Source organism: Manihot esculenta, chromosome 2 (assembly GCF_001659605.2).
Source record: "Manihot esculenta cultivar AM560-2 chromosome 2, M.esculenta_v8, whole genome shotgun sequence".
NCBI lineage: Eukaryota > Viridiplantae > Streptophyta > Magnoliopsida > Malpighiales > Euphorbiaceae > Manihot > Manihot esculenta.
In genome coordinates this window covers 7985849-8053126 of record NC_035162.2, presented here as the reverse complement: position 1 = coordinate 8053126, position 67278 = coordinate 7985849, and the positions used below count along the sequence as shown (strand labels likewise).

The window sequence follows — 67278 nt, the reverse complement described above, 5'->3', positions numbered from 1 at the left end:
AAACTGGACCGCTACCGGCGCTAGGATCCAGATCGGCATAAGGCCGCCGGGACCCATAGCAAGCCTAACATACATTCTGTATACCTGTTAAATCCCATACATGATCAATCATATACATAAAACTTTAAACTTTTTCTTTCATTTACCAAGCTTAACCTGTGCATGCATATACTCATAAACATAAAACCCCACATTGGAGCCCTCATCAAATGCTCCAACGGGGTAACATATCATACATTAAGCTTGGTTTACATAAGTCATCAATAAAACATTTCATAGATCATGTGCAAAAAGGGATTTACTTTACATACTAGGGTCAAGCACAACTCTAAACCTCAATATATATCATTACATTACATTACATTACCATACTTTACATTACCATACTTTACATTATATTGTCTTTCTCATGTCCACAACTAGCTATTACATAAAACATGACTTTACTCTTGCTGATATCATGGTCTATCCCGTACCTGCAAACCTGGGGGGATTAAGGGAATGGGGTGAGCTACTAGAGCCCAGTGAGCAGAATAGTAAAACATTATATTAAAAATTCATGCTTTCATGAAATGCATCACATCACAAACAATTCACTTTAAAGATGAACTTGTCACCAATAGCCCTCTACATTTCCAATAGTGCCAGAACGTAGAATGGGTCATGGTCTTTCCCTTACATAACATGTCATAACATTCCAATGTGCCAGGGACATAGAATGGGTCTTCCTGGACTTCCGTACCGTATCATCATCATATCATATCATACCATACGAGGGCTAATGATCATTCAACGTTCATCCACATCAACAACATAATATGCAATGCAACATATTCGTGAATTCTAATGCAAACAACCTAATATATCTCATGGCGTTCATGATGCGTGAATCATGCTAAAACTTTCATTATTTGCTTTGAAACATAAAGAGTCATTCTACTCACCTCAGGCTAGCTCTGAAAAGACACTGAAGCAGCTGTCTCACTGCTAGGGTCCCTGGTTCCTCAGGTCCGAACCTACACAGGTGGACTCAAATGAGGAACCAAACATACATGAACATGACTCTAAAATACTCTCTAAAAAACCCCCTAAAACACCTTAAAACAATAATAGAAATCATGCAAAGGAAGGCTGAACAGGGCACTTTCGGCGACAGGTTCGGGGGCCGAAAGTCCCTCCAGGGCCGAAAGTCCCTCCAGAGCCGAAAGTCATGCACCTTCGGCGGCACTTTCGGCGGCCGAAGGTTCCTTCCAGATCCGAAACTCGTGCATGTTCGGCGGCACCTTCGGCGGCCGAAACTCCCTTCCAGAGCCGAAAGTCCACTTTCGGGAGCAGAGTTCGGCAGCCAAAAGTTTGCCTCCACAGGCAGGTTCGGCGGCCGAAAGTCCTTCGGCTGCCGAACCTGAGTTCTTCCAAAGGGCAGAACTCAGCCTCCTCATGCACATTTTTTACTCCCAAACCATTCAAACATGCATTTAGCTATTCTACAACATGCATACACATACCACCAAGCATATAGGGGTCTTAAACTATCCTAAACCCCAACACAAATACAAATATCAACTCAAACAACACACATTGTCCATAAACTCAATATTAACCTAAACATGCATTTCTATCCCTTAACCCCTCAAAACATGCTTAAAACATACAAGAAGGGTAGGATCTAAGCTTACCTCTTGAAGATCGAGAGGAGAGACGATCCTAACTTGGAGATGGGAGGAATCTAGCTCCTTGGGTCTCCAAGCTCCAAAACTCCATTTTTAACTCAAAAATCTTCAAAATAAGATGAAAGCTTGTCAAAACTTGAAAGATTTAAAGGAAATCACTGAAACTAACCATGGGAGGGCATGGACTCACCGTTGGTCGAAAATAGGGGAGAAAGCTCGCCCATTTTCGGCCATGGGGCCTTTTATAAGTGGCTGGCCAGGCCACCTTCGGAAGCCGAAAGTGACTCCAAAACTCATGCATGTTCGGCGGCCGAACCTGGATTTCCCTCTATGGTCTTTTTCATTCAAAACTCAATTTCTTTCTTACTTAAAACCATAAAATACATGAAAACATTTTATAAAAATATGTTTTTACCCTTCTAGAGGTTTTCGACATCCGAGATTCCACCGGACGGTAGGAATTCTGATACCAGAGTCTTGCCAGGTATTACAATGCGAGACCAACACCTGAGTAATCTGGCGAAAACTGCCTAGTAATCTGCCCTTGCGAAAACTGTCTTGCGGCCTTTATTAATGGGACCATTGCCCAAATGGTCTAACAAAAACTGCATGGTGACTAGCGTGGTGAAAACTACCTTGGAGCCTTGATTAGTGGGACCAACACCCAAGTGGTCTGGTAAAAACCACCTTGTGACCTGGCCTCGCGAAAACTGCCTTGTGGCTTTGATCAATGGGATTGGTGCCCGACTGGTCTAGCGGAAGCTGCCTTATGACCTAACCTGGTGAAAACTGCCTTGGGGCCTTGATTAGTGGGACTAGCGTCCAAGTGGTCTGATGAAAATCGCCTTCTGACTTTGCCTGTCAAAAACTACCTTGTGGCCTTCATTAATAGGACCAACGCCCAAATGGTCTAGCAAAAATTTCCTTGTGACCTAACCTGCCAAAAACTGCCTTATGGTCTTGATTAATGGGGCCAACACTCAAGTGGTCTAGTGAAAACCGCCTTGTGACCTTACCTAGCGAAAACTGTCTTATGGTCATGATTAATGGGACCAATGCCCAAGTAGTCTGTCCACTAATTTTTTTTTGGGGAGGCAATCCAAAGTTATCATCATATTGGAAATAACCTTGTCAACTCATAGTTGATGAAATTTTCTCAATTTATAAATATTCTATGCATGGGGAATAACTTGATCATTTAGCTTGGCTAGTTGTAAAATCCAAGGGGAATAACCTTTGAGATCCTGAATGGTCCTTTCCAATTTTTTCCTAGCTTAGCTTGGCCAGTTGTAGGACCCAAGGTGAATAACCTTTGAGATCCTGAATAGTCTTTTCCAGTTTTTCCCCAGCTTGTCGGGTCCGGTATTGCACCCTTTTACGTCTGTTCTTTTGAGGACCAAGTCTTCCACATTGAAGGCTCTCGGCCTAACTTTGCTGTTAAATATCATGGACATTTTATTCCTGTAAGTTGTCATTCTTATTGCAGCCTTTTCCCGCAAGAACTCGTTTGGTCCAAATTGAATTGTATTTCCTCGGATTGTCCCAAGATTTCAGGATGTTGTGTTCTGAAGCTACTTACTTGTGTTTCTACGTGGATGACTACTTCGCCCCATATACCAAGGAAAAGAGTGTTTCTTCAGTAGCTGTTTTGAGAGTAGTGTTGTATGCCTATAATATGTGAGGCAATTCCTCAGACCAATTACCCTTGACTTTATTGAGCCTTTTCTTCAACCTCTGTAATATAGTCTTGTTTGTGACTTCTGTCATACCATTGGATTGGGGGTGATAGGCTGAGCTAAACCTCAAATCAATCTCCCATTTTTTGCAAAAGTTTTTAAACCTGATGCTCGCAAATTGAGTTTCATTATCAGTGATCATTATTTTGAGTATTCCGAATCTGGTAAATATATTTTTACTAACAAAAGAGATTGTTTATTGGGTAGTGATAGATTGTACCGTCTCAGCTTCTGCCCATTTATTGAAGTAATCTACACCATGATAACAATCTTTCTTGACCCAGATGCCTTAGAGAAAGCGCCAAAGATGTCTATTCCCCACTAAAAGAAAGGTTAGAGACTTCCAATGGCTGCTTGCATTTCTCCTAGTGTCCTCGGAATGCTTGCGTGTACTTGATACCTGTAACACTTCTAGACAAGTTGCTTCACATCCTGCATTATTATTGGCCAGTATTATCATTGTCTGAATATTTTTCGGGTGATTGTCCGAGCTCCTTCATGACTCCTGCAATCACCTTTATAAATGTCTTTTAAGATTTCCTGACATTCCTTCTCTGTCACACATTGCAATCACGGCTGTGTGGAGGACCTCTTGTATAACCAAACACTAATTAGTGCATACTTAGAAGATTTTATTATTACTTGTTTAGCTGATAACTCATCAGCCGGAAGGTCATCTTGTGTCAAGAATTTGTATACAGGTGTCATCCATGATTCTCCTTTTTCTATAGGAAAAGATTCTTCCATTTCTACTGCCGGAGTGTGCAACTCCTCAAACTGGAAGGATTGGGTTAAATGTTGTTCACTTACTGCCTCTGTAATACCCGACTAGACCCCAGCATCAGAATTACTACCTTCCGGCGAAATCTTCGTTGGAATCCGGAATTTCTCGGATGTCGGAGCCTTCTAGAAGGGTAAAATAAAGGTTTTCTAAAATATTTTTATATGTTTTTATGGTTTTAATGAAAAAAGAAATTGAGTTTTGAAGGAAAAGACCAAGGAGGGAAAAGTCAGGTTCGGCTGCCGAACCTCATTGTAACGATTCGAAAACCGGACCGCTACTGGCACTAGGATCCAGATTGATTTAAGGTCGTCGGGACCCGTAGCAAGCCTACTATACATGCTGTACATCTGATAAAATCCCATACATGATTATACATTTTCATAAAAACTTTAAACTTTCACATATACCAAGCTTGACCTGTGCATGCACCATACTGTAAACATAAAACCCTATACTAGAGCATTCATCAAATACTCTAGTGGGTCAACATATCATACATCAAGCTTGGTTCAACATTTCTTATCATTAAAATATTTCATATAGATCATGTACAAAAAGGGATTAACCATAAATATTAGGGTCAAGCACAATACTAATCCTCAATACATTTCTTTACATTACATTACATCATTTTTACACACCATGTCCACTACTAATCTATTACATAGACTATACCATAAGCCTGCTGACTTTCCCATAGCTACCTGTGCTCCTGCAAACCTGGGGGGTTAGGAGAGAGGGGTGAGCTACAAAAGCCCAGTGAGCAGAATTATAAAAACATTACAATAAACATATGCTCTCATGAATGTGTCACAGCACAAACAATTCACATCACGGATGGACTGACCCAAAAATCCCTCTACTCTGTGCTCGGCCCTCGGTGGACCTTCTCAGGACTTCTGTTACATACATAAACTCTGTGCCCAGCCCTCGGTGGGGCTCCTCAGGACTTCTGTTACATAGCATAAAATCTAGAGGGCTAATGGGTCGTCCTGTTGTCCATCCACACCCACAATGAATAATGCAATGTGTCATATTCGTGAATTCTAATGCCAACAACCTATTATATATCATGATGCATGAACATGCTTAAAACATTTGATTTCTTGAAATAAAGGATTAGTTTAGTTCCACTCACCTCTGGCTGACTCTGAACTAATCTCTGAAGCAGCTATCTCACTACTGATCACCTCGGTTCCTCAGGTCTAATCCTACACAGGTGGACTCAAATGAGGGACCAAACATACTCTAACACGACTCTAAACATCTCCCCAAAAATCCCTTAAAACATCATAAAACATGCATGCAAAACAGACAAAGGAAGGCTAGATAGGGGACTTTCGGCGGTAGGTTCGGCGGTCGAAGGTCCTTCCAAAGTCGAAAGTCATGCACTTTCGGGGGTAGGGTTCGGCGGCCGGAAGTCCTTTCAGAGCTGAAACTCCTTCAAGAGCCGAAACTCAGGCATTTTCGGGGACAGGTTCGAAGGCCGAAACTCCCCTCCAGAGCCGAAAGTCCAAACTTTCGGGGCGAGTTTAGGCGGCCTAAAGTTGCCTCCAGACAGGTTCGGCGGCCGAAACTGGCTTCGGCGGCCGAACCTGGGCTCTTCCAAAGGGCAGAACCCAAGCCTCACAAGCACATCCAGCCACCCCAAAACCTCTCAACTCACACCAACACACACAAAAGCATGCATAAACATATTTTCAAGCATATAGGGGCATAAAACTAGCCTAAACCCCAACAAACATCAACATAGCATACATTTGAGCATAAAACTAACATAAACCCTAACATTTACATCTACTCTAAAGCATGCATCAAAACCCTTAACCCCTTTTTAAAACTTACTTAAAACATGAAAGAAGAGAAGGATCTACACTTACCTCTTGAAGATCGAGAGGAGATGTGATCCCAAACTTGGAGATGTGGAGGAACGAGCTCCGGGGGTCTCCAAGCTTCAAAACTTGATCTTGAGTTCAAAAATCTTCAAAACCAAGTAAAAACTCATTAAAACTTGAAGGGATTGAAGGAAAATAACAAATTGACCATAGAAGGGCGAAATCTCACCTATGCCCGAAAATAGAGAGAGAAAACTCGCCCATTTTCGGACAATGGGCCTTTTATAGGTGGCTGGCCAGACCACCTTCGGGGGCCAAAGGTGCTTCCACAAACTCCCCATGTTCGGCGGCCGAACCTGGGTTTTCTTCCTTGGTCTTTTTCTTTCAAAACTCAATTTCTTTCTTCGTAAAACATGTAAAAACATTTTAGAAAACTTTTATTTTACCCTTCTAGAAGGCTCCGACATCCGAGAAATTCCGGATTCCAACAGAAATTCTGCCGGAAGATAGGAATTTCGGTGCCGGTGTAATACCCGGCTAGACCTCGACATCGGAAATTCCTATTTTCCGGTGAAATCTTGGATGTCGAAAACCTCTAGAAGGGAAAAATCATGTTTTTATAAATGTTTTTACATGTTTTAAGGTTTGAAGTAAGAAAGAATTGAGTTTTGAAAGAAAAAAACCATGGAGGAAAATCCAGGTTCGGCCGCCGAACTTGGTGGAGTTTTGGAGTCACCTTTGGCTTCCGAAGGTGGTCTGGCCAGCCACCTATAAAAGGCCCCATGTCCGAAAATGGGCGAGTTTTCTCCTCCATTTTCGGGCAAAGGTGAATTCATGCCCTTCCATGGTTGATTTTGAGGTTTTCCTTTAATCCTTTCAAGTTTTTAACAAGTTTTATCTTGGTTTTGAAGTTTTTAAGCAAAGATCGAAGTTTGGAAGCTTGGAGACCTCCGAAACCCGTTTTCCCCAAATCTCCAAGTTTGGGTCATGCCTTCTCTCGATCTTCAAGAGGTAAGCGTCGATCCTCATCATCTTTGATGTTTTAAACAAGTTTTATGAAGGTTTATAGGGTAGAAATGCATGTTTAAACTAGTTGTAAAAAATATTAGGGTTTATGTAGATTTGAGGATAAATGTATGTAGTGTGATGTCATGTTGTTGTTTGTTGGGGTTTAGGCTAGTTTTATGCCCCTGTATGCTTGAGAATGAGTTTATGCATGTTGTAGAATAACTAAATGTATGTTTGGAAGGTTTAGGGAGGCATTTGTGCATGTGAGGGCTGAGTTCTGCCATTTCTGGAAGAACTCAGGCTCGACAGCCGAAGGCATGTTCGGCCGCCGAACCTGCCTGTGGTGGCATGTTTGGCCGCCTAAGCTTGCCCCCGAAAGTTTGGACTTTCGGCTCTGGAGGGCAGTTTCGGCCGCCGAAGGTGCCGCCGAACATGCATGAGTTTCGGATCTGGAAGAAACCTTCGGCCGCCGAAGGTGCCGCCGAAGGTGCCTGACTTTCGGCTCTGGAGGGACTTTCGGCCGCCGAACCTGCTGCCGAAAGTGCCCTGTTCAGCCTTCCTTTGCATGTTTTCTATGAATGTTTTGTGATGTTTTAGGGGGTTTTTGGGGAGATGTTTAGAGTCATGTTAGTGTATGTTTGGTCCCTCATTTGAGTCCACCTGTGTAGGTTCGAACCTGAGGAACCGAGAAGGCTAGCAGTGTTAGCTGTTTCGGAGTCAGCCAGAGGTGAGTAGAACAGAACTCTTGTATTTTTAAAGCAATCAAACTTTTAAGCATGTTCATGCATCACGATTGCCATGATTATAGGATGCTTGCATTAGAATTCACGAATATGATGCATTGCATAAATTGCTGTTGATGTGGATGGATATTGGATGACCCACTAGCTCTCGATATGATATGCTATGTTATGATGTGGAAGTCCAGGTGTGGCCTACACTACGCCCCTGGCAATATGTAAGAGAAAGTCCGGGTGTGGCCTGCACTATGCCCCCGACACGATTGGATATGTTATGAATGTATATGTAAGAGAAAGACCAGGTGTGGCCTGCACTACGCCCCTGGCACAATTGGACTATGTAGAGGGTTATTGGTGACAAGTCCATCCGTGATGTGAATTATTTGTGATGTGATGCATTTTATGATGGCATATGTTTATAAACTGTTTTTATGGTTCTGCTTACTGGGCTTTAGTAGCTCACCCCTTTTCCCCTAACCCCCAGGTTGCAGGGCCAGAGATAGCTCAGGAAGTCAGCAAGGGTAAAGGCTATGTTATGTAATAGTCTAGTAGTGAACATGATATGTAAAATGATGTAATGTAAAGTAATGTAATGAGGATTAGTATTGTGCTTGGCCCTAATGTATGGTTAATCCCTGTTGTACATGATCTTTATGTAAAAGTTTTAATGATAACATATGTTGAAACAAGCTTGATGTATGTAATGTTGACCCAACTAGAGCATTTGATGAGGGCTCTAGTATGGGGTTTGTATGTATAAAGTTATGGTGCATGCACAGGTCAAGCTTGGTATATGGAAAGTTTAAAGTTTTTATGAAAAATGTATGATCATGTATGAGATTTTATCATATGTACAGGATGTATAGTAGGCTTGCTACGGGTCCTGGCGACCTTAAGTCGATCTGGATCCTAGCGCCGGTAGTGGTCTGGTTTTCGGGTCGTTACAGCCTCCATCTTGACAAATAAATCTGCCTCTTTATTGTTACCTCTGGCTACTTGGTGAAGTTTGCATCTGCCTTGCTTTCCCTATATTTCCTTTATTATGATCTGAACCTTCTCCTCATATTTGACGAGGTTCGGTTCTCGGACCTTAAATTATCCCCGATACTGATTGGCAACCAATTGTGAGGCACTAAAAATAAAAGATTTTTTAATACCTAGCTCCTTGATGATTCTTAGGGCCATTATCACGGCCTAGTACTCCTCCACGTTGTTGGTGACTTTTAAGGCGAGTTTCGTCACATATTGAATCTTTATGCCAGTTTGGGATTGTAGAAGAATCTCGATTTCTATGCCCTCGGCTCCTCAAGCTCTATCTGCCCAAACCTTCCATTCTTCTATGGTTGACCCAGAGGACTTTAGGAGTTCCAACGTTGGAGTAATCTCTGCCACAAAATCGGCTAGGACCTGGGCCTTTATGGCCTTTCTGAGAACATATCTAATATCGTAGACTGATAATATTACTGTCTAGGTGGACAACCGTCCTAATAGCTCCGGTCTATATAAGATCTTTCGCAAAGGATAGTCGGTTCTTACTTCTATAGTGTATGACTCAAAGTATGGCTGTAATTTTGTGATTGACATGAGTACTACAAACGCTAATTTTTCAAGAGGAGGATAATTCAACTCTGCCCCTTTCAGAACTTGGCTGGCATAATATACCGAGTTTTGTTCCCTATTGCTCTCACAAACGAGTACCAAGCAAATTATTTCTTGTGTTACATACAAATATAAGTACAAAACTTTACCTTCAATAAGTGAGCTTAGCAATGGAGGAGAGAATAAAAAGGCTTTTAAATTTTCAAAGGCCTCTACGTACTCTTTTCCCATTCAAACTTACATTTGCCTTTTAAGGCCTTGAAGAACAGGAGCATCTTTTTGCTGAACAGGATATGAATCGACCCAAGGTGGTGATTCGCCCATTTAGATTTTGTATCTAATTGATGGTCTTGGATGCTTCTATGTCTTGGATAGTGCTAATATTTTATGGGTTCACCTCTATGTCTCTTTTCGAGATGATATATCCTATGAATTTTCTAGCATTTACTCCGAAGATGCACTTTTCTGAGTTCAACTTCATTCCCACTTTGTCCAGGACATCAAATACTCTCTAGATATCCTTTGGATGTTCTTCTAGTGTCCAAATTTTAACTACCATGTCATCAATATACATTTTGACGGTAGACCCCACTATATCCTTAAAGATTTATGATACCAACATTTGGTACGTAACTCCTGTGTTTTTCAACCAAAAAGTATTATTTTGTAGCAGAAAACTCCATCGTCTGTTATGAATGTAGTTTTATTCTGCATCCTCGGTATCCATTATGATTTGGTGATACTCCGAGATGGCATCAAGGAAAGAGACAACCATGTGGCCTGAGGTTGCATCTACCAATCTGTCGATGGACGGTAAAAGGTCATGATCTTTTGGACATACTTTATTCAGATCGGTGAAGTCCACATATATTCTCCACTTTCCATTAGCTTTCTTTTTCAAAACCGCATTAGTCAACCATGTGGGATACTATACTTTCTTTATCAATCCTGCATTCAAAAGTTTATCAACCTCCTCTTTAATCACCTGCTGCCTCTCTGGTGCAAACTTACTTTTTTTCCTGTTAGATTGGTTTGACATTCTTGTCGACAGATAGTTTGTGAGTGATAAGAGTCGAGTTTGCACCTGTTACATCTTTTGGAGACCAAGCGAAAATCGACACCCGATTTTTCAACAATTCCACTAGATGAGACCTTGCTTTATTGGTTAATGTTGTACTAAAGTATACCTTCTGCTCCTTTCTTATCTGGACCTCCTCTACGAGATTTGCCACTTCTAGTTTTACATGAGGTTTCGGTTCTTTCAGCAAGTAAATGGGCATGGTTGCTTTTCCGAGACTTTTTGTTGGGGGTCCATAATCTTATTTGACTAACCTCGGATGGCCTTGGACCACTGCTATGCCACTTGGAGCTGGAAGCTTAAGACACATAGCACCCATGTTAATAATAATATCGTGGCAGTTTAAGACTGGACGGCCAAATATCACGTTGAATGCAAATGGGATATCTACCACTAGAAACTCTGCATATAACTCTCACCTATATTTCTCATCACCCTACACTAAAGGGGGGTTGATAGTGCCCAACACTGCCACGATCTTGTCTCCTAATCCTACCAAAAGATATAAAACTCTAGTGAGATTATTTTTATCTAAGCCCAACTTGTTGAAAACATTTAAGATGAGAAGATTAACATAACAACCTATATCTACAAGCACCCGCCTTACCTTGTATCGTTGCGATTGGCTAAGACTTGCAAGGGGGACAATGTGAGGTGGTGGTGACAACCACTCTGATGCTTAAATCAGTAACTGAACGAGAGAAAGTGTAAAGAAATACTTAGAGTTTTAATATTCAAGAATAGTGTATATTTATCTTTATAGTTCTTCTCCCTTAATATTGTAGGAGATTAGGATGAGTATGATATTTTTCTAATAATTCCGCTGTAATTCGACCGTTTACTTGATATGAGATATCATCAACTATTTAGGTGGAAATACCGCGATTATAGGTATAATGGAGATATGTTAGGCCGTGTTTGATAACGGTAACTTTGCGTAAAAACTTGCGAGGAAATATTTTGGTGATAGTTTAGGTGTTAAAATTTTCGATTCTTCCTTACTTCAGATTGAATCGCGTTTTTGGCTCACTAGACTATTACCACGTGAACCTATCTCATGATGACAATTCGTAATTCATTTTTAGTGATTATTACGTAGCATCGCTTAGTCAGAAAAGATGATCGTCTGTCTTCGTGTTGCGAGGATACCAATCCCAATTGATGACAGAGAACTATTAATCTTTTTTTCCATGCCGATCACTCTACTTTTAGTTTAAAGTTTTTGTTGAAATGTGTAATGAGTTGAATTTGTATTCTTGTGAATATATTTTATTCATAATTGTTGAAACTCCTTTTATCCATGGATTACTTGCTGTATTTGTTGAAGAAGATAAAAAATTAAATAACTGAAAATAATAAAACTGATAAATTAAATCAGTAAAATTTCGATTTAATTCAATTTTCTCGTAATTTAATTTAATTTAGTTTTTATATTTATTAATTACAACCGACAGACTTTTAGAGTGCACCATCCAACTTCAGTTTATCCACATTATTTCATTAATTTAATTTATCATTATTGACTCACTAAAAATTTTTTCTTCCTCCTCTCGGTTTATTTATAAGTAAAACAATAGAATAGAATGACTTTAGTCATTTCATTAAGTTCAAAGTTCAAAACTTAAACACACGAGTTTAATACGCTAAAAATAAATAAAATTAAAGCCTAATATAAAAGAAAGAGGATTCAAATAAAACCAAACACTAAAACCCTAGGAATCAAACGGGTTAACAAGGAACTAAATCTAAAAAAATTAACTAGCAAGCCGCCTCCCAACTAGAAAACATCAGCGGCACAAGAAGGAACGCTTCATATACTTTTCAAGACTCCTCATCTTCGAAAAATAGTTTGCTTCCCTGGCTATTAAGACACATTGATATTGAATTACTAAAAAAATATTATATACAAACTCAAAATAAAAATTATTAAAACTTATTTTAAAGTGTAAAATTAAATTATATTAAAACTAATATAGACTTTATTTGATTCAAATCTTCAATTTTATGAAAAGTACTAATTTCTCAAGAAATAACTTAGTTATTCTTGAATAAGTAAGTTAATTCCCTTTACTTCAATAAAGTGACTTCCTAAAATTTTTGAAAATTGAAAAAAAATACCAACCAAACAAGCTGAATATGTTATTTTTCTGTAAAATTAAAATTTCTTATTTAACTTAACTTCAACCAAACAAGGCCATAGTCTAAACTTAGTCCAATAGTTTTCGACTTCAAATTTTTATTAAAAAAAGTAATAAAAATAAATTAATATATATACTTATTAATTTTTAATTAAATTAATTTTATTGTCAATCTTCTTCCTATAAAATTAATAACTGAAAAAAATAGTACTAATATTAACACATATTTTCATTACCTTGCCTTACACTACATATCACATAGTATAAAAGTTGCTGCTTTTTTCCAGTTAAAAAATATCACACAAAGGCACAAGAGAGTCTGCAAAATGCTAACGGAGCATAAGGTTAGAGAAGAAACTCGATTCATTGAGAGTTTGAGCTGCTTGACTTCTATATATTTTGACATACACATTAAAAAAGAAAAAAAAGAAGCTGGTTGGATATTAACAAGGCCAACCCCTAGTAATCTTAAGAGATAATATTCTTCAATTGTTCATAGACTCAAAACCAACTTCGTCCATCTCCATAATACATATCTTAAGCATGTTACTTTCTGTGGTGTTTTAATATCTATTACTAAAATAACAATACAACCCATTATTCAATTCCAGGTGAGAAGAGGCAACTCATAATCAGGCTGAAAAAATATGCATCCCTTGTCTGGAAGAGACAGAAATAACCATTGAACTCGACGAACCTTAAGATGAACCAAAGAAAAAGAAAGGGAGGAAACTCTTCATCTAGAAGATTAGAGCCTTTTTAATTTATTATTAAAATTAGTGAATTTAAAGGTTTTTAATGTAATCTTTTAGTATTATAGTCTAAAAAAATATCAGGAGTATGGTTGGATTTATAACCAAATAGACCGAAGTGCACATTCGTGACATCCAGTTTTCACTCTCCCTCCCGATCAACGAAAAACCGCGTGTTCTTTCCACTTTCTCATAATAAATTTCTTCGATTCGCCCATATCACAACTAACCATTTCCCACTTCTTCCTCCCAGATCGGACGGTCCAATTTTCAATGGCAACCGACAACGACAACACCAGATCCGGATCCGCCACTCCCACCGTCAATGGCGATGCCGAAGCTCTACAGAGGCCCAAAATAGCTCTGATCACCGGAATAACCGGCCAAGACGGCTCCTACTTGACAGAATTTCTCATCAAGAAAGGGTACGAGGTTCATGGCCTGATCCGCCGGTCGTCTAACTTCAACACCCAGCGCATCAACCACATCTACATCGATCCTCACAATACCCACAAGGCCCGGATGAAGCTACACTATGCTGATCTTACTGATGCATCCTCTCTTCGCCGCTGGCTCGATACCATTCTTCCAGACGAGGTTTACAACCTCGCTGCTCAATCCCATGTTGCTGTCTCTTTCGAAATTCCTGATTATACTGCTGATGTGGTGGCCACCGGCGCTCTCCGTCTACTAGAGGCCGTCAGATCTCATATCGCCGCCACAGGAAGAAGTCATATCCGTTATTATCAGGCTGGATCGTCGGAAATGTTTGGATCTACTCCGCCTCCCCAATCGGAAACAAGTCCATTCCATCCCAGATCTCCATACGCGGCGTCAAAATGTGCGGCGCATTGGTACACCGTTAATTACCGAGAGGCTTATGGGTTGTTTGCATGTAATGGGATCTTGTTCAATCACGAATCCCCGAGGCGTGGAGAGAATTTTGTGACCAGGAAGATTACAAGAGCTGTTGGAAGAATTAAGATAGGACTGCAGAGCAAACTATTTCTAGGAAATTTGCAGGCGTCAAGGGACTGGGGATTTGCTGGGGATTACGTGGAGGCTATGTGGATGATGCTGCAGCAAGAAAAGGCTGATGATTACGTGGTGGCCACAGAGGAGTCTCACACAGTGGAGGAGTTCTTGGAGGTGGCATTTGGGTATGTGGGTTTGAATTGGAAGGATCATGTGGTGATTGACAAGAGGTATTTTAGGCCAGCGGAGGTGGACAATTTGAAAGGGGATTCAAGCAAGGCGAGGAAAGTGCTTGGATGGAAACCAAAGGTGGGATTTGAGCAGCTGGTGAAGATGATGGTGGATGAAGACGTTGAGCTAGCTAAGAGGGAGAAGGTGCTGGTTGATGCTGGATACATGGATGCCCAGCAACAGCCTTGATGATATGGGAATTTCAGTTTATTGTGATAAAATTACCACTATAAAGCATTCAGGCTTCATTTAGGCTTAAGGCAGGATTATCTGCATTTTTAGTGTGTGTTTTTTTTTAATTTTATTAATGTTCGTCAGTTGTTTTTATCATCTTGAAATCTGGAATCAATTTTAGTAAAGAGAAAAGTTCTGGGATCAAATTCTTTTGATGTTAGATACCTTCAATACTATCCGCGTTTCTTGTTTTTTTTTTCCCCTCAAATTTGCTCTCCCATGCTCTCCTTCCCGGTTAAACTTTCCAGTTCTTAGTAATGCACACAAGCTTGAAATTGAAAACGTTGTCAAATGCGCTAATACTTGACCTGATTGTTAACAGTCTATATTTAATTATTGCCAATAATTCAGTTGGAATTACGCTTGAAAATATTTAAAAATGCATCTTCCATTTGAAATTGGTATTCTATTTCACAATATCATTTGTAAGTATATTTCTAATTCGTTTCAAATCTTTATCAAATTAATCTTAAATTCTATATTCTATTTCACAATATCATTTGTAAGTATATTTCTAATTCGTTTCAAATCTTTATCAAATTAATCTTAAATTCTATTGGATTTCAGAAAGCTGGGACGAGAAACCTACAAGCGTTTTACCAATCCAGTTTAGTTTGCGCAGTGGACGTGATTGGTGAGAGAGTAAACCAGGCGGGCGTTTCATCCGGTCACGTTGCTGTTTTCTGTTGGTTCCCCAATCAGGGTACTGCTAAGTACGTGCCAATGGAAGGGAAGATTTGGGCACGCTACCCGCGGATGATAGACCAGCTCTTATTAACGTACAGTGACGTTCCTTGTTTGCTTATCTACCAATTTACTAGTACAAGGTGGGGTTCCTCGTTCCTCTTATCAGTTTTCCCTTGATCTCTTTTCCGGGAGAGATTTGCGAAAGCCAGTAAGGTCCGAGTTCATGTCGGTGAGGGCAAGATGCTTCTCTCTCCAAGCAGTAAAGTGTTAACCTTTTACAAAAATAGGAAAACAACATTATATCTGAGCTCATATCGCGTGACCATAACGACCGTATCATGCATCGGCATAAAATTGAGCGTAACGACTTCATCAATAAGGACATGCTCGAGTCTGTTTCTGTGAAAATTAATAGCAATTGAAAAAAAAAAGATTGACAAAATCCAAAAATTGTAGCATTAGTAAAATTTTCTCAATGGTTTCATAAGTTTAAATGAATTCCCTATATTGAAATATGTATATATAAAGTGACAATTCTTCTATGTAAAAATCAGTTGAGATGAAAGGATTTTACTCCATTTCCAAACACAACGGACGCCCACAAGGTTAAGAAATGACTATAAACAAGCAATGAGTTAGTGTGTGAAAGTCAGTCTGGTTTGTTTTCGGTCAAAGGTGGTCTTCTTAGATCTTGCTGGGAAGCTGGTTTACGGATGATATCTGAGTCGGCAGTAGAAACTGCAAACGGCTTAACTGATGACCGAAGAGATTGTGGCCCCTCTGTAGCAATTCTTTTGCACAATGCATCACAATTGCTAATAACCTCAGTCAACCTCCCTTTCAGCTCTCCAATCTCCACTTGTAGTGCGTGAACTGCATGCATTTCCAAAGTGAGTTCAAACAAGGTTTTGACACAAGTTGTTAAATCAAGTGTCTTAATCAAAGTTAAGCGAGACAAATTCATAAGAAAGTTTTGTGATTTTGACGACATGATCAATTATTACCTGCAACTATTTGATACACAATATTACCTTCTGACGTTTTGAAGTAATCTTCATTGGTATAATATATATCATAATCATTAATTACCTTCTGAGAGATGTTGTGAAGTGGTCTTCATCGTCGACACTGAGTAATTAAATCGTTGAAGAAGTTTGGTTGCCAAAGCATCTGCAACTTCTATCTTATTTTCAATCTCTTCCTGCAGTGTTTTGAAGCAGGTTATATTGCATACACCCTAAGTTCCTAGTTCTTAAAATACTTAATAGCAAAAAAAGTTGGATTGATTGATGACTATTGCCCACTAAAAGAATTTCTAAACATAGAAGTTTCCAGTTTTCATGTGCTAACTGCAAAAATAGAATATGGTTTCAGTTTTTGAGTAGCTTCTTTCCAATAGATACTAACCCTGTCATTCCACTATAATCTATTAATCTACTCTCAGAGGAAAAAAAAAAGTTTAGGTGGTTTATGAGCTTCTCAAACTTATAGCACATGAATCAGGTACTCCATGGTATAGATCTTGATATATGTAAGAAGCAAGCTAATGAGGTCTGAATGCTGTTGAATCCAAACCAGAACATAGTTATTTGATAACTAGATATAAAGAGAATGACACTACACATCTTTATCCTGCTATCATGATATCTTATTACTTACCTTGGTCATCAATAAAACCTAAATGTAAGATTTGCAAAGTCAAGTTAAAAAGCTTTCAGATGTGATCTTGGTTCCTATCTGAGTTCATGTTCACAAGGCAAGTGTTTCCAAGTAATAAAAATCTTAAGTTCAACATGAGCTAATATGGAAACCCCCCAGATCCAATTTCTGATCCATCCCATGCCTTTAAAAGCCATAAAATATTACTACCAACAACAAATTATTCTTCAGCAAACATCATTTATGGTGAAAAAGGTAAACCTGTTTCTTGCTAATCTCTTGGGCTTTCTCGTCCTGCCACTCACGAAACAATGAGAATAGCTCCAGTAGCACCTTTGGATTCACCGTAGCTACATTGACCATTAAGAATAAAGCACATTGAAAATTTTAAAATAAAAAAAGTACAAAGAAAAGTAAATAACAGAGAAAATAATTAAAATTTTCCTTTTAGAAGGAGATGAAAAAGTACAGCAACAAACTTCAAATGAATAACTAACATTACAATGTAAACACTAGGACCATATAAAACAAATAAAACAACCATCATTCGACTTCATGAAACATTAATTTTACTCAAAGGAAAAATACTAGATGAAAAAATTATAGAGATCAGTGATTTCCTTCTGATTCACATGATACATTGTACTCCACCAAGATGAAATATACCTGGCCTTTAGACCAGAAGGTTTTATGAAGGGAGACAGAATTGAAACGAAAAGTTCTTGGTTAACCTCTGTGCAAAAGAGAATTCCCACTCCCACTGTTTCACACCAGTTATCCATATAATAAAAGGTTCGTGTTAGTATTTAAATTTTTGACATGATTTATTAATCGTATAGTGTTTGTGTCGACCTTTAATCGTGTTCATGTAGAATTCACATCGACATAAACATGACCGGTCAACCCGAACCCTAGTTGCCCCCTAGTTTTTAATCCTAGTAACAGCAGCAATCACAGTGCAACATTAATGGGTCATCAAGCATGTTATGTTACAGTCAGTAGTAGGATAATGTGATTAGTTATGAGTTTCCTTTGCAGTCTTAGCAAATTGAATGTAATGCACATAATCTAGAGGGAAAAAAGAGAGGGAGGAGGGCTGGGGAACAGGGATGATTAATATGGCTATACCTTTTTAATTAAGGTAATTTCAACTAAAATTTTATCCTTACATTTGTTTTGCCAATTTTGGAAGAAACAAACGTAATGATATTCAGTGAGTGCAGTGGGCTGTTAATACAGACAACCTTGGAGAAGGTAGGTTTATTGGTCCATACCAGTTTCAAGTAAACCTTATAAAGTTTAATCTAAGAATGATACAAATTTAACTCATCACATTCAATTACATTCCAAACAACATACCTAAGAACATTCAAAGACTTTCAGACTGATTATTGTCATCTTAAGATATATACTTGCCTATATAACTTTTGCTTACACGGGCAGTAAATAAATAACGAACAGGTTCAAAGACAAGCAGTTTCATTCCACAAAATGAAACCTCAAACAAATGACTTAATAATGAAAACTGTGTTCCAAAGATATATCCTAAGCATACTGGTGACAACAATAAAAGTTTGTTTGATATTTCTGTTGCAATTACTACATCTGGAACACGATTGGAAAGGGACAAAGTTAATCGAGATGAATAATAAGGGACGGCAGCAGGCCCAGGAAAAAAAATCACATTTCAAACCCTAAATTCAAACTCCGGAAAAGAGAGAGACGAGTTCTTGACTGGACTTACCATGAGCTGATGAAGATGAGGGCTTCCTGATCAAAATATCAGTTAAGCTGCCCTCTTCCGTCGGAGGCGACGTCAGAATTGGCCTTGACTAGAGTTGTAACCGATGAAACGAATTGAAATTAGCCAGGAAATTTTGAGCAAAAGATAGCAAAAATTGAAGGGCAAGAAAAATACAATTTGAAGGGATTTGAGCCTCTCCAAAATGGGATCGACGCCTTGCGATCGTTCGGATACGGTGGTGATCTCATCGGCCAGTGCCTTTAAACACCAGTAGTCGAGTAAAGAGCAGTGTTAATACAAGTAAATTTATCAGTAATGCAATGAATCTTCGATATGCAAGTGAAATCAGAAAGTGACCTGCTGCGAACTCGAGAGAGCGGATTCTGAGGCCCCCATGATGGCTAATCTGCAATTCAATGTTGAAATTGAACAGAACACTATGGACTCCGGAATTTTTCTTGTTGAGCCATAATGATAAGTGGTGAGCACCGGAAAATAAAAAAATAAAAAAATATATTGGCACTTCTTAACGCAACAGAAGTAGGTACAAAAATGGCGTAAAATTATTAAATTTGCCTAGGGATAAAAGCACTATTTTAATTTTTATTTAAATTTTTACTTTTAAATTATTATTAAAAAGTTAAATAGTTTAAACATATTAAATAATTCGTAATTTACACTTTAAAACTAAGATAAATTATGACATTATTTAGATTTTAATAATAATTTTAAGATAAATTATGACATTATTTAGATTTTGAATTGAGTTAATCGGGTGAAACTTAATAATCTCTCAATTAGTGGGCTTGATCTTGAATTGAGTTGCACTGATATTTTTCGTTTTCACTTGTGCTCGGCTGTTTAGTGTAGGGTGTGCCGTATTCGGTTCAAATTGAAAAAATTGATCGAATCGAATCGATTTAAAAATTTAGTTCGGTTTTTTATATATTTCGGTTCGGTTTGGTTTTTAATTTCAGAAATTTTAGTTATTTCGGTTCGGTTCGGTTTTGATCAGAAAAAAATCGAAAAAACCGAACCGAACCGATTAGTGATAATAATATATTTTTTCAATAATATAGAGAAATTAAATCATATTAAGATTAAAATATTTTAATTAAATTTTAAAATATTAAAAATAAAGTGTAAAAAATAAAAAAATTATTAAAAAATCGAAACCGATCAAACCGAACCGAATCGAACCGAATCAGACCGGTTCGGTTCGATTCGATTTCTGACCAAAATCGATTCGGTTTGGTTTTCATAAATACTAAAATTTCGATTTTCAGTTTATTCGGTTCGATTTGATTTTGAACCGAACCGACCGAATGCTCACCCTACTTTAGTGTGCTTCCTTTGTTGTTTGTTTGGATTGAAAAAAATTAGGGAGAAAGAAAAATAAAGAAAGTAAAACAATTTTGATGTGATATTTTTCTCCATTTGAATAGAGAAGAGAGAAAAATAAAATTTATTTTCCTTTGAGAGAGAAAATAAAAAATTATTTTTTTAATGAAATTATATTTTTATTCTTTTATGTCCATTATTATTTTTCTTTCTTTTATTTGTTCATTTTTCATCCATCCAAACGAAAAGAAAAAAAAAATCCTCATCTTATTTTCCTTTCCCTCTTCTAAAGTATCCAAACATAAACATAGGCTTAGACGAAGGAATCTATTTCACTCCCATTAAAAGTTTGTTAATTTTTTTTATATAAGTATAATCAAATCTCTAAATTTTTATTTAAATATGAAATAAGTCTAATTTAATTTTTTTTATCTGATTAAATTTTATATTTTTATTTATGGGTTAAATAAATTATTAAATAATATAATATTTTTTTTAATAATAAAATAATTTTTAATATAATAAAATTTTATATTTGTAATTTTAAAAATATCTATTATTTATTTATTTTATATGATAAAATATTAATTTTTTATATTTTAAATTAAAAATTAAAATTTTATTATTTAAAAAATAATATTATATTAACTTATAATTTATTTTATATTTAGTAAAAATATATGAGACTAATTGAACTTATTTTTATTTTTTGGCAACTAATAATGATAATAATAATAACAATAACTACTGAGCTTTCTCTGCCCTTTTTCAGAACCCTACCCCTTCATGCTGAAAGCTATACAGCAGTTACTGGCAGCCCCCTCCCTCCTGTCTTGAATCCTAACGGCCGGCCACTGCAACAAATCGAAAGCTAAAATAGGGATCTGGCAAAATCCAATTCCCTTGTCAACACTATTGAGATTCCTCAGTGACCTTTTCGCGCTTTCTACATTCGCTTCAAGTACAGTATGTCTTCATTTGCTGCTTCGCACCTCCGTCTGGTATCTTCAGCTTCAAGTCGTCTTCATCACCAACATGGTTTCCCTCCTCACCGACCAGCGAAATTCTTCTTCTCATCCTCTTCTACTTCTATGCCAGGTTACATGCTATTAGTATTATTTTCCATTTAAATTGTAGTTTTATTGTTTGAATTGTCAGTGTTCAACTTCAATTTGGAATTAAGGATTTGGGACTGGCGTTGCCCTTGAGAGGAAGAAGAAGCTTTCTTCGTTTGTGGAAGCGGCGGCGGTTAGGCATTTCGTCGGATCGCTCACCCGAGCTGAGGGACTTCGTTTCGCTGTGGTCAGTCATTCCGAACTGCAGAAGTACCCAGAATTCAATTTAATTGAAATTAGTATTTTGAAATGGATTTTGACAGTTTATCCTTGCATTATTATTTTGTGTTTTACATTTCTGTCTCATAGTTTGGGGAATTAGACGTATCAAGTAGGTCATTTTACACAAAGTCTCTAATTGTCTACAATTAAGATTTCTAGGCAACACAGAGAAGCACACAAAAGGACTAACCACAGAGAACTATTGTGAATAATATTCTACGGGTATCTGGTATCTATGTACAAAGGGACGGAGCCATCCCCTGAAATTTTTGAAATTTTTTAAGGGTATATGGGTAATTTTTCTTAAAACATGAAAATTTATCATTAGATCCCTACATGTTTAAAAAACTTACCAACTCATCATTGTTTCAAAATTATTTAATTAAATCATCATTATATTTTATAATTTCAAATTCTTTAATCCATTTATCAAAGAAATTTTTACTATTTAGTCCCTCATCTTCTATATTATTTTTCAATCCAAAAAATTTGCTTTTCATTTTCAAGATTTCAAGTTTAACTCTCCACTTAAATTTGTTCTTAGGTTATTCACTCATTATTTAATTTATTTTTATATACCATTTTTATTATTAAGTGATAGTTTTTTATTTATTTATCTCACTTAGTTACTAATCTATTTATATGATTGAAATTATACTAAAATGATTTTTAATGGATTATAATATTTTAAAAAAAAAATTAAATTCCAATAGTAAATCATCTATTAAAATATTATATTATTTTAATAATTTTTTTATTATAAATTTGCATGTTACAACCATAGTGAAAATAAAATTTTCTACCGTAAATATCATTAAAAGTCGACTCTACGTTGATAAATCATAAATAATTTATCGATAACTTATACTGAAAGATATATTTGCAAATGCTTATAATGATATCATTAAAAATATATTTTAATGAATGAAAAATAGATGAGAATGACTATGATTTAATTATAATAGTTTATTCATTTTTTATAAAAATTTATTTTCTGAATATATATTTATTTTATACTTTCTTTATTCTATATATTTTGTCCATTTTGATTTTTCACACATATTAAAAAAGACAATTTATTTTATTAACTTTTCAATTATACTATCTTAAAAATATTAAATTTTATTAAATATTAAGAAATACTTTGAATACTTATTTAGAAAAATAATAATTAATGATAGGTTAATTTGGAAATAACATAAAATTGAATAGGATTATAATAGTTAATTATATGTTACTATAATGAAAGGAAAAAAAGCGAACAATAATTTTGAGACAATAATAAAAAAATCAACAAAATAATAAAACAGGAGATATTTAAATTGGGCCCTTGAACTGAATTTCTGCATCCGTAACCTGTCACTGTATGTACAGAAAATTGTGAAACTTAGAAGGATACCACTTTTATGCGTGAGGAACCAAGGTTGTTGTAACACCATAAATGTTAAATAGAGAGTTTTTTACACTGGATTATCAATTATTACGCAAAAAGAAATTAATTTTTGCAAAATCAAACTTTTGAGTAATTCATATTTCTAACGAGATTCTCATTTCAGGCCCACTGCCAACAGGAACTGATTTAATTATTTTATAATGAAAAAATGTTTCCAGATGGAAAAATTAATCCAATTGTAGTAGACTAAGTAGAGTTCCTTAATTTTGGGGTTTGCTGATGTATTGATACTGTTATGTTGCTCATATGATGTTTTTAGCTGATGTATTGATACTGTTATGTTCTCATATGATGTTTTTACTTTTTAGGCTATTTATTTATTTATATCTTCTGCTGTCGTAACTACCACGATTTGCTTGTCATGACTGAAATTCAATGGGAATGACGTGAAAGGTTGTAGCACGGTTTAATGAGATTGTGACAAAGCCGCTTTTGGAAGGAGCTCTGGAAACTTTCAAGAGATATTCAGTTAAAGAAGAGGATATTGATGTATGCAACTGTTTTGAAATCCTTTCTTTCTTATAGGTTCTTTCATTGGAAAATCTGAAATATTCACAGTTATTTTCTTGATCGTCTCATAATAGGTAGTGTGGGTTCCTGGCAGTTTTGAAATAGGCATTGTTGCTGAAAAGCTTGGAAAATCAGGAAATTATCATGCAATTCTGTGTATTGGAGCTGTGGTATGATTTCTCCTTGTATTCATATTGATTTCAGCATTTGTTAGATCTAGATATGGCAATGAGGTTACCTCCTTGTCAAGTTTAAGCATGCTGGTTGTTCCTAATTTATGTGACTTTTGTGGTTAGTAGATAAGGGGTGATACTACCCACTATGATGCGGTTGCTAATTCAGCAGCATCGGGAGTACTTTCAGCTGGTATAAATTCAGGTTGGTAGTATTGGCCTGTGCTAATTGTATTATTATTTTTACTAATTTCATTTCTTTTTCCTTTACATGACATGTTAGCATTAACATACAATACAACCATTCCATGTCTCTCTACACACAAAATTTCAGCCATGTTTTGGCTTATGATTGTCAATTTGATTGTTAATCAATTTTACTCATACATTTAAGTGTAATTAATAACATTTATATTTCTTACAAGCATATTCTTGTTTATAAGAACTTTAAAGTTCAGAGTATGATGAAGAATGCCACATAAGAATGTGCAATTATTTGGTCAAAGCACTCCTTGGGCTGTATCGCTATGCATCTTCCAACAGGACTAGAATTTCTGAGCATTGTTAAAGATAGCTTCATAGTTACCAAGTATCTCTTAATTAATCTCTCTGAACTCTAAATCTAAGAGGGTAAATTTCTGCAATAAAGGTATTTAGTGTTTGTATTAGAAACTTTAAATATGAGAGTGAGACAGTCTTACAATTACAATACCTCAGACGTACAGGAACAATATCTCAAATGTAAACCGACAAGACCTAAGGATCCCCAACTCAGCACGCCCCCATCATTTCAAAATTGTCAAAATACCTCATGGTTCTGAATTGATTTAAACTCGGTAAACAAACAAACATAAAAATTAAATGTACTGGTAAGTCTTGCTCTTGGGGCACACAAATACCCCTAAACTAAAATTAAACAATATTTCTGAACGTACTTGTCCTCCAAGTTTGTGATTCTATGATATTCATGTAGATAGTGCACACTAACAAATGATCTTGAAAAATTAATTGTCACATCTCTTTGTCAGTAGGTCATTGATCATTTTATTCACAAATTTTACCCTGATGAAAAATTTTAATGTATTTATGATGTTGCAGGAGTTCCATGTGTATTTGGCGTTCTAACATGTGATGACATGGAGCAGGTAAGTTATTGTCAAAGCAATTATATATTGATGAATTATCTTCACACGTGATTGAGAATGTTGTATGCCATAACAACTGTAGGCTTTAAATCGAGCTGGTGGCAAATCTGGGAATAAGGGTTCTGAGGGTGCTCTAACAGCTGTAAGTTCATGTGAAATATTGTGTAATGATTTTAGCTAAGTAATTTGTTTATTTAATTCTGATTTCTCTATATTTTGTGAATTATTGGTTCTTTTAACTTTGCTTTCTATAAATTGTCTTGAGGGATGAGGTTGAGGTGGGGAAGGGGGGGGGGGGGGGGGGGGGAAGAGAATTCTCTCCAGTCTTTTGTCAATCAATGTGTTCTTGTGCATGCATTGGGGTGAAATTTGGCAAGCTGTGATACAAAGAAACTTTACCTTGTCATTAATTAAGGCCATTGTCCCTTCAATTCATGCTTCAATGCGCACGCTCAAGGCACATGTAGTAGGTTCCAGTTAGTCACATGTTTAGGAATTGGTTTGCTTGCTAATGTGATTAGTTCATGTGCATGTCTAATGCTAACAAACATGAATGCATGCAAATGAATATTGCAGTTCGCTTTGTTCTTGTGGACCCAGTTTGGTATTCATCGATATCATAACTGGACCGAAACACTGTCTTGAACATCCACTCTATGATATGTATCTATTCACGTTGTAAATTGCTATTAACAGAACTACCTAAGCTGTCACGAATTTGAAAGTAAAAAATAAAAAATAAAATTCCATTATCAACCTTTTCCATTGGATGATTTGCTTTTTGATTGGTTCTTTTGCTTATCTTGCAGATTGAGATGGCATCCCTGTTTCAGCACCATTTGAACTAGCAATAATTTAGCAAAAGAGTCTTGCAGCTTTTTATTTTTATTTTTCTTCCCTGAGACTAATTCATGCAAACATCTTTGAACTGTGGAAATAATGTTGGGTTGAGAGTTGGATGCAACATCGGAAAGGTAGCCTCAACATTCCAAATAATGTTTTGCTAGCAGTTGGTTTGCTTTTGCTAAATTGTACCGGCACTGCCCAGAGGCTGGAGAAACATGTTTCATGTTTTTGAACCATGGAACATGTGTAATTCACAAGTGCTCAACTGTAGCTCTATGCAACTACCTTTTCACGTCAAATAAAATTATGTTACCGTTAATCATTTAATTACATTTAAGTTCCAAGTGTATAGAAGAAGGGGACAAAATGGGTAGATTGCCCCATTTGAATTCCATTCCCCAGCATGCAGTGTTAGACGCCGACATTGTTTGTGCAATGGTAAGTAGGTACTCAAAGAAAATATGAAATGCCGGACTAAGTTCCTGTCGAACAATGCAAAAGGATAATTAAAAATAGCCAGGGCACTCTGGATGATTTCTAGATGATTCCCTTTATTACTGGGGAAGAATTCGGCTAATAGGCTTGAGATTTTATGATACAAATCAAATTTTGGATCTGCTTGCTTTATAATAACGCTCTTTTCGAGTAGTTCTGTTTAATTAATTTCACTAGTTGCCCATTGTCAAAGTCGTTTTCAGCTGAAAGATGATTTTTGCGATGCCCAGATCCAGATATCGATTGGCTTGATACAAATATAAATTAGGTATATTTGCAGTTTGATTTTAATAGAACAATTCGATATGCTTGTTCAAAATCAATTACAATCCGAAGAATCATCCACCCTGAATCACGTCGGAAGCAAGATGAGTGGATTATCTTGGAAAGATGCGTGGTGAGTTATCTTGGAAGCAAGACGATTGTACACTTTTTATAGATATAAATCAAATTTTTTATATATATAATTCGACCTAAATTTAAATTTCGAATTTGATACTTTCTTGGAAATCATCCACTGTGAACAAGCTGAAGCCCATCGGTTTACACATCCTTACAGGTAGGCTTGGCCTTCCATTCGAATAGTGAACTAGACTGAATAAAAGGCTGGTTATATGTCCTTTTAATTAGAATCAGAATGATTAGGTTTTTATTTGATTTTAAATTTTAAAAATAAATAATCTAATAAATTTATACCACTTAAAATATAGACAAATTAATTATTAAATAATTTAATTTAAAATTATTTCTTAGAAATAATATTATTATTTTTTTTTTTTTTAAAATAGGGGTTTGAGGTAGTCAAACCTTAGACCTTTTAAGGCTACAGGATGCACTTTCCACCAGGCTAAGCCTTGGAGTGCATTATTTTCATTTAAATATAATATTATTTTCATTTAAATATAATATTATTTTATTTTCATAATATGTAAATGTGTTCATTTTGTATTATTTATTTAATAATATTTAATATTTATATTTATTTTTTTACTTTTTATTTAATTTTATTTAAATTTTTTCTATTCAAAACCAAATTCATAATTTAAAATTTGTTTAGAATTAGACCAAAATTGAAACAAAACCGTCCAGAAAACGAAATAATTTTCAAACTATTACAAATCAAGGATATTTCAATTCGATCCCCAAATCAAATCAAACCGTAAATTTTAAACCGAAACTGGCCCTCGGCCAGCCCACCTACGAACAACTCAAGCGGCACCGTTTCTTTACCCCAATCCACTGTGCAATACGCATGTACCATCGACTCCCCTTATATAACCAGTCGCCTGCAATCAGAGTAAACTGGGGAAAATAAGTCTTAATCGACATACCAACATGAGGACTAGAAATGGAGACGCAACCAAATCGGTGACTCCTAAACGGACGCCGCCCGAGAGGAAATGTGCCGCCAAAACAGCACCTGATCCTGCGGCTGAATCAGCCACCCCAAAAACCGCCGAGACAAAGCGTGGTGCTGCAGCTAGAGCTAAGCAGGCAAAGAACAACGAATCCACACCCTCGCCGATCATCAGCTCGGATTCAAAGCCTGAACAATCTATAGGTATGATTGAATTGTGTGGGTTTAGGGCGTTACTAGGTTTAGATAAAATTCTGGTATTTTGCGCAGTGGTTTGAATTTCGTAATCCAATTTAAGCGTGCTTTGGGTTGGAAAAGAACCCTAATTTTATTGCTTGAGGTATATTATACTGCTTGTTGATCAATTCACATCCTTTTTATTGAGATTACCTAATATATTCTTTCGTGTAGTAGATGAAGAAACAAAAGCATCTAATGATGCAACTTTAGTGACCCCTGAAGCAAAAGTTGCCCCACGCAAGAAAAGAGTTGTGAGGAAGGTAGTGAAGGTTGTTAGGAAAACGTCTGGGAAGACCAAAGCTTCTACAGCAAAAGTTGTTTCTTGCCAAACATCAAAGACAAACGAATCTGTTAGGGATCAAGATGAAAAAAGTGCAAAGGAGGAAATATTGGACGCAAAGGATTCTGATGCAACGAAGAATCATGAATGTGCTACTGAAAATATTGGGGAATCCCCAAAGAAGGAAGAAAGTATTGATGAAGTGGGAGAACCTGTTGAGAACGTTGCAGAATCAATAGCAAAGGGAAAAGCTATAATGGAACTGGAAGAGTCTGTTACTGAAGCTGCAGAGGAGAATCAATCAATAGCACAAATGGTTGGAGAACCTGAAAATAAGGAGCAAACTGCAGTGGTTGTGGACTTTCCTTCTAATGGAATTGATGAGGTCCCTAAAAATGAGGAACCCAGTGGTACAGGTAAAGAAGAGGAAGTGAAGGAGGTTACAACACAAAAAATTAATGATAAGGAAGAAAATAAAATTGAGGCTATTGACACAGAAGAAAATATCAAAGGTGAGTTGCATGTAGAAGATACTCAGCCTGTTCAGGATGAGTATGGTGGCGATGAGGGATATGAGGAGTATGGTGATCGAGTAGACTTTGAAGATCATGGTGAGGATGACTTTGTAGAAGATGATCCTGAGGAGCCTGTTGAAGAAGCTGAAGCACTAGAAGAGGAACGCAAAGAATTAACAGCTGTTGCTAAGGAACGCAAGCTTAAGAAAGAGTATGAAATATTTGTTGGTGGCCTGGACAGAGAAGCTACGGAAGATGATGTGAGAAAGGTTTTCGAGAAGATTGGTGAGGTAGTTGAGGTTCGATTGCATGGGAATCTTTCGATGAATAAGAGCAAGGGATATGCGTTTGTGAAATTTGCAAACAAGGAGCATGCAAAACGTGCTTTGTCTGAAATGAAAAACCCTGTGGTATCTGTCTACTTCATAAATTTGTTTAGAAGTAATTTTAGGTTTTGGTCTAACTTCTTATGTCTGTAGATTTGTGGAAAGCGATGTGGGACGGCACCAAGCGAGGACAATGATACTTTGTTTTTGGGCAACATATGCAACACGTGGACAAAGGAAGCTGTAAGTATCTCATAGATGTGGTGCATGGTTATCTCCTGCATTTGTTCACTGATGCCGACAAAATATTGATTTGCAGATTAAACAAAAGTTAAAGGATTATGGTGTTGAAGGTGTTGAGAACATCACTCTTGTCCCAGATGTTCAACATGAAGGGAGGAGCCGTGGTTTTGCATTTCTTGAATTCTCTTGCCATGCAGATGCAATGCATGCATACAAGAGGCTTCAGAAGCCGGATGTTATATTTGGTCATCCTGAGAGAACTGCTAAAGTAGCATTTGCTGAACCTATACGTGAGCCAGATCCAGAAATTATGGCTCATGTGAAGACGGTATTTCTTGATGGGCTTCCTTTTTACTGGGATGAAGATCGTGTTAGAGAGCACTTGCAAGGATATGGGGAGATAGTGCGAATTGTCCTGGCTCGGAATATGTCAACTGCCAAGAGGAAGGATTTTGGATTTGTTGATTTCTCCTCGCATGAAGCTGCTGTTGCATGTATTGAGAGAATAAACAACAAAGAATTGGGTGATGGGAACTCAAAGGTACACTTGGTGGTTTGCTTTCAGCTATTCTGGTGTCAAATGCTTTTCAGGAGTTTCCTTTTTCACTTTCACCTGTGTTCTTTTCTTTTTCTTTGTCGCACAAATTATTTTACCCAGGAAATCTGTTATATGTATATATATATATATATATATTGTTGCATTTTCTTTGAAATTCTGGATATCTTAGAAAACATAGAAGTTCAGGGGTAGTAGACTGTCTCATTTTTTGCTCTTGGTAATTTCTTTCTTTCTTTCTTCTGGTACACTTAATAAAGCATGCTTGGCAACTGTGTGGATTACTTTTCAGTGTCAACTGAGTGCATCCTTCATATTTTTATTAAAAAGACCTCTAATGTCAAAGCACAATTTGTTATAAATTAAAGTAATTTGATTCCAATATAGATTTCTGTTGGTGTATGATAAATATTTCAATTATTGTCAAGTGGATGCTGTGTAAACTGAGGGCATGTTCTTGTCATGTACTGTCAGACGAAGGTAAAAGCAAGGCTGTCAAATCCTATGCCTAAAACTCAGGCCGTTAAGGGAGGAATGTGTGGGGGTTTTCTGATTGATCGTGCTGGCAATGGAACCTCTTCAAGATTTGGTATTCTTTATTTTTGAGGATTATGATCATTATTATCATTTGCAAGTTACTTCCACTTAATTTATTATCCATTCTTCAACAGGAAGGAATTTTGGGCTCGGTGTACACCACTTCAACTGGGCAAATTTCCAGCGTGATAGGGATTTCTATCAACGAGGACCTGGTTATTCTACTAGGATGGCTTCCAATGAATATGATTTTAATAACCGGCATTCTGTGTTTCGTGGGAGACAATTCTTTGGACGAGGTTTTCTCAATCTCTCTCTCTCCTTGCATATAATTATGCTACACAGTACTCACACATTCACACAGAGGAACTTTAGGTTGTATTAGCAATCTAACATATGCTATCTTACAAAATTAGGAGGCAGAAGAGGTCCTCTTCGAGGTGGTTACCACCCTGCTGGAAGAGGTGTTGCTGCTGCTGGCCCATCAAGATATAATTTCAATAGATCTTGGTTTGATGCCTCTGAGAGAGCACATGGGGACCAGGCTTCCTCTAGGAGGCAACCATTTTCTCCAGAACAAGCCTTTGATAGACCTTATGTTGGAAGGCACTTTGATGATCCTTATTTCTATGATGACAGTGCACATGGGATGAAGCGGCCTTTTTTCATGACTGTAAGCTATTTTTAATTTATCTTCATTACCTTTTCTTTTGGTAGCTTAAATTTAAGAAGTGAGTAGGGTGTCTCCATCCTGTTCTCTACTTCCAATGTTGTTTCTATAGATTGTGTTCTTGCGTACCTCTCTTAATATTTCTGGGAGTTGTGAAATTTGTTTCTTGCTGTTAGGACCGTGATGATTATGCACAACCTAGTAGGCTCCGTCCTCGATTAGATTACAATGATCCAGCTGTTTCATTTCAGGGAACACATTATCATGGTAGGGATACCTCATGCTCAGTCTTGCTTTCTTTTGGCAGGGTTTTTATACTTGGTGTATTTTTTGTAATATTTATATTCTCTTTGATTTATCTTTTAGACACTTATGAGGGACGCAATGATCCGTACTCACATGGTTATTATGGTCCTGAAGTAAGTTATCAATCTCTTGCTTTTCTCATTCAGTTCCAACTATTGGCAGTTTTATCAAATTTTGTATTTGTTCATATTGCAGTATGGTGCATATCCACCTTATTACAGGAATGGTCGTCCATATGGAGGTGGTTACTACTATTAGGTGCTTTAAGATTTGGTAATGCTAATTTCCTTGCACCTTTTGGGCTTGTTTGGTAGCCTTTCTGTTTGTTGTTTTTGTTGTTCAATTGCCAAAAAAGAAAACTTAAGTTTGGGATAGAGATTGAAAATTTTTTTCTAGAAAAACACCCTTTTAGATGCGATTGAAATATCAGTTTTAAACAATTGATATGCTATTTTGAGTTCTTATGACCGATATATGTTAAATTTAAATTAAATAAAAATTTAATGGTTTCTAATTAATATTTTTGAGGCAATATTCTTTTTCAATGACACATCAAATATGAATGCCAAATGAAGCCTTGTATGAATAAAATAAAATTTGATTTCCAGTGTTCTAAAACAGAAAATGGGTTTCTTCAAAACTGGAAAAACTCAAATCATCAACTTGATTTCCATAAAGGAAAAAAGAAAAAAAAATCAAAATTGGACAAAGAAAACCGGAAACAGAATACAGAAGTAATACCAAACAGCCCTTAATGTTTTCTATTCCGCAAGTAAACTCTTAAAGACTGATGTTCTAATGATTTTAACTTTAATTGTTCCTAGGTTGACGTGAAAGCTGGATCGCTTCGATGGTCACAGGAAAATGGCTTGCTGTTGAAAAAAAAAACAGTTGAAGTCACATTTTTCTTTATCTTCTCGATGTTTTCTTTGTTCTTCTTCTTGAATTTCTGAGTCATTGCTCTCTCTCTCTCTCTCTCTCTCTCTCCCTCTCAAAATTTTATGGTGCAGTTTCTTGAGTTTTTAAATGTCTAGTTTAGGTTGTCTTAAGAGGACATAGATCAAGTGAAATAGTCTTTTGAATGTTGGAGGTTGGAATAGGCATTTGGCTTTTAGGTTTGAACTGCTTGAGGACTTTCAGAATGACTTTTGCTAAATTGCAGTGATCAGTTTCTATTTGTCTTTATGATGTACATAATGGATAATGTATTTTTGTGATCCTGAATCTTGAAGCTGAAATAAAACAGATTGGTGACTTTGTTTTATTGAAGGGAAAACCTTAAAGCCAAGGGGTTTCACAGTGAGAGGGGCAGAAGTTAAAATATGTAATGCACTGATGGAGGTGTTGAGGAGACTACATTGAAGTTTTTTTTGAGAAGATAAGGTGTAGAGCTTGTATGGCTAGCATGTAGGCACTGTAAATGCTGAGATATACCATCTTATCTGAGTTTCTTATGAATTAGTATGGAATTGTGTTCAACATATATCAATGGTTACTTGAGTTACGAGAGGGTCATTTGATGTTGATGTCATTTCTGTGGATATCTGATTAAAGTATTGCTTGCAATTTTTTGTTGTGCCCAGCATATTTTTGGTTCTTGGTTAACATTTGCACCTGTTATTAAAACTTTTAAAGGTGCATTGGCCCCTAGTAAATTAAGATTTTAAACACATTTTAAAGTTCCAGTAAGTGAGGAGCACAATTGATATGGTCCATTATGTCATTTGGTGTTTGAGCAAATCCTGTTTTATATATTTTGGAGATGCTTATGATACATTCTGAACAGAATCATTTGATTAGGGGACTGGAATTTATTGTGAGATAGAAGTGACATTTTTGGGGAATAGTTTTTAGTGGTAAATTGTCTTATTCTGATTGATATATAGGGAAATGACCTTGGTGTGCCAGCAAGGTAACTCAATCTGATTATTCTGATGGTAAAATGCTTATGCCTACTAAACATGTACGGTTGAAGTGCTTGTCAAAGCTTTCAAGCATTTTGGTGGTGGTATGGACCTGTAATTTTGCTTATTGGTGTTTGATAGGTCGGAAGGGTTTTAAAATTTAATAATTAACATGAAGTTAGTAATTTTTAATCAGTAAAACTTTGGCCTTTGTGATGTTGAGGAAAAATTGGTAGTTGTTTTCCTGGTTAGCTAACTGTCAAAATCAACCTCTTCGTGTAATCTTTTTGATCTCTCCTTCCACCATTTTGCTGGTGGCATGCACCTTGCTTTGCTTATCTTTGTGATACTGCAGAAGGAATCCTTTTTAATTCAGGAGAGGCAAGAAGTTAATGATTCTAATTAGGCAAACTTTGGCCTGTGTTATGTAGAGGGAAATTTGCCGAGTCATTTCCTGGTTGGGTAACCAGAATATCAACCTCTTTGGTTGATCTTCTTGATCTCTTTGTTTTATGATTCAATGTTCTCTTGTCCGCTCTACAACCTGATTAGGAGTTATAGTCAGCTAGGTATCAGTGTATCTCAATGTTTCATTCACAGCCAATGAATCTTGGGTTCAAACAAAGATTGAGCTCTTCATTTTTTTTTCTTGGCATTATGAATTTATTATACTCTGAATGTCATTACTGGGTGATAGTGAATGTTAATTACTATAAAAATGAGTAGCATTGACTTGCCTCTCTTCTGTTTCATTAGAAATAGAGGGCACGGTTGTGATAATTGAAAATGAGAAAAAGGCTGGGCATGCTGTGAAGAGTTTACTACTTTTTAGTTATTTGTTCTGCTTCGAGTTCTCTCCTCAAATGATCTGTTGTTGGTGGTGGCCAGTTTTTGTTTGAAAAATTAATCTTGCACAAGGGTCTCAAAGATCCAAAACTGAAAAATCAAACTGCAGAAGTGTTTAGATCCGAATCGTTGGCTTTCATTCTGAATCTTTTTATTTTTCAGTTTCTCAATTTTATTCAATCCTGTAAGAAACAGGGATTATGTTTGTGGTTGTGTGCATGTGCATGTCTTGCTAGTTTTGGTGCTAGTATACTTGTTATCTTGCCTTCTTTTGTGAACCTTAGATTGTGGGTTGAGGGCGTGCTGTTTGGTACTAATAGATTGTTTGGAGCCCTGTTGTATGATCGTGTGAACTTGTGTACGTGGATCAACACATATTAATCTCACTACAGAACTAGCGCTGGCGTTAGTAGAGATTGGTTGGCTCTTTCTTTTCTGCACGTTTTGTTGTAGGTTCCAGACAGTGCTTGAGATTAATAGATTGGTTGGACCCTTATGCTTGGCTTGGAGCACAGGTTAAGCTCTTCATTTCTTGGGCATATGATACCTTTGACCTCTATTTCATAGAGAAAGAAGCGTGGTTTATGCAATGAATAGTATCAACATGTTTGTCTTCTTTTTCTCAAGAAATTGAGAAAAATAGTTCTGATTCCTGAGCAAACATAGTATGGAATTTTAAAGAAAGGATTAACAGAATTTGAATTTGGTAATGTAATCAATTTTTTTGTTTTGTTTTAGCAATTAGCATTACGAAATCTTATTGTTATATGACTTCTATCGATCATGTTTGTGTTGGTGGTGCATGTGTTCTTATGCTCGTTATACTTTATGAAGATTGGTTAGTTTTCCTTTTTGAATCTTAGGTTGTGGGTTCACGGCAGACTGCCTTGTTACTTTTATCTAATTCAGAACTATGAAGATCAGTCTGAAAGCTAGCCCTTGCCCGCCTCTCTCTCTCGCCCACCACCTCTGCCCTTCTACTCTGTTTGCCCTTGCTCGATATAGACCTGATTCACTCTCTTTCTTAAAAAAATCCAGCTCAATTCTTTCACTGGTCTTTTAATTTGCGTCACTTAACCTACCTTTTAATTGCTTAAACTTTGTTTTTCCGCTCGATCCCACTCTTTACTCCTTTTAATCCATCCTGCACTCTGGCTAACCTCTTTAGCTTGTCGAGTTCACTTGCTTACGTTCCCGGTTTCGGTGTGTTACTTTGATTTCATAAAACGGGAATGTTTTTAAATATTTTCCCGCTGGGTTCACTACCCTCCAATGATGTCCCTCTGCCGCTTATCGTTGTTCCGCACTGCCATAATATGATGTTGCCACTTTTGCCATAGCACCGTAAACTCCACTTTTTGATGATGCCACCTTTACCCCAGCATTGCCCCACCACCACCATCTCTGTTACTACTGTGGGTTGTGACTGATTATCACCATTGGATATAATCATTAGAACTATTCATAAGCATCGTTACTGTCGCAATTTTTTTTTTCTTCACAGTTTCTTAGGGTTCAAAATCAATCCCAAAGGGTTTTTATATTTAACTCAAATTCACAAGTATAAACGTTCTCTTATGTCCTAGTTAAGAAAGATTGCCGTGATCCCAACCGGTTTTTTTGACTTGGTTACTCAAGTTTTAGGTTGCATAGATAATTCTTGAAGAAGTATTTTTATGTTAGTTCTTGACCAGCTGTATAGATAATGCCTTCAAACTTGCTTAGGAGTGGGTTAGAGTTTGTGTGATCTTTCTAGGATATTGAGTAGGGGCGGCTAGTCCATGTGAAAATGAAGTGTATATAATTGATATTACACGGTAGGCAGTTTGAGTGGGAGAGTTTGGATTTTAGTTTTTGTTGGTATTTTCTAATTTGTTGGAATTCTCTTGTAGAGGCAAGAGGGATTGGAGTTGTGGAGAGAGAGAGAGAGAAATAAGGGAGATGAGAGAAATAGATGATACAGAGGAGAAATGAAATTGTATATGAGAATAGTGGCAAAATAGTCAGATGTATTTTCTCTCCTTGTTTAATCCTTTGGACATAAATGGAAGAATTAAAATATTGAAATCATAAGTGGAGGTTTTCAATCCTTCGTAAAATGGAAAACATTTGTCCAAATTCGGCTTAATGAGTTTAAGAATATAATATTAATTTATGGTACAGCTTCTGAAATTTAATAAAATTCGTAACTTATAAAATTGTTGATTAAAAAAATCAATTTAAATGTAAAATATTAAACTCTTACAAGTTTTATAAGAATTAAAATATTATAAATTACTATAGGTAGACTTTTTTGGATCGATTCAGGTATTGAATTGGTAGGCATCCAATTTTTTCTATAATTTGTGGGTTTGAATTGATTTTAAAATTTATAAAGAGGACTGTTTTGATTTCACCTGACCGCCGGATCTCTTCACCTCGGTCTGGGGCTAGACCCATGGTACCAGCCTATTATCCGGAGGCCTTCAAGTCTCCTATATGAACCAGGTCCGGTCCGCTCAGCTTTAAGACCGGGCTCCAGTTACCTTCCTCAACTAGGTCGACCCAGTCTACACGGCCCGTCAAACAGATCCTACCTAGGTTCAACTTTAATCCAATCTTCGGGTCCAGCTCAGAATCAGGAAAGGGATTGACCCATCCACCTTGTGAGTCCATCCACGTGCGCGCCCGGGGGGAATCAGAGGCCATTACGCATGGGGTAGGAATCTGATATCCTCGTACAATTATATCAGTATGGCAGAGACAGGTGGCCCAATGGAAGTCAGGCAGTTACACGTCACTGACAGATAATGGAAACAGATAAAAGAAAGAAACATTCTCTTCTGGAGGGGGCTTAAGTTTTTTCTAAGTTCACAAAACCTCTGTAAAATTCTATTTTCTGGATCTCAGATCATCAATTGGCGCCGTCTGTGGGAAACGAAAGAGATCTTTTCATCACCGGAGTTCCACTCTAAACACACCCACTGAGATCCACGATGGCTAACCACAATGAAAACGACACCATTAACACTCCCAACGACTTGAACTCTGTCCAAGAGGGGCAGCAGTTCTCTTTCTCCAGTCCTACAACTCCAAACAACCAACCACTCATCCCTTTCAACCCCTCGTCGAACTCGGCAGGAAACATGTCTGGAGCTGTCTTATCCAACCAGGACCTCCAGGCCATGGCCCTCCAGTTACAAAACACCGCCCACTGGCTGGGGTAGATGCTGCAACGGAGGGGCCTTAGCACCCTTGTGAATGCGTTGCCAGTAGTAGAAGAACCCCAGACTAATGAACCTCAACCTACCTTCAATCACCCTCAAGTCGTCAGCCGAGAAACCGGAGAAAGGGAGCGGAGAACCGGGGGAGAGGAAGAACCGAAGGCCTGAGTTCATGGAAAGAGGGTGAGGGAAATGATTGAGAACGATGAGGCCGACAGTTATTCCGCCGGAACAACCAAGTGGACGAGAAGCGAGGCAGAGGAAGAGGAGTACCGCCAGGATAAAAAATCCAGGCAGGAGGAGGAGAATATAAACCAAAAGCTGCAAAAGATGAGAGAGCAACTCTTGGCCGAGTTGGGAACGAAAGATCAGAATCAAACTCTCCTGCCCACCTCTTCACTCTTTTCAAAGTGGGTGCAGTAGGAGATCGTCCCCAAAAAATTTATGATGCCACCTATGGCCGCATATGACGGAGCTGGGAACCCCCGAGAGCACATCTTGAACTACAAGACTTTCATGGAGCTGCAGACTTTGTCAGATGCCTTGATGTGCAAGGTATTCCCGACGACGCTCTCGGGGCCAGCGCGGGCGTGGTTTAACAGCCTGGAGACTGGAAGTATCAGAAGCTTTGGAGATTTGGCCACTCGCTTCATCAGCCGGTTCATCGCCGGAGTGCCGGCAGGCAGGAAGACGAGCTATCTGGAGACAGTCAGACAGAGAAGGGATGAATCACTCAGGGAATACGTGGCCCGCTTCAATACGGAGGCCTTGCAGATCCCTGAGCTAGATGAGGGCAGAGCAGTCGAAGCCATGCAAAAAGGGACGACCTCACCTGAGTTCTTCGGCTCGTTGAGCAGGAAGCCTCCCACCCAGGGATGAATCGCTCAGGGAATACGTGGCCCGCTTCAATACGGAGGCCTTGCAGATCCCTGAGCTAGATGAGGGCAGAGCAGTGGAAGCCATGCAGAAAGGGACGACCTCACTTGAGTTCTTCGGCTTGTTGAGCAGGAAGCCTCCCACCTCACTAGCAGAGCTGATGAAGAGGGCGGAGAAATATATAAGGCAAGATGACGCCTTAGTGACGAGTAGGTTCGCTAAAGAGTCAACAGACAGGAAAGCCTCAAAAGAAAGGAGGTTAGAAAGGCATGAGAAGAAGCAGAACAAAAGGCCTGAGACCTACAGACAGCCCTGGGATCGGAGACCTCAGTGAGGTAGGTGGCTGGGCTCTCAAAAGGCCCCCGGCACCACAAAACCGGCTGAGATGACGAAGCGACAGTAAGGCCAATGAGCCTGAATCTTGCGCAAGACCTCAGTGAGGTAGGTGGCCGGGCTCCCAAAAGGCCCCCGGCACCACAAAACCGGCTGAGATGACGAAGTGACAGTAAGGCCAATGAGCCTGAATCTTGTGCAAGACCTCAGTGAGGTAGGTGGCCGGGCTCCCAAAAGGCCCCCGGCACCACAAAACCGGCTGAGATGACGAAGCAACAGTAAGGCCAATGAGCCTGAATCTTGCGCAAGACCTCAGTGAGGTAGGTGGCTGGGCTCCCAAAAGGCCCCTGGCACCCAATGAGCCTGAATCTTGCGCAAGACCTCGGTGGCCGGACTCCCAAAAGGCCTCTGGCACCACAAAACCGGCTGAGATGACAAAGCAACAGTAAGGCCAAAGAGCCCGAACCCTGCGCAAGACCTCAGTGAGGTAGGTGACCGGGCTCCCAAAATGCCTACGGCACCCCAGAACTAAGCTGAAAAGACAAAAGCAACATAGCGCCAAAGGTGCAGACCTGAAACACGCAAATATAAGTCCAGAAAAACAAAGCAAAAAAAGAGCCGAGCTCAGAAAGGCCAAAAAGAAATCTAAAGCGCGAACAAACAAAGCCCTAGCTTTGATCCCTATTTAAACTGAGCTAAGAGCAACAAGTCAGCCCGGCACATTACTTAAAAGGTACATGATCCTCTTTATTCTGGTTATATGAAGGTTATACACCCAAGCTCATATTAAGGGAATAATGATAGAAAGATGAGGCTATCCTCATGAGAATCATTAAAACTCGTAAGTTGAGAGCTCAATTAACTGTTAAAAACCGAGCTCATGATGAAGGCCCGACATGATTAAATTCTGTGAGAGATTAAGTGAATACATAGCTTAAGGGTCTTCATCCTTAAGATAAATCCAGCTTGGAAAAAGCCTGTGGATAAGAATACCTTTGCAAGATTGAAGAAATTCATAAGTCAAGGGGCAAGTTTCTCACTGAATTGTCAGCCCTGATTAGCTCAAGGGCATTAGAGGGATCACTGGGCGTAAAGCTTAAGTGCTTATTCTTAATGCATTGGCTTAGTAGATTTGGACAGATTATCTGATGAAGCTAGAGAAATAAATAACGAGTAAAATAACTCAAAGTACCAACACAGTTAGAAAATTAAATTTCATTAAAGGAAAAAGAAGATTTACAGTCTAATCATCTAAGATTACTGGAGGAAAAACAGTCCTTAAAGTACTTATACTCCTAGGCAGTGGCGGAGCCAGGAGCTTCCCTTTGGTAGGGCACCGGCTGCGCCGCTGCGGCACCTTCATCCCCCTTCAAAGCATTTTCCGGTCGCCGGTACGGCACGTGCCCCCCTTGCCGTACCTTCCCTCCGCCCCTGCTCCTAGGTACATCATCACCTACACTATCTTTATCTACATTTGCACTATTTACATTATCATCTGGGAGAGATCTGGCACCTTCTGGCTCAGACCCCCCAGTACCCACAAAAGGCACGATCTCCTGCCCTTGAGGCCCAGCATCGTCGTTTCCCAGCTCGGGTTCTGCTTCAGAAGGCTCAGTTGCAGTGCGAGAAGCTCTTTTGGGTAGAGGTCTGTCATCCTCCCCGTAAAGCACCTCCTCGCCATCAGAGTCTTCCTCTACAGCTCGAAGTTCAGCCAACGGGGTAGAGGGAGCGTATCTGGCTGTCCTTAGGCCCCGGTTGTACCCAGAGACGAATATGCGGAAGCCCTTATTCCATATGGCAGTTTTCATTTCATCAGAGCATTGGAACTCCGCAAGTCGCTTTTCACAGGCCTCAGCTATCTTGGCTTTAAATTCAGAGGAACTTTTATAATCCTGAAGGCGAGCTTCACAAGCCTGCTCGATCTCTTTTTTCAGCTTGGGAGACTCTTTATACTCCATCAGACGCCTCTCACACTCCAGCTAGACCCTGTCTTCAGCGAGTCTGGCATCCTCGAGCAAGGCTGAACATCTATGCTCCAAAGTCTTGACCTCATGACAGAGTTTTTGATTGAGAAGTTTAGACTCCTCTGCCGCTGATGCCAGATCTCTAATGCGATCAGAACTCTTATTCAACTCCTGCTCGAGAACCTCCACTCGAGCTAGCGCCCCCTCCTTCTGGACCTCCACCTTGTTAAGACGAGCCTGGGCTCCTTCGAAATCAGCCTTCAAGGCCTCGTACTGACGTTGGGCCTCGTAGTTTATAGCCTCGTCCCTTTCACGAAGGGCATCTACCGTGGAGGACAGCTGCTTCAGGACTTCTTCACAGCGGACTTCAGCAGCAGCTGCCCTCTCGTCAGATTCTTTAAAAACCCTCCGGGCGTGAGACAATTCTGCCTCTAGGGACCTCGAATGCTCTTGAGCTGCCGCAAGGTTGCTCCTGGCATCACTGGTCGCAGACAGGTTCTCCTCCAGATGCGCCTCCTCGATCCGACGATCAACAGATTCTCGGAGAGAGAGGTCGCGAGCGTCCACCTCCATGAAGAGGCCCATCACCTAGTACAAAAAGAGAAAGCTGTCAGAACAAAGAAACAAAGAAAATTGGAATACGAGCAGAAATCGGAACGAACAACTTACCATCAGGAGCATCTCTCTGATCCTATCTCCGAGCTCCCCTCGAGGTAGAGACTGGAAGGCTACCTGCTCTCGTGTGAAGCCAGCCAAATGGCCGGTCAAAGCAAGCAGACGAGAGTCCGAAGCCTCCGTGATTCCCCCGAACATCCGCTCCCGCAAGATCTCCGCTACAACGCTAGCCGGAGTTTGATGAGTGATGTCCTCCGCGTTCAAAATGTCGTTGTCAGGAGCAGACAACAGGGGTATCACAGGAACATCCTTCTTTTCAAGAGGGGGAAGAGCTGGAGATAATCCCTTGGAAGCTTCCTTTTTCTTTCCAATAGGAGGGAGAGCTGGAGCTGATCCCTTGGAAGCCCTGGATTTCTTCCGAACAAGAGCTGGGGCGGACATCTCGGGGGAGGCAGGACGCTTGTCCCCAGCCTTCTCTGTGACACCCCCATCATTAACAGGGCCGGATCCAACATCTCCGGTAGGGGTCTCCTGGACATCTTCGTCTACAAGAATAACCTCCCTACTTTTCCCTAGAGCTTCCTCTTCAGTAATGGGCCTCGAGCCCCACCTTGGGGACCTCCTCCTCAGCAACAGCGGGGACTTCAAGCCCCACATCAGAAGCGTCCACAGGAGGAAGGGCAGGATCCGTCCTCGCCAGCCCGACGTCCTCAGCCACTTCGAAAATAGTTCTTGGAGTCTCTTCCAGCCTCTCAGTAGAGGAGCGTCGAGGCCGGGGGGCTTGAGAGGACTGGTGAGCCGAGCTCGATCTGCTGCGACTAGAGGGCCGAGACGACTTACTACGTCGGGAGCTTGGCCTAGGAGCTTGTGAGGAGACCGGAGGAGGAGGAGGTCGGGTAACCGATCTGGAAGAAATAACCTCGGCCACCCTTTGAGTAGCCTCCCTTACGGACTGCCCAGCCAGGAAGCCATCCAGAGCAGCGTCCATGCTCTCTCGGGACAGTATGAGATTCTTGGGAGGCTTGATCTGATCCATCTTCACCTCGGAAGCTGCAAAATTAAAAATCAGAACAAGTCAGTACAGTTCTCAGCAAAGATCACGTAAGCAAAAGCTAAAGCAAGTAAATAAGATAGGATACCCGCGTCCTTAATATCCCGAAGATTGGACGCAAACAAGCATTTTTCGACGTCATACTTCTTCTTCACAGAAGTCAGTCGAAGATATCCAACCTGATCGGTGAGGCTCAGCTGGGGCAGGTCGTTGCAACCCAGAGAGACATCCTCCCAGGGGAGATTGAGCTCTCAAGCCAATCCCGTCTCTTTCTTCAACTCTACTACCAAAAACCCCTCTACCCAGCCTTTGATGGAGTCCTTATAGCCCGTAAAAATAGATAACCCTCCGCGAGGGGCAAAGTAGTAAAATTTTTGGCTCGCTTTGACCAGCCTAAAGAAGCTGACGAATAGGTGAACCGTGGGTGTGAACCCCCAGCTCAGACACACAGATTCAAAGCAAGACATGAAAAGAACGGAGTTAGGGGTTAGCATTCGAGGGGTGATCTCAAAGTACCGGAAGACCTCGTTAAAAAACGGAGAAAAGGGAAAGGACAAGTCATACTCCCTCTGCTTGATAAAGAAGACTAGACTTACGTCTCTTTGAGGGTCGATTAGGCCAGGAGGAGAAGTATCAGGGAGGACGATCCTTTCATTTTGGTAAGGAGCCCGGATGTGAAAAAGAGGGGTATCCAGGTATTCCCTGGAGATGAAACTCCTAATGTTGGATGGGGTGATGCTAGACTCTAGGTTGACAACATCGGGGAGGCTAGAATTATCCATGGTAAAAGGAGAGGCGTACCTGAAAAACGATTAGGGCGGATGAGCAAAGGAAAGCAAAGAGAGCAGTAGAGCAGAGAAGAGCGAACGTTCTGAGGAAACTGACAGGAAATGAAATTTGAAACAATGAAGAGCCGAAAAGATGTTTTGAGCAATTTTGTCTTGGGGCGGCGCGGTCATTATTACTCTCGATATTTACCCCCTCATCAGTCGGACAATAACTGATGAGAAGGTAAAGGGGCAATTGATGACCGCTGGATCTCTTCACCCCGGTCTGGGGTCAGGCCCATGGTACCAGCCCATTATCTGGAGGCCTTCAAGTCTCCCACATGAACCACATGAACCAGGTCCGGTCCGCTCAGCTTTAAGACCGGGCTCCAGTTACCTTCCTCAACCAGGCCGACCCAGTCTACACGGCCCGTCAAACAGATCCTACCTGGGCTCAAATCTAATCCAATCTTCGGGTCCAGCTCAAAATCAGGAAAGGGACCGACCCATCCGCCTTGTGGGTCCATCTACGTGCGCGTCCGGGGAAATCAGAGGCCGTTACGCATGGGGCAGGAATCTGATATCCTCGTACGATTATATCAGTATGGCAGAGACAGATGGCCCCAGTGGAAGCCAGGCAGCCCAGTGGAAGCCAGGCAGTTATACGTCACTGACAGATAATGGAAACAGATAAAAGGACAAAACATTCTCTTCTGGAGGGGCGCCTAAGTTTTTTCTAAGTTTACAAAACCTCTGTAAAATCTTATTTTCTGGATTTCAGATCTTCAATATTAAATGGGAATAAGCTGAAGATTATTGTTAATGCAATTACTATTGCATGTTAGGGAAAAAAAATAAGAGAGTGGGAATAAGCTGAAATTGACAACTTGATTTGATAATTTAATCGTTTGAAAAAAAGTGATGAACAAAATTAAAAAAGAAAATATTATGCCAATTGAATTACTTAAAAATTAGAATTAAACTGCTTAAAATTAGAATTGAAACCGTAAAGTGCAGTAAATTTGATTTACAAAGATTGAAACTATTTTTGAATCGGAAGGTTATGACTTCTGAAAATCAAATATAAAACAAACCACTGTAACAAATAAACTACAATCAATAAAAAGATGAGCACAATAAAATAAGATCTATTTTCAGAGGGGTTGAACGACTCTTAAATCTTCTATAATCTTCTATGTGACAGAGCACAAAAGTTTCAAACTAGTAATTTTATTGGAGAGAAATGTTACATTACCCTGCTTCAATAAAATAATCATTTTAGAGATTATAAACTATTTAAAAACAAAATAAATATAAACACAAACACTTTAACCATCAACAATAACCAAAATGCCTCAAAACCAATTATCATTAAATTTTTAATAAATTTCATTAGAATATTATATCATTGGGAGAGTAAAGTAATTGTTATTTCAAATAAAAAAGTAATTATTAAAAAATAATAATTTCCCTTTCGGGAAAAAAAATCCCTAATATTAGTTCCAATAGATTTATCTAATATTTACTCGCACCTACGACGTCGCTTCACGCACTTTTCGGGCTTATAAAACCCAATCCCGCTTATCTCCCCTACTGTCGGCACATTCGAAATACGAATAAGGAAGGCTTTCTCTCTCCATATTAGGGGTAACTGTAAGCCCTAGAAATTTTGATTTTTTGCCCCTGTGGTAGAATGTTTGCCCAATTCTTCTCCAATTGTTTATAATTTGATTTGACCTCGCTCTCTTTGTGTAGATTTCAGGTGAAAATGGCACGTACCAAACAAACAGCTCGCAAATCCACTGGCGGGAAGGCTCCCCGGAAACAACTCGCTACTAAGGCATCTCTCTCTTTCTCTCTGTTGCTATCTTTTATGTGTTTTGAGTCTATGTTTTGGTATTAGGGTTTGCGTTCGGTTTCCTTCCTGAAGTTCCTTAACCTTTTCTTTTTCCTACTTATTCTGAAAAAAAAAGCAAATTTTTACGAAGCAAATTTTTAGGGTTCATCAAACCTTTTAATGATATTTTGCTTGTGCGATTAAGAGTAATCTAATTGATGGAGATATTGAACTGTCTGTTGTGTCTTATAAATTAATTTTGTAAGAGTATATGCGGATAATTTTTTTTGTGGCATATTCTGAATTATCTTAATAAACACCTGTACCCCTTTCTGTCTTTCTATGTGAGTTCCCCTTTTCGCATTAATGGGGAACAAAGTAAAGAAAAGAAAGCCCCTCAACTTTCACTCGTGATCAAACATGTGATTTTCTTTATCCTAGCGCCCCCCCCCCCCCCCCCCCAAACACACACAAAAAATATATATTAGAAGCTCCTTTATTCTTACATGAATTGTAGCGCCATCCACATTCGCTTACAGGCATATAGGTCACTCTCAAAAATGGAACGACAATGGTATCACCTACAAAAGCAAAATTAAGAAACCTAAAATACAAAAACTGCCCAAATCAATGCCACCATATTTTCCTACATTTCTGTTGACTACTCCTAGTCAAAATTTTGATAATTTTCTTGCATTTCTCATCTATTCCACTACTTGCAAGACAGTTTTTCCATTCCTGTTTATGTAGTTCCGAAACTTTTGTGCACAAACTCATTATATTTTTCCATTCCTGTGTATGTAGTTCCGTAACTTTTGTGCACAAACTCATTATATTTTTCCATTCCTGTGTATGTAGTTCCGTAACTTTTGTGCATAAACTCATTATTTGGAAGCACATCTAAGCAAATAGCAGTTCTGCTCTGGAGCACTACTAATTAACAATGATTTATTCCATTACTGGGGTTGGAGACACTGATCATGTTGTGGAGCAAGCTCCAGCAATTAATGTTATCTATTATAAGAGAGAGTATTTATATTTATCTTTGTTTGCATTTAGCTTTATAAGGGTAATTATGATTTTTATGGTGCTATCCCTCATTTGAAATCAGTAACCTTTAGTTTTATCCTTGTATTGGAACTGAAGGCTGCAAGAAAGTCTGCACCCACCACTGGTGGAGTCAAAAAGCCTCATCGTTATCGCCCTGGTACAGTGGCTCTTCGGTAAGGGTTCATTTTCAAGATGTACTTTCTATGCTCTGCCTCTGATATTCTTTTGAATTTTATATATTTTGAAATTAATGTGTATTCTAGTGAAACAGCATAAATAATATTATTGTGTATTGAATTTCTTTGATAGTGAGATTCGTAAGTACCAGAAAAGCACTGAACTCTTGATCCGCAAGTTGCCTTTCCAACGTCTTGTTCGTGAAATTGCACAAGACTTCAAGGTAATATTTATAGGAAAACCACCTTTTTTTTATCATTTGATTGTTTGTCTATGTAATTTGAGCATTAATTTTATTATGGATTTTGTTCAGACGGATTTAAGGTTTCAGAGCCATGCAGTTCTTGCACTTCAGGAGGCTGCAGAGGCCTATCTTGTTGGTTTGTTTGAGGACACGAATCTCTGTGCCATCCATGCCAAGAGGGTCACTATCATGCCTAAGGACATCCAACTTGCTAGGCGAATCCGTGGTGAAAGGGCCTAAATTTTATTTGTCGTTGGTTCGTTTAGGTCACTGTTCCTATGCTACATTGTTTCTACTTTCTACTTGTTCCATTCTAATATGGATTGCTCTGAACTTGTAGTCTACTTACTGAATGTTGGTAATTTGTATAATTCACTTCTTTGAGATTACGAATTGTGGTCGTTCCATTTTCTCCATTGTTTTGATCTTTGCTTGCCTACTATTTCATGCCCGTCTCATAGACCTCTAGCTGTGTGGTATAGGGCCTCTCTTTTCTTGTTTTACTTTTTCTGCATTTTGCGAGAATTCTTGACTGTGGCAGTTTGCTTCCGTTGGGTATATGTGGATTTCAAACGAATTATTCAAATTTGGATTTTCATATTGAAATGTACGTTGCATATGGACTAGCTATTACTCGGCAATGCCGAACGAATGCTGTCACCCGATATGGTTGCTTGAACCAGTCGTGTCAAATAAGAATTGGGTTCGTTTATCATGCGATGTTTCTTAAATAGTTTTCTAAACTTGCTAGAAGTCAACTTAGTTGTGCTATATTAAATAATAAATAAAAGCTCGAACTAAGTTACTTTTCTTTGAGAAGAAAAGTTCATTGGATGAGCTACGTATATTATTGGGTGCTTTAACTCTCCATAACCCATTTAGCTTCAGATTTTAACGTTCAAGCTTTCGAGATGTCTTAAACCTTTTTCTTTTTGAGATGAAAATTTTAAGCTTTTAATAATGATGAGACATTCTTTCAAAGTTTAAAAATAAAGGACGGGGAAGTATTAATCGAGTTACCTTGAAACCTTGGGATTCTTCCTTAGGGGGATTGCGCAGATGGGTTTGTAGGGCAATGTAGCAACAGGGCGGAGTTTTTGGGAGTCAAAAAAATGTTGAAGACTGACCCATATCCTTGGTTGTTCTGGATCAAACATCAGCCTGCTGTTGTCTGATTTTAGCATATTGAAGTTGTGGTATAGTATTAATCGTTTTAACTTATTTTTGAAAAGATAAAATAAAGGAACCTTTAATGCAGCACAATCTCTCAAACATATTTCTATTCTTTTGGGATTACAGAATGCAGGGCCTTTAAGCCGAAAAGTTGGTTATATTTTTCATTTGGGTTTCATATCTTGTTTACATATTTGCCCTTTTCCTTTCGTGTCATTGGCATTTTTAACTTATTATACCTATGCAATATTTGGTCCAACCCCTATAACAATATTTGGTCCAACCCCTATAAGAGTATAGCATGCCAAGTTCACTCTATTGAAGAGTTTTACCATGCTGACAGGATTTCATCCAGTCTTGGTCTCATAAGGGGAACTGACTCCAACTCCTTAGTAAATAAATAAAAAGTGATTATACCAAATTGTTTCGATTTTTAACTTCCTACTGCTTTATTTAATTTTTTTTTTTGAAACTCTAATATTGAAAAATTACAATTTTAATTCTTGAAAAACAACATTTAGGCTAGGAGATACCACAATCAATTTGAAGGAGTTCTTTGAATATGTATAATGCTCTCTCTATCTGGAAAAATAGAAATAGGGCTGTTTCTGAAGTTGTCAGCCTTGATCCGGTTAAAAGCTCGCGGATCATAACTCTTGTATTTCGAAGAATATGCTAGTGTCTCAGAGAATTCATGAAGGCAATCATAGCAGCAGTAATCAGCGGCAACGTCCTCTGCATGGGTATATCAAGTTTAATTGTGATGTTTCTTGGAAGTAATCTATGCCTTAAGCAGCTATTGCAGTCGTTGCTAGAAAGGCTGGTGCTTGTTTGATTGATGGGTTGCCAAAGAAAATTTACTCTTCATCTCAGGCCATCCCACTTCAACATTAACTTTCACATTTGTGATGCTTATCACAACCTTAAAAAAAGAAAGGGGCATTTCGCCATTTCCATGAGAAGAAGCAGTTAGTAATTCCAGGTGAGAGTAAATGGGTTCAATTTTGTTTGAAAAACCCAAACAAGAAAAAGAAACTGAATAAATTTAAATCATTTATTAATTAAATCAAATAACTATATGAAATATGTCAAAATTATTTACTTAATTTAATTTCATAAAAAAAGTAATAACATCTACAAACCTGTTAAATTGCAAAACAAAATAAAAATAAAAGTTTCTTCATTTCATTAAATTATAACTTAAATAATTAATTTTGTCAAGAATTTATTTCATTTGCATATTGTTAAGTTTTTATTTTATACTGTATTGCAACTATAAAAAATTTTCTCTATTCACTGTGCTACAAACATTTTAGTATGTTCACATTATATTTTATTAATACAAATAAAACCATCGTTATGGATATTTTACTTGATAATTCTTTTATTATAAGATATTATTAACTAAATTTAAAATTTTCTTAAAATTTTAAAATATTTATTGAAAAAATTATGTATCAAATTTATTTATTTTAATAATTATTTACAAAATAAAATAGATTAGTAATTATAATAATATATTGTTGCTTCTGAAAATTATTAATTTTATAATATATAATTACTTCATATTAATGGTATACCAATTAAGTTCAGTTTCGGTTATTTTAAGAAAATTGTTGATTTTTTTAAAGTTTATCCTTAATTATTCCTATAATTTTTTAATTATATTTTATTCAAATTTATATTTATCTCTTTTAATTATTTAATTTCTAATAGTAGATTAATAAAAATAAAATTATTGAAATTAGAGTAATTATGTGAGATAAATTTATTCAATAAACAAATTAATTTAATAAATATTATCATAATTTAAGTAATTTAATTATTATAAAAAAAACTTTAGCATAAAAATAAAAAAATAGAAATGATAAATAAATTATTCAGAGATATAATTAGGGCGTACGAATGGAATTTATAGTAGTTGGATTTTTTTTCCTAGCCCTTTCATGTACTTAACAACTCAAAACCCTAACATAAGACTTTACGTGGAGCCTCTTGGTTGGCCCATAAACTTTCCACGAGTACACTGCCCACCAGGCGCCTACCCCTTATACTGCATGTGCCAATTCCAATCGGTTGCTGTTTCAACTACGATTTCTTTTGTTCTAAATAACTTTGTTTGTCATTATTTATTTAAATTTCTTTTTTAACATTATTATGCAATGATATGGGTTTTGATTGAAAGGCAATTTTTGTTGTTACGGCAAAGAAAGCTGGTTAATTTTTGAAGAAGACAAAACAACATAGAAAAACATATGCAGTGGACCATATTTGAAAGTTAATCTGGACCGTTAGTGGTCCACCTAAATTCCTAGCGTGAAAAGGCCATCTCATAATCCTATCTCTTTCTCCAATCGCAGAATCTTTCATAAACACATCCACAGCTCTATTTTCATTTGTATTCTTTATTTCGATTTAATTTAAAAATAAAATATTCATGCTGAATTACTCAAGGAATATATAAAAAATGAGAAATTTTCTCTGGTGATCAGAGCTTATGATTTCAAGATTAATGAATTTAAGTAACCCTGGGGAAAGGTATTTGTTAATTTTGAGTTGATTAATTAAAGAAATAATAATAAGTTTGTAGTCTACAGTTGATTATGGATATGAAGCAAAGGGAAACTTAGAGGGATCAATAAAACAAAAAACAATGTTAATAGAGACAAAGCATGCCCAACAGGATAACGCATGCCAGACAACCCATGGGCCCACCAAGCCCACTCCTACTACTACTTCCCATGCTGCTGCTTCTTCTTCTTCTACCTTGTCAAATTTTATTCAAATTTAGGATAGTAGGAGCATTCCCAAGTTTCAATTTTTGAACATCACACCTTGTTATAATTTCCAAATTAACAGTCAATGAATTCTTCTAAGAAAGAATATTATGCTTAATTAGATATATATAGCAAATGTAAGATGAGGTTAATTTAAGAGGAACTATAGAGAATAATATTATCATCACCTAAAGAATTCAATTAAATAAAGTTGGAATTCGATGGATGGAAAAATCCAATTGTTTTGTATTTGAGGGAAAACCTAGAAGTTTTTTTCTTTCATTTCCCAAGGTTATGCATGTTCGGGAAAATAATCCACTACTTTTAAGGGCTCTTTTTCTGTATCTCGCTCTTCGGATCTTTTTAATTTCTGATAATTTATCAATTTTAACAAACAATTAATTATATTGATTCTCATCAGGGAGAGAAATAAGAGTATATACACACAATGCACAACCACATTTTTACAATAAATATATTATATAATATTTATATATGCTAGTACAAATAGAAGAAATCTGTTTTTTTTTTTTTTTTTTTTTTTTTTTTTTTTTTTTTTTTTTTTTTTTTTTTTTTTTTTTTTTTTTTTCTTTTGATCAACTCCCTTCTCCTCATGCATCATTTATCAAATATGCAAATTCCAATATCACAGTCAGAGCACGAACTTAAAAATCCATTAAACTTGTTCTCATCATCTCTACCACTCTGCAATAACAGCAATGACATGTCTGAACTATTCTCTTCCCCAAAGCTTGAAACTGCATTCTCACAATTATATCTGTCTTCTTGACTCAATTGAGAGGCTACAAACTTGTCAAAGGCTCTCCAGTCTGTTATTTTCTTCTTGTTATTGTTAAGGTTGTTGATGTTGCATCCTCTAGCTTGCTCCTCTTCTTCGTCATCCTTATTGTTATTATTATTGCTGTTGTTGTTCTGCGGTATCAGAGAGATCAAGCTTGGCCTCTTTATTAATGGCAGAGTTGAGCTTTCCAACTGAGGAAGCTGTACAAAATCATCGGACTGCATGAAACTCAAGTTATCTGTTTCTGTCTCTTGCTTACAGAAGAAGTTCTGTGGCATGAAATTCTGAGGCTGCCTCGATATATAATCAGTTGGATCAATTACTGAGCTAACCACACTTGACTCGTCATAGAAGTAGCTTGAGTCCCATCCTTCATTGTTCCTGGTTTGCCCAGTTGTTCGCTTCTTGAAAGCGCGGCAAACTACCCATCCTTCTTCCTGCAATAACTTAACCAAAAACTTTTTAATTAACATAATTAGAGGTATCAAAAGCTCTCTCTCTCTCTAATATGATTTCTAGTTTTTGACAAGCTCAGAAAGATTTTGCATGGAATTTCTTTGGGACTTTTGTAAGTTTCTTGTTGTTTGGTAAAGAGATGTTAATTAGTTAGATATGCAGTAGTAGTTGTCAAAGGCAATTGATAAACAAGGAGAGAGAAGGGAATTGGAATATTTCTTTTGACAAAATGAACAAAAAAGACATAGGCAATCCCATAAAAGAAAGGAACTTGGAACAGGAAAGCTAACTTTTGACTTAGAGAAGGTGGGAGGCATCCATCTTCACACATATCTACAGTGCTCATGGTCAAAGATATAAAAACTTTTGTGTTACTTATTTACAAGATTGAATGAATAATTTTTTAATATGGTACTAGGGTCTCTAAGATTAGAAGGTTCACAGCACCGACATAAATTATTCTTGTGGATTTCTTCAAAGTCGTTCATCAATTCATGAAGGCATATGTATACTCAATTTTTTTTTTTTATTATAAAAAAAGGAAATTCTCATAAATTAAAAAGAAGAAGAATCTAATCCATTGAGATGGATGTGGGTTGTGTTAGGTTTGTTTCCATGAAGAATTTTTCAAGAGCTAATCATCTTGTCCCTTAGATAAAGAAAGAGAGAGAGAGGCGGCAGGTTTTACTTTAGAACTTTTCATACGTGAACTGATAGTAATGGATTCCTAACAAACTTCTGTTATAGACTTTTAAAGGAGTGAAAAGAGGGAGTTCACAATATTTAGGTCAAAGAGAGCTAGAGAAAAAGAGAGAGAGACAGACAGAGAGAGAGAGAGATTAATGAATAATGATAAGAAATTAAGGATGATGTATGCTTGCCTGTGGAGGACCATTCTCGTCGGATTCAAGCCTGTACTCATGCATGATCCAGTCAGTTTTCTGACCATTTGGAGCTCTTCCTTTGTAGAAGACAAGGGTTTTCCTCATGCCAATCAGTTTTGCTTTGTCATAAATTGCCTTGTCTCTCCCGGTCGCCTTCCAAAACCCGGCCACGGTTGCTCTATTAGTCCTCGTCCCCGTCGGATACTTCTTGTCCTTGTGGCTGAAGAAATACCACTCGTTCTGCTCTTCATATCCGATTCTGCATCTGTCTGCACATAGCAATACATTCCACATCGATCACTGTAATACGTAAAGTTTGATACCAAACAAAACCTAGTTTCCTTATCAAAAAAAAAAAAAACAAAAAAAAAAACAAAAAACAAAACAAAACAAAACAAAACAAAACAAAACAAAACCTAGTAAACAAACTGAAATAGTGATGCAAGAAGCTACACGGTATCTGGGATTACAAGTACAAAATGCACAGTGCATTCATAATTAAACCCTAAAGCGATCGATCTGAGTTCAGTCACATTACGGGGGATTAATACAACCCTAAACAAGAAAAAAAAATTGCAAATATATACATAGATATACCTTGTAGATCCCATGGTTCAATCCTGTATAGATCAATATCTCTAATAACATCAAGATCGATCTTCTGAGAGGCTACTTTTTTCCTCAGATAATATCCCACAAGCTCCTCGTCAGTGGGATGAAACCGGAAGCCAGGTGGGACACACGATTCCATTGACTCCATCATAGCAGCTGGTGCTGCATAAAATTCACCACCATTATCATCACTATGCTATTTCATATATCATCTTTTAAATCATAACAAATGTGAAAGAAACTATAAGTATATTTAAAAAACATAACCCAGAAAAATGGGATGAGAAGAGAGAAACAAAATAGAAATCATCAACTGTAAAGGAGTAGAAGGAAGGAAAAAGAAAAGAAAATATCAAAACAAATAATCAAGTACCCTCCAAGTAGAAAGGTGGCAAGTGTTATCACGAATAATCATCGACTCATTTGGTGATGAGCGACAGTCACAGTATTTATCTATGCAAGGAAATTAGCGCGTGTTATAAAGGGAAAGCAAGAAGCAAATACAGTGGTTCTCGAGCAATGATGAATTTTTATAGGGATAAAAGAAGAAGAACAATAAGAAATAATTAAGGTGAGGATAAAGAGGAAAAAAAGAAGTTAATCATGAGAGTTTAGTATTGTATTTGTTTGATAAAAACCAAGAAGAAGTTGGAGGAACTTAGCCTTCTGTTGTTTGTGCAGGTCTCAAGGAACGGACAACTAGAGGTTTGTGCTAATGATGTTGTCTAGTGTTGGTGAATGGTAGGAATGATGCATCAAGAACGGGGTTTCCATTATGATGGTACAAACAATAAATAAAAAATATATAAACTAAATATACCAGCACAACTAATACACCCAGATTTTTTTTTTTTTTTCAAGAAAAAAATTGCTAAAGGAAAACATCAATTTTTTTTTTAAAATGGAAATTGGCTATATATTTATAATAATTATGCTGAATGGTAGAGAAGAATACTTGGGTTTTGGAAAGAGAGATGGAGATGAGAGGATGACGTCAGTCGTTAGCACAAAATTAGCATGCGTTTCTCGAAAGACAAAAGTTGAAGAAGAGAGGAAGGGAAAAAGAGGGACAGTAATTTGTATTGGATCAAGCCTGAAAAGAGAATGGGATAGATACTAAAAAGAAAAGCACTCTTGCAGAGTCTGTCTCGTCGCTGAAACGGGCTCTGTCTCTTGTCTTTTTGTCGAGAAATTCCATGGCAGAGACTGCCTCTCTCCCTCTTTCTTCTTTCTTCGATAGACTCACTCGGAGAGAAAGAGATCAAAAAAGAAAAAAGAAAAAGAAAAATACTTAATTATGGTAATGCCTCTTTGTGTTAATATTAACTTAAATCAAGAAATGATCAATTCTATATGACCTGCAGCACTCATCCAATATTAGTTAAGTTTTTTTGTCAAGGAGTTAGTGTTTCACATACACAGGGTGAGGTTTTCTTGTCAAGGAGTTAGTGAGCAGGAGCTTTTCTCTGTGACAAAGAGAATACAGAAGGAGATAGATCAACTGACTATACATATACTCTTTGAACGTACACAGTGTAGAATGATGATGAATTTGAGCGTTTACCCATATTCATCATAGTAAATAAACCATAACAATCTTTACCAAATTTAGTGTCTTCCTCTGATTATTATTCAGTACGTGTTCATCTTTTGACTTCTTTCCTCTTTATGCTTATGTTAAGGGATGTGCTTGTGCTACCTCTCCCCCTAATAGTCACATAGCTACTGAGAGGTGATCACAACAAACAAACAAAAGAAAAAGGAGTTTTGAGAGAAACCCATTAAGCAAAGGAAAAAACCCAGATGAGTATGGGGGAATTTTGCTGCAAAACTTTCCATTTCAAAGCTATAGAGGGGGAGAATGCAAATGGGCACTTTTTTATTAATGTAATTGAAGTTGAGATTTTCCATGCAAGTGCAAAGCTTACCTCAGAGAGTTGGAGAGGGTACGTCCAGGAGTGTTTTAATGGTGAGAATATATTAATGAAGAGAAAGACAAAAGAAATCAACGAGGATGATCAAATTAATAAGAAAGAAGAAGAGGGGAAGAAAAATTCCGTTAGAAGAGCAAAATGGAAGAGAATATAAAAGAAGAGGAAGGGAGGACCGCTCAATTGCGCATGGGTTGATGGTTGTCCCCATCCCCTTACGTCACCTGCTTTAATTTCTCCTCTCTATTTCTCTTTCTCTCAACTCGTATTCCTATGATTTGTATCTTTCGCATTATTCCCGACAATACAACACTTGTTTTCGTTTCTTTTTTCTATCATCAGAATTCACACTCTTGTTCAGAACATGTTTATTACATAACCTATTAATTTTGGCTGAAAGCTGTTTGAATTGTTTTTTAAATAAGAAAAAAATTCCGTGGCGTGCAGCAAACATTCAAAAATCCATAAATAATTCTCTAATTATATTTTTATGTGGAATTAATTATGATTTTAATTAAAATAAATCTTATTAATTGAGAATATATATACATCTGAATATAAATAAAAATTACTTCGTATGAATTTTGATTCTATTTCATTTTTTAAAAAGAAGGAAAATAATTTACAAACTAAATATTAAGCATGGGAAATTTAATCCTTCTTCAAAAGATTCTAATCCACCCGATTAACGTTCAATGCCATATGTTATTCAATTTCTTTTTCTTATTTTTATAATCTATAAAAATTAACCTTGCATTTCATTATCTCTCCTTCAAAATTTTAAAGTTTGAAATCTTTAAACCAAAATTCGCTAAATTTATTTACATTTACTAGCCATGCTATTTATTTTAGAGCTGTTTGTTCATAAATCAAAATTATCACTCGAAATCAAATTAAAATCGGCCTGTAATACTTGGACCAGCAAAGAGGACAAAGCAGTTTTGCATCGACTGTCAGGTGACACCCGCAAAGTTAAGAAATTCTTTTTACTTTTACCAGAAATGCTTATCAGAATTTGGTTGATAATTGATTAAGACACAAATATGTGATATTTTAAGAAAAAAAAAAACTCATTTAAATTTTATATATAAATTTAATTAAATCTCTATATTTTTATTTAAAAATTAAATAAATTTAATTTAAATTTTAAATCAAATAAATACTATACTGTTATTCAATAATTAAATTAACTCTCATTTAATATAATATTTTTTTAATAATAAAATATTATTTTATAATAATAAAAATATTTTTATATAATTAAATTTTATTTTTATAATTTTAATAATTATTTATTATATCTATATATTTTTTAAAATTTTTCTAATAACTAAAATACTAATTTTTTTAATTTTTAAAATTATAAAAAATAATATTATATTATATTAAAACTATTTGACCCTTAATAAAAATAAATAGATTTAATTGGTAGTAAGATAAGAGAGTCAGCCACAGTACTCTTAGAGGATATGATTTGTAACTCTCCTTGACTTTAATAACAAAAAAAAGAAATCTCCTTCAAAAATTGCTCGTTGGAAATTATTCCTCAAAGTAAAATTAATTTTCTCTTGTCATGACTTTTAAAATTTTTGAGTCAGTGATGTAAAAAGTCTTTTTATAATTTTAGTTAATAGATTATTCTTTATTATCACAAGATGGTATATAACCTTTATTTCTATTTGAATTCATTTTTTCATTAAAATTAAATTTTATAATTTTTCTAAAAACGGTTTTCAAATTAAAAGTTGAGAAGGAGATCGAAACTTGTGGACTGCCTCCTCTCGCAAGTTGGTCTTTGAGAACTCTAAAAGTACATTAGTTGAACTTATTTATTTTAAATTTTCATTGGGTTGCAGTAAATTAAATTCACCTAAGAATTTTTCTTTTGTTTCATATCATTTCGCGATATTATCTCGCAATAGAATAACTCGCCTTCACTTTTCGTTTTCAAATTTTCTGACTCACCTGCCACGCTGGTACGACGAGACAATCTCCAAATGCCCTCGACGCCCGTCTAAGCCGAGCTATTCTCCCCCGGCTAACATGGCTTATTAACCGGTTTTGCGTTTTCCTGAACGCCCTTCCATCTTCATAAACCCACCAATCTCATTGACAAAGGACTTTAACGTCCGCACATGGAGTTTGTCTCTGGAGTCGCTTTCAGGGGCGTTTTAGTAATCTGGAATTACATTTTACGGTATCTATCTGAATGATTTGTCGATGAAATTTGAGAGAATCGTAAAGACGCGGGGGAAAACGTACGTTAGAGGGGGAACTGTAGAATCCACGTGGCGGTCAGTGAGTGGAAGATGAGTTTTGTACTTTACGTAGAAGATAAACAAAGTGAGAGACAAAAATATACGCGATAGGGCAGAGCGTCGATCATGAGGCTTCTTCTTCCTGTTGAAATGACCTCACCATTTGATCACAAACTAATATATTATTGGGATTATCCAAGCATTCATTTTTTTTAAAAAATATTATTTGATTTTTATAATATAAAAAAAATAATTTTTAAATTTTTATAGCTATAGGCGGTCATATTGGAGTTATCAAGTTGTTTAGTTTCTATGGTTATGAACACTCGCTCCCACACTTAAAGAGTAATTTATTAGTGAGTACGAATATAAGTGGATTATTTAAATTTAAACGAGTGTATAAGAATATATATTTAAATTTTATATATATTTTGTTTTTATATTATAATATTATAAAATTAATTAATAAATTTTTAAAATTTGATTGATATTATTAATAAATAAATAAATATTACAAATATAAATGGAACAGAATTTTATACTATAATATTTTTTAATAATAATTTAAATATTAAAAAAATCAATCAAGTGAATAAATTTTTTATCATTTCGAATACTAATTATAATAATATTAAATCTCTTTTTTATGGGTGAGATTTCGCTAATTAGTGTCACGATTCATTAAAATTTATATACATAGTTTCGTTGAATAATAATAATAATAATACATATCTTACTTTTAATTAACATTATGCCATATTAATTATATTAATTGACAAACACTAGATAAATAAATCTACCATTTATCCTTTTCTTTTCTTTTTAATTTATCCGGTTACTATATTCATTACTATCTACCATTTTGTAGTCTGTAATTATTATTTTAATCTATTAAATTTCATTAAATCTAAAAAAAATTATTAATTTATTAATTTACACTTAAATTTATTAATTTAGTTTTCATTTATCTGCAGAAAATAATTTATATTTAAAAATTCATAAAAAATATTTTTTGTGAAAAATATTTTTTAATAAAATATTTTATTTTTTATTTTTTTAATTTTAATTTAAAAAATAAAATTTATTATAATACATATATATATATATATATATAAATTTTAATAAAAACGTTAAAATGTGAAAAATAATTTCTTTAATTTATTTTTTATTATAAAAACATATTTTATTAATTAAAATTTTAAAATATCTTGATAAAAAATATAAAAAAATATCTTCTTATAAAATATTTTTCCTAAAGCAAACTGAGCTTTAAATGCAATTGTGGACATCATATTTAAAAAGAGAATTAGTTGATGGTCGACTAAGCTAAATATCCTTGTCAAAATTGATAACACTAGATGGGAATCTTTTCGACGGTGATTCTTTATGGTCACGCCACGAGTAGATTTTTGAATCATATTTTTCATTTGTATACATGGTACCAGATGAAAAGGAATTAGATGATTGCTTAATTTCATCGCATCATTAATCATTGTACTATTTATTTTTTTTTATTAAATGTACTGTTTCACTTGTAACTTTTAGTTTAAAAAATCTTTTGCATCTTGTTCTGCTCTTATAATTTATAAAAATATAAATATAATTTATTTATAAAAATAAAATTATCGTATAATTTTGTAAGAATTTATATTTAAATTATTTTTTATAAAATTATTATGCAGGGATAAAGAATGCATCATGGAGAGTTACCACTAAATTTAACAAGCTTTGACTTAGAAGAGATTTTTGTAAGTTATATAATATCATCTATTAATCATGAGTTGGATTTCATCATTTTTAAGGTTTTTGCTTTTAGCATTGTTTGAAACCATAAAAAAATCAATGAAAAAGGAAATTAAATTGTGAAGTAATAATTAATAATCATATTTGGATTATTACAAGAAAATTAAGGAGGAAAAAGAAATAGATGATATAAAGAAACAAATAAATTGCACAATTGGAGAAAAGATGATAGGAAAAAAAATGATTTTTTTCTTGAAATCATAAATGAAATGTTGTTATTCATTTAATTAATCATTTTAATTATAAATAAAAAGATAAAAGTGTATTTTACTATTAGAAAAAACTTTATTTTTTTATATTTTCCTCTATGAAGAGGTGCATGATTTTTTTTTTATAACTTTTATTTTTGCAATTTTAAAATTTTGTTATTTGAAAATAAGAATTTTATATGAATTTAATTAATATTTTTAATTGAAATAAAAAATTAATTTTTTTAACTTGATAAATTTTTTCACTTCAGAAAAGGTAATTGGCGAAAAAAAATCATTTGAAATTCCTTGAAATAAAGCCAAAAAGTTTTCTTCCTTAAAAAAAAATAAACTTTCCTCTTTTTGTATTTTCCTCTATGAAGAGGAACATGATTTTTTTTTTCATAACATTTTATTTTCGTATTTTTTAAAACTCTTTGTTTAAAATTAAATTTTTATATAAATTTACTAATTTGTACTACTATTATAATCATAGTTTGTAAAAATTAGATTGAATATGAGTTAAGTAAAGTGGGGTTTATGTTTAATTGGCGTCCAGGTTAATACGCTGTCATTAGAAAAAGAGAACTTTAAAAAAAAAAACAAAAACATATTTCCTCTATATTACATTTAACTTTATTACAATGAATTTTTTTTAAAATTTTCAAAATTGATTTTCTTATTTCAAATAAAAAATAATTTAAAAAATCAATTAAAATAAATTTTTGCAAAATTCTTAAATTAGAATTCAAAAGAGATGGAAATTCAAACCCAAACACAATGAAATGGGACAATAAGTGGCCAAGAACAGAATGATATGACATGAGGGAACAGTGCACGCTATGGCCTGTAGGCGTTGGCCATGGAGTTGGAATTGGAATTGGAGACGCACAGGCACAGGCTTTCTCGCATGGTCTGTTGCTTTCTGCTATTTGTTGACTTATTTACATCCAAAATCATTATCATTTTTTTTGGGGGAATTCATAAGCTTTCTGGCACGTGCCGTTTAATTAAATGCAAAATTTCGCTGCAAATTATTTTATTTCCCTTGTTGGTAGCTTCGTGTTCTATAATGCCATAATAAGTTTTCTTCCTTTGCTTACACTTTGAATAATTTACACTTTTTTTTTTCTTTTTGATCTTTTGTAAACTAATTTACCTCTATCATCAAAGTATCATCATCTGTCTAACCAATGAAATTCAGTTTAGAATAACAAAACCATCTGAAATTTCAAATTTTAATTTTAATTCAGTGAATAAAAATATATTTAAAAAATTCTAAATTAATTTCAAATTTATTTATAAAAAATCGTAAATCAACTTTGATAAATTTAATGAACTCTGCTTCTTAATTTATAAAAATAGATAATTTATTTTTATTATTTACTAAAAAATAATAAATAATAAAAAAATTTACCGATAAAATCATAAAAAAATAATTAATATACAAATTATATAAAATTTGTTAGCCATTTTTTCTTTGTTTTTTCTTTATCAAAAGACAAGAAAAATTTTTTAAAGTAATTAAATTACATGTCCAGATAATTTTAGCATAGTAGATATTATTCGACTCTCTATTTGAAGAAAGAATTTGTGTATTGCATAAATGCCTATGGACATAGATGGGCAGTTGTGGAAATTGATCAGGCGAAGAGAAATTAAAGTAGCTGATGAAACAACATATACATGGATTCTCCAGGAGAGAAAATTACATACTCCATATAAATAGCTAAGAAGGATTGGACGCGTACTACACGTAGGACGGTGGTGGTGGTCGGCTTTGGCCACCAATCATGCAGCGGACCACATCATTGAACTCATTACCTTACCTCCACCTCTTCCCTCCCAGTGGTCCCCACCACCATCTCAAAGCTGGGGGGTGATGAGAGCTAAACATCAAGCTCTCTCTCTTCTCTGCATGATTATTCATAAAATATAAATAAAAAAAAATTGTGGAGACATATAGGCTGAAAGAGTTAGCGTAACCAGGAAAAGCAGATCCTTTGAGGGTCCTGTTAAGATCTTAACCCTTTTTGACACAGACTCTTCTCCAACATCTTTTTCTAAATCTTCAAAATCTTTACTATATCACCTTAATTAAAATTAATTTTAAACACCCTTTACGATTAATTTTATGGTTGATGAATGGAAATTAATAATCACCATGAATATATTTATGTATCTATAGAAAGAGAGAGAGTCTTAAGTAGCAAAACTAGTCTTCATCTGCACTCCTCTGTGATACTGAGGTGTGAATCACAAGTTTCTTTCAAAGGGGACATGAACTATGATTGCATCCTCTTGTAGCCACTGACTCTAACATTCCCATTGAAATGTAAATTAAATACAATATACTTTTCTAGACCTTCTAATATTTCACACTAAGAAGAACATGATTGAAAACAACCACCAAAAATATTTTTTAAAAAACAAAACATATTTTGACCAATTCTGATAGAATTAATATTATTTTCTACACTTTTTCTAGATTGATGAAATTAATGAAAAAAAAGGAAAATATTTATTTATTTTTTTTTATAAATTTTTATTCAATGAGATGATGATTGATCATCATGTAATTTTGGAGCGCATATATGCTGGTATATCATATTTTGAAAAGGCAAGTTATTGATTGAGAATTACAACGAATGTAAATCCTTTATCAAATAATAGTTTTTACTTTTAATATTAGCAGCTGTAACTAGGTTTGATGTTAAAACCATTATATTTTGAATTAAAAAGGATATAAATACACGAGGCTATATATCAAAAGAAAGAATATTGGAGGTAGAACTTCCATGCTCTCTTAGCTTCCTAGAGGAAAAGCTAGAGAAACACAAAAAGAAACAAGGAAGGATATAAAGCAATGAGAGGTTCAGAATTTTAATGATTTCCAAAAGATGAATCTGATCTTGCTTCCATGATGAACTAAAGACATTAACGTGAAGGGAAAAACATATTCATGTTACATACGAGTTATACACATGTCGGTCATAAAACCCTAATTTTCTTATAAATTATTTAACCTTGATGCATAAAGTAATTCATGACAAGAGGCAAACGGGTAAATGCCATGTGTTGAGAGTTGACTGGTCTCTAAGGAGAAGGAGAATATTGCATATTAAGAAAGTAAGATGATGATGATGATGTTGATGGAGATATAGGTAGTTGATTTGAACAAGAAGTGTACAGCATGAATGGGTTTAAGATGGACCATTGATTGAGAAAGAATGGGAAACATGGAGGTGCCAATGATGGTCACAGGCGAGCTAAGGGGTCGTGCACGGGCTAGCTCTAGGCCAGTGATGGGTGAAGCTGTGGGATTGGCTGGGTGGCACCAAATTTCACATCAATTATTAACACGTAGGAATTAACAAGTTGGATATGTATGATCTATTTTAATTGCTTGGGTTTCACTTGCCCAGTTTGTGTTCTCTTTTTCTTCTGGAAATAGACATTTTGCCTTCAGCCTGGTTTGTCAAAAAAGTGAATATTCTTCTACAGCTTTGCCGTCTTTTTTCTGTGTGATCTTTCAAGTCAAGGAACTTTCTTTCTATAATTGACAGAAGAATTTATACATTTTTAAATGGCAATAAATTAACGAGTCGCAATACCAAGATTTATTAATAAAAATCATTATCCATGTGAATTTCAAGCATCTGGTAAAAAAATAATCAAAGATCCGTAGATATTTTTTTTGAACTAACGATCTCAACGAAACCTCCGTTAAGGGAGATCATAAGAACCTGCAAATGGGATAAAAAAAATCTTGAAAAATAAATAAAGTAGAACTTTAATTTTAAAGAGAGAAATTACACTTACTTCTAATATATCTAATATTTATTTGAATGAAATATAGGAAAATTAAAAAAAAAAAATGAAAGACCGCCCCCCCACCCCCCCGGCCGGTGATAAGTTTGTCGCCGAGACTCACTGACAGTCACCCAATTCCACCTAATGGAAATTTTTTTAGGGGAAAGAAAAATAGAATTAAGTTGTTAATTCTTACTTAGTGTTGATTCAAATTACTAGAATTTTAAAATGTAAAAATGTTATTATATAAGAAAATATTGAAAATAATTAAAATACAAATTTACATATATTCACGTTAAATAAATATTATTCATTTTTATTTTTTAAAATGGAGATTAAAAATTGATTGAGATCTCTAAGATTTATTCAGATACACTTACTACCAAACTAAATTTGTGAGTGCACATTACTCATTTTTATAATTATAGAAAACAAATTCATTTATTAATTTATTCCATTCAAACAAATAGTAAATTTCAAATTAAATAAATTTTCAGAAAATGATATCATGTTTAGTTCATCAGAATTTAATTTACTGAAAGAAACTCACCAACTTTATATATAAATCATCGCATCGAATTCAAAGTGGAATTTTTTTTTCTCTTCTTTTGAAACTAATTAGATGATCCCATCGATCATTTTACAAATTAATGCTCGTCATAACAAAAAGTTACAGAAAGCAAAAAAAGAATAATTACACATCTAGAGGTGTCCACAAAGCTATTGTAATTATTTCTACATAAGTGAAGCTTCAATGGATCTCCTACACAGTTCTGGCATCTTCTTGTTTTCAGTGTATCAATTGGAAAATGTCTTAATAACTTTTGGGATTTGCAAACTATCCTATTTGCTCTCTTTCTGTTTTGACAAATTAATACAATGATGAAACTAACTAATAAATCATGTAATTCTCTTTTTATCCAAAACTTTGTCACACTGCATTGGATCTTAAGCATTCTCCCACTTTCATCTAATCCATCAACAGGTTGTTAACCTACTGCTCTGCTGATATGTGATGATAATCCAACGCTTTTGGTGTACTAAAATCCACCTGCTTTCTACATTAAACGATGTGTTTCAAATCCTCCTTTTCGGCTTACCTGCTTGTCAATAGGCTTCTTTAATAAACGAACCGATCCACAGCCAGAACCAGGTAGCCCAATGGTCTTTTCTTTTGGGTCTGGAATGGTCTGCGAACGGAAGCCCATTCCGCTACTTCTCCTGTCGTTTTAGTCACGTGGAGCTGCCTCGAAACTTCCTGCTCTCCCTGACCTATTGTCTATCTCTGTCCCATCTCAAACCGACGGTACATGTCTGTTAGAGTGTGAAAGCGAGGAAGGAAGAGCGTTCCCGGAGTCGAAACCCTTACCTCCTTCTCTCTTGTGAACGAATCTGTGATTAAATTCCCAGTTTCTGATGGCCTCTGGATTTAGTGGCGATGAAACAGCGCCTTTCTTCGGCTTCCTTGGCGCTGCTGCTGCTCTTGTTTTCTCTTGTAAGCTTACCGTAATTCCTTCATTTGCCGTGAAATTTTGATAATTTTCTCATGCAATGTCAATCCAATCGAATCTATTTACACTGTTATTATTTAATTTTACATTTCGTTTTTCTCAGGTATGGGAGCTGCCTATGGGACTGCCAAGAGCGGTGTTGGAGTAGCGTCAATGGGCGTGATGAGACCGGAACTCGTCATGAAATCAATAGTTCCAGTTGTTATGGCTGGAGTTCTCGGTATCTATGGTTTGATTATTGCCGTTATTATTAGCACTGGGATTAACCCTAAAGCCAAATCATATTACCTCTTTGATGGTTATGCTCACCTTTCATCGGGTCTGGCTTGTGGTCTCGCTGGCCTTTCTGCTGGTATGGCTATTGGTATTGTTGGCGATGCTGGTGTTAGGTGATTGTTCTTCAATCCGTTACCATATTGCATTTCTTGTTGATTTCATTTCTGTTGTATTCAATTAACTTATGGTTAATTCTAGGTGTAGGTTTAAAATTGTCCTCTTTTCTCTGTCCATTTTTGAATTGTTCCCGACCTTTTGTTGTTCTGTTTCGACATATGTTTTAGCTTTATTAGTGGCTTTTTAACTTTGAAATGTGCCTTTTTGGGCCTTCAGCCTGTACTGAAACAAGACGCTATGAAGGCAGGTTCAGGCGCAAGATCTTATGAGACACCAAAAGTTCTCAACTTTTCATGTTTATTTTACTTTTTTATTAAAAGGGGAAAAAAATTCTGGTGGTTTTTAATTCCTTGTACAGAAACATTATCAAATTTCTGTTACATTGCAAATTTTCTTGAGACGTTATTTGCACAAATATGCCTATTTTGTCGCATTCTGCATTATGGATAAAAAGAACTAGTTTCGATGCTTAACTAAACTTGCAATTTGATTTTCGCAAAAACATATATTTGTCTTAGCTAGTAACATGCAATCTGGAATGGCACTGTAATATGGTTCCATGTTATCATATATGAGAAATCCATTAGTTTGTTTATTTGTCCATTTCAATAATACATGTGTAATGCTTGTTGTCATCTGTTAGGTTCCATGACTTGTTACCATGCAATTTGGATCTCATTGTTTCTTAGACTTCATTTATTGAAGGACTAAATTTTTGAAATTTTGGTTCCAGCTACATCACATATCTAGCAAAATGAGGATGGCACAGGGTTGCCTTTTCTTTTTTTTTTTTTTTTTTTGGAGGGGGTGAGGTACATGGTTTTAAATAACGGCCGATACATAAAGTAACGGGTTTTGAGGGGGCCATTTCCTGTTACCCCGTGATACAACGCTCCCCCTGATTTGTAGGCATAACGGCCGTTACGTAATGGTAACCGCCGTTACTAGTAATTAAAATTCTTTAATATCATTCCTCTTCTGTCCCCTATTCTTATTTTCATTAGTTTCTACACTTTTCAGCAGTTTCAAAGGCTATATTTTTTAAGTTTTCTCTTCCCTTTCTCTTTCAAATTTCAATTTCCCTTTATATTTCGAATATAAGTTTAGATGCATCATAAACTATATTTCTAAGCTTATTTCTTCTAAAAAGTTAGTTAAATTTTATCTATTTTAGTTTTTAATTGTTGTTTTTTCTCCTTTTTTTTTAAAAAATTTTTTTTTGTGAATTAAAGTATTAGTTTTGAGTTAAAATTGTATTTTGAGCTATTAGTTTACTCGATCTATAAAGATTATGTTGGTTTTTTTTTATTTTAAACTATGTGATGTTTCACTTAAGTTAAATAATCTATATTTTATGTATTTATGTTTATTATGCATTTGTATACATTGTTCTGAATTAAATCTAATAAATATCATTTCATTTATGAACTTTGCAAATTTTTTTGAAAAATTTGTGTAGCCGAGCCCTTATCGTTATGTTAAAGCCGTTATAAGCCTATTTCTGTTACCCGCAAATTTAAAACCATGGTAAGGTCCCCATAAATCTGGCTGTTCCTTAAAATTCTTTTCAAAATGTAGAGGTACTGAATATAAGTGGTTCTAAAAAGTTACATCTTACTATCTCACCCAAGACCTTTTGTTAAATTTTGGAATGAGTGTACTCATTAAGCTCACGGGCTAAGGTCTAAGGATTGTCCTACAGGTTGATTGACTGGGAAATCCTCCTCTTCAAAAGAAGCTTTTCCCTTATTTTGGTTTTTGCATCTCCTGGACAAACCTATGGTGAGCAATTGAGGACACCTCAAGACTTGTTAGAGAAGCGAGTCTTAAATCTCAAGAAAAAACTGGAACAAATTTGCTGTCCTTCATTGATAGAATCCAACTTCATATAGCTGGTTATGTAATAGCATACCAATTGTAACTGAAACAAGTGTTCTGCAAGACTAGAAAAAGGAAACCTAATCTAATCTAATACTGTTGATGAATTTCTTCTGCAATTGAACTCCTTTTATCTTTGAACTGCATTATCCATGCTTCTCTAGCACTTCTTTCCTACAAAAGCATCAGCAATTGTACTGATGTCGAGGCAAAGGAAAATGCTTTTTATTGCGTCATTCTGACCACATATCCAAATATTGTTTCATGGTTCCTAATTGTGTCATGTTGTATTGATTTCATTATTATAATTGTGCATTTCTACGGTACTTGAAAACTCAAGCTTATCTCAACCATTGTTTAATTAGAAGGAGCTTCCTGTAACATTAGACATGATTAAATTTATTTTTATCATGGAACCAAGCCTGGCTGAAATTTATTGTGTCTTCTGTAGAGCTAATGCGCAGCAGCCAAAGCTTTTTGTTGGTATGATTCTCATTCTAATCTTTGCTGAGGCACTGGCTCTGTATGGACTCATTGTTGGCATCATCCTCTCTTCCCGAGCTGGCCAATCCAGAGCTGAATAGAATGCGTGGTTGTTGGCATCACTGGTTACTCCGAGGTTGGTGATGGTAGTAAAGAGTGTGCAGGTGTTTTATCAAGTTATTTGCCATGCATGTGATTTCCTCAAATATATTAGTTGACCCTGCAAATAAAGCTTGTTATGGTGATTAA

General features: G+C 36.1%; 7 protein-coding genes across 13 annotated transcripts in view; 5 read left to right on the top strand and 2 right to left on the bottom strand.

The window, feature by feature from the left end:
• The first annotated feature begins 13325 nt into the window (after positions 1-13325).
• On the top strand, positions 13326-14926 carry LOC110609213 (GDP-mannose 4,6 dehydratase 1). The gene has a single exon (XM_021748641.2). The coding sequence runs from the start codon at positions 13614-13616 to the stop codon at positions 14733-14735; it is 1122 nt and encodes a 373-aa protein (XP_021604333.1). The 5' UTR covers positions 13326-13613; the 3' UTR covers positions 14736-14926.
• A 974-nt stretch (positions 14927-15900) lies between these two features.
• Positions 15901-19384, bottom strand: LOC110609214. The gene is made up of 6 exons (XM_021748642.2): positions 19228-19384; positions 19045-19128; positions 18871-18958; positions 17388-17476; positions 16557-16668; positions 15901-16340 (listed from the first exon to the last, which is right to left on the bottom strand). The coding sequence occupies exons 1-6, from the start codon at positions 19264-19266 to the stop codon at positions 16117-16119; spliced, it is 636 nt and encodes a 211-aa protein (XP_021604334.1). The 5' UTR covers positions 19267-19384; the 3' UTR covers positions 15901-16116.
• Positions 19385-20922: 1538 nt separating this feature from the next.
• Positions 20923-25994, top strand: LOC110602824 (6,7-dimethyl-8-ribityllumazine synthase, chloroplastic). Its single transcript, XM_021740397.2, has 8 exons — positions 20923-21309; positions 21395-21513; positions 23395-23490; positions 23586-23681; positions 23811-23889; positions 24783-24829; positions 24912-24971; positions 25639-25994. Exons 1-8 carry the CDS (start codon positions 21180-21182, stop codon positions 25675-25677), a joined length of 666 nt encoding a protein of 221 aa, XP_021596089.1. The 5' UTR covers positions 20923-21179; the 3' UTR covers positions 25678-25994.
• Positions 25995-27428: 1434 nt separating this feature from the next.
• Positions 27429-33749, top strand: LOC110609562 (nucleolin). Of its 3 annotated transcripts, XM_021749219.2 has the most exons (11): positions 27430-27731; positions 27939-28972; positions 29042-29131; positions 29208-29672; positions 30162-30276; positions 30359-30523; positions 30641-30897; positions 31071-31161; positions 31261-31313; positions 31396-31473; positions 32025-33749. In XM_021749219.2, exons 1-10 carry the CDS (start codon positions 27506-27508, stop codon positions 31456-31458), a joined length of 2559 nt encoding a protein of 852 aa, XP_021604911.1. In that variant the 5' UTR covers positions 27430-27505; the 3' UTR covers positions 31459-31473; positions 32025-33749. The 3 variants fall into 3 exon arrangements, with proteins under 3 accessions (XP_021604909.1, XP_021604911.1, XP_021604910.1); XM_021749217.2 differs by having other exon boundaries at positions 27429-27731; positions 31261-31473; XM_021749218.2 differs by having other exon boundaries at positions 27456-27731; positions 27942-28972; positions 31261-31473.
• Positions 33750-44250: 10501 nt separating this feature from the next.
• LOC110609097 (histone H3.3) lies at positions 44251-46483 on the top strand. Of its 2 annotated transcripts, none has more exons than XM_021748438.2 (5): positions 44251-44406; positions 44515-44599; positions 45743-45819; positions 45956-46046; positions 46137-46483. In XM_021748438.2, the coding sequence occupies exons 2-5, from the start codon at positions 44528-44530 to the stop codon at positions 46305-46307; spliced, it is 411 nt and encodes a 136-aa protein (XP_021604130.1). In that variant the 5' UTR covers positions 44251-44406; positions 44515-44527; the 3' UTR covers positions 46308-46483. The 2 variants fall into 2 exon arrangements, with proteins under 2 accessions (XP_021604130.1, XP_021604131.1); XM_021748439.2 differs by having other exon boundaries at positions 44266-44412.
• Positions 46484-50568: 4085 nt separating this feature from the next.
• On the bottom strand, positions 50569-53975 carry LOC110608621 (NAC domain-containing protein 37). Its single transcript, XM_043954090.1, is given in 5 exon segments — positions 50569-51256; positions 52157-52428; positions 52757-52933; positions 53904-53942; positions 53945-53975. Coding segments are annotated over 5 exon segments (1134 nt in total). The 5' UTR covers positions 53970-53975; the 3' UTR covers positions 50569-50635.
• Positions 53976-64021: 10046 nt separating this feature from the next.
• LOC110609611 (V-type proton ATPase subunit c2) overlaps positions 64022-67278 on the top strand; it is a 3749-nt gene continuing 492 nt past the window's right edge. For 2 of the 4 annotated variants that reach the window (XR_002487063.2, XR_002487062.2), the window contains exons 1-3: positions 64022-64259; positions 64379-64664; positions 66998-67193. Coding sequence is in view for 2 of the 4 variants with exons in the window: in XM_021749319.2 (XP_021605011.1) it covers positions 64181-64259; positions 64379-64664; positions 66998-67130 (498 nt within the window). In the remaining 2 variants the exon portion in view is untranslated. The remainder of the gene's footprint in view (positions 64260-64378; positions 64665-66997; positions 67194-67278) is intronic. The other 2 variants (XM_021749319.2, XM_021749318.2) reach the window with 1 other exon arrangement.

Coding starts and splice junctions, on each gene's coding strand:
- LOC110609097 (XM_021748438.2), top strand. CDS start 44,528: ATGGCACGTACCAAACAAACAGCTCGCAAATCCACTGGCGGGAAGGCT. Junction 44,600..45,742: donor GGAAACAACTCGCTACTAAG/GCATCTCTCTCT, acceptor TTGGAACTGAAG/GCTGCAAGAAAGTCTGCACC. Junction 45,820..45,955: donor CCTGGTACAGTGGCTCTTCG/GTAAGGGTTCAT, acceptor TTTCTTTGATAG/TGAGATTCGTAAGTACCAGA.
- LOC110609213 (XM_021748641.2), top strand. CDS start 13,614: ATGGCAACCGACAACGACAACACCAGATCCGGATCCGCCACTCCCACC.
- LOC110609562 (XM_021749217.2), top strand. CDS start 27,506: ATGAGGACTAGAAATGGAGACGCAACCAAATCGGTGACTCCTAAACGG. Junction 27,732..27,938: donor AAAGCCTGAACAATCTATAG/GTATGATTGAAT, acceptor TCTTTCGTGTAG/TAGATGAAGAAACAAAAGCA. Junction 30,277..30,358: donor TGGAACCTCTTCAAGATTTG/GTATTCTTTATT, acceptor ATTCTTCAACAG/GAAGGAATTTTGGGCTCGGT.
- LOC110609214 (XM_021748642.2), bottom strand. CDS start 19,266: ATGGGGGCCTCAGAATCCGCTCTCTCGAGTTCGCAGCAG. Junction 19,129..19,227: donor CTCTCTCGAGTTCGCAGCAG/GTCACTTTCTGA, acceptor TGGTGTTTAAAG/GCACTGGCCGATGAGATCAC. Junction 17,477..18,870: donor CTCATCTTCATCAGCTCATG/GTAAGTCCAGTC, acceptor TGGTCAATGTAG/CTACGGTGAATCCAAAGGTG.
- LOC110602824 (XM_021740397.2), top strand. CDS start 21,180: ATGTCTTCATTTGCTGCTTCGCACCTCCGTCTGGTATCTTCAGCTTCA. Junction 23,682..23,810: donor TTCTGTGTATTGGAGCTGTG/GTATGATTTCTC, acceptor TGTGGTTAGTAG/ATAAGGGGTGATACTACCCA. Junction 23,890..24,782: donor TTCAGCTGGTATAAATTCAG/GTTGGTAGTATT, acceptor ATGATGTTGCAG/GAGTTCCATGTGTATTTGGC.